This window comes from Pituophis catenifer, unplaced genomic scaffold, assembly GCF_029215685.1.
Source record: "Pituophis catenifer annectens isolate HBS135680 unplaced genomic scaffold, rPitCat1.0.hap2 SCAF_3, whole genome shotgun sequence".
NCBI lineage: Eukaryota > Metazoa > Chordata > Lepidosauria > Squamata > Colubridae > Pituophis > Pituophis catenifer.
In genome coordinates, this window is record NW_027256883.1 from 114758573 (window position 1) to 114830661 (window position 72089).

General features: G+C 39.7%; 2 protein-coding genes across 3 annotated transcripts; both read right to left on the reverse strand.

Moving 5' to 3' along the window:
* Nucleotides 1-5967: 5967 nt before the first annotated feature.
* RNASEL (ribonuclease L) lies at nucleotides 5968-22892 on the reverse strand. 2 transcript variants are annotated; one of them, XM_070940943.1, is made up of 7 exons: nucleotides 22647-22892; nucleotides 19979-21431; nucleotides 18229-18320; nucleotides 17433-17638; nucleotides 15060-15180; nucleotides 11000-11154; nucleotides 5968-7265 (listed from the first exon to the last, which is right to left on the reverse strand). In XM_070940943.1, exons 2-7 carry the CDS (start codon nucleotides 21363-21365, stop codon nucleotides 7133-7135), a joined length of 2094 nt encoding a protein of 697 aa, XP_070797044.1. In that variant the 5' UTR covers nucleotides 21366-21431; nucleotides 22647-22892; the 3' UTR covers nucleotides 5968-7132. The 2 variants fall into 2 exon arrangements, with proteins under 2 accessions (XP_070797044.1, XP_070797043.1); XM_070940942.1 differs by having other exon boundaries at nucleotides 22472-22892.
* Nucleotides 22893-28136: 5244 nt separating this feature from the next.
* RGS16 (regulator of G protein signaling 16) lies at nucleotides 28137-37860 on the reverse strand. The gene is made up of 5 exons (XM_070940944.1): nucleotides 37741-37860; nucleotides 34295-34387; nucleotides 33486-33547; nucleotides 32521-32687; nucleotides 28137-31171 (listed from the first exon to the last, which is right to left on the reverse strand). Exons 1-5 carry the CDS (start codon nucleotides 37782-37784, stop codon nucleotides 30971-30973), a joined length of 567 nt encoding a protein of 188 aa, XP_070797045.1. The 5' UTR covers nucleotides 37785-37860; the 3' UTR covers nucleotides 28137-30970.
* Between the last annotated feature and the right edge of the window lie 34229 nt (nucleotides 37861-72089).

The window sequence follows — 72089 nt, forward strand, 5'->3', positions numbered from 1 at the left end:
ATACAGGGATAAGAATCACTGCAAAATTTAGAGAGCCACTTTATAATTAAAGTAGGTTTGTCCACCCCCTTGGTATATTTTAAGATTGCGTGGGCAGATTTCTGTTTTATTATAATGACAAGTTATCATTTCAGGTTTTATTTGGAAAAAATCATAGTTTCAGTTCAGAAGATGAAACAGGGACTTGTAAGAGGTAATACCGGTAGCTTTCCGGAATAAGCAGTTATCTTAATCATGAAATACTGGTCTCTTATTAAACCTCCCCTGTCAGATCTTTCTGTATCAGGAAGCTTAATACACAAATCTGTCTTTCTTTCTTCAATCAACCCATCAGATGTCACAGAATCAACAGCTACTGTATCAGTCTGTTTTTTCCAGATTAAAAAAAAATCTACTCTGAATCTAACGATTTGGCAGCATCTTCAGCAGTGGGACAATACTCCCTTAAAGAATCCAAATTTCCATCTGTCAACAGATATTGGTGGGAACATTAGGGGACAGCATCCACAGCAAACCACTGTGACACCAAAATAATGGCATGCATGTATTGCTGCTATATTACGCAAGCTGCCCTTATCTGTTTGCATCCTGATGTCTGTCCCAATCACACAAGTCCCACACAAGGTTGATGCAGCCATACACATTTTGTCATTTGTTTTGTTGATGATGATTTATTAACCCATGACTCCAGGAAAGGGGAAGGAGGGAGGAATAATGTCCTGGTTTTATTGAAAAAAATCATCTAAATCATAAGAGACTTAGAAACCTCACCTTTACCTCTGTCCCAGAATTATGGGACTCCATGATTTCTTTCCATGGAGCATCTCCTTCACACAATAATATATGCATAAATATTGAGTTCTTAGTGCTATCTGAGCTTGGTGTTTTTCTGCAGACTCTTCCATGCATCAATGATGTTTGTTCGCCTAGTAAAGAAATCTCTGCAAGAAATCAACCAAGCTCAGAGAACACCAAGAACCCAACCATTCAATCCTGAGTAACATACATTTTCTACAATTGGATACATATCTATTTCTGGGTGAATTAATCCATTGGATCATTTTGAGAAGCCACAGATACATACATTGGTACCATTTGCATACCAAAAGAGGGCCAGCATACATTCATGATATTATTATAGCTACCCACTAAAAAGCAGAATTACAACACAGGATCACAGGATCCTCCAAAGTCATTGGTACTCTCTTTTGCAATCATTACTCCCAAGTACCCTCTCCCCCCCCAAAATGCAGAGCTTTACCCTTAAGAGCTTTTACAGTGACTTAAAAACCTGGGACTGTTTTGAATTGTATGCTGTGTCACAAGCCATACTTCCAGTAGCTGGTAATCCACTATTTTTCAACATTGGCAACTTGAAAATATGTGGACTTCAACTCCTAGAATTCCCCAGCCAGCATCTGCACCAGTAGTGGGATTCAAATCCCGGCACTACCAGTTCACTATCGGTAGTGCACGACACTTCTGCACATGCACAGAAGCCTCTGTGCATGCGCAGAGCATTTTTGATGATGTCTGGGTGGGTGGGCAGAGCCTCCCACCGCCGCCACTACCAGTTCGCCTGAACCGGGGTGAACTGGGAGCAACCCACCACTGATCTGCACATCTTCAGGTTACCAAAATGGAAAAACACTATCTCTCCACGTTTCCTGAGCCCAAACTCTGGAACCCCACCTGGCTGTTTTTCTGTATTCTAGAAGGAAAGTGAACTCAGCTATATTAGAAAGAAGCTACTGTATGTTTCTTTTGATATCATGGATATATGTCCTGGAGGTATGTATTGCATTGTTACACATTTATATCAAGAAATTTGAAACAGCAAGGAATATTTTTCATTTGTAAAGGGATTTTATGTGAAGCAACTACAGAGCATAATGAAATGTGCTTGTTTTCTTTTTCTGCAGCTGCATTTACAAAACATTGCTTGGCGTCCATTCGTAGGTCAAAGATCTTCACATCAAGCAAGGAGGGCTTGCAATCCACACTTTCTCTTAACATAGATATTAAATAATTCTTTTTTTGTATTTATCTTTTACATCTGGTGTGTTTTATATTTAAATAAAATCAAATAGCATTTTGGCACATTGCTACAATGAATCAAAAGTAGAAGTTTTACCTGCAGGAATTGACTGTCACTTATATTCATTGAACTGACTAAAAAGGATTCTGAACATGAAAATGTTGATCATGTTGATATATAAACTTCAATAAATTGTTAAATTTGGAAATAGAATGAGATTTATTTATTAGATCTTTATCGCATCTTTCTTATTTTATAAGTAACTCAAGGCAGCAAATATACATAATACTCCTTCCTTCTTTTATTTTCCCCACAACAACCACCACAATCCTGTGAGGTGGGTTGGGCAGCTTTCATGACAGAAAGCGGTCATATTATGTCCTTCACCGTGTACTGTAATGAAGAAAAAAAATATTTTCATTGTTAGTCACATGTGAACATTACTCAGCACTGATACAATTGAAGTTGCAGATGACATAGAAAAACATATGACTCTACAAACTTTGTCTACAATATGACTTTCAAATTGCTAAAGTCACTCTCTTAATGCTTTTGCTCACTTTAAACCACAGCAATCAGAAGCAAGGATTCTTCTGCTCATTTGATTTGTTTCCAAATGAAGAGCAAATTGAAATTTGCAGAAGATTGAAAGCTTAAAACATTATCTATTATCTGTTCGTTCATTTCTGGCCTTGTAAAAAAAAGAAAAAAGAAAAAGAAAACTAGGTTCATTCCAGCTCTTAAGCTGTGGCTATAGAGGCCTAATCACAAAGCCAATTCTCATCTACAAAGGCTCCTGTAGCTCCTGATGATCTGACTGAGAGAAAATTGCCTAATATAGATAACATTCACCTCAGCCTCACCTTTCCTGAACCAACTGAATAAAAGAACTGAGGGGAAACTCTATTTATTAAAGCAACTTTGAGATAATTTAAATAATAGATAAAGAAATGTATCAAAACAACCCTGGAGAGCTGGAGAGGGCAGTTAAGAAATATGAAATATAGATAAAAATAAATAAAAGTATTCATCAAGGTGACAGAGGCAGGAACTCAAACCTTGAAACTTTCCACTTGCAATTGAACTCTACATCTGAAATGGTGGTGTTGAAACCCCTGCATTTTTACTGATGACTTTTCTGATGTTTCAGTCCAGTTCTGAAAAGACCTCTCCACAATGTGGTTCGAGACTGACCAAGCCACCACTGGTACAGCCGATTCTACTAATTCTGCACCAGCCTACTTCATTAGTGAAATGCAGAGAATTTCATTAACTAATAGAGTACTGTGAGATTAGCAGGATATTTCATTGAGTTCCTGGAATATATCTAGATGGTGACCAAAAAAGGGGGGGAAAGGTCTCTCCTGTCCAATTGGAAATTTGACATCTTCCAAGAGAGCTTGATGGTTTTGTTTCCTATGAAATGACAGCTCAGGAAGATAAATCTATCTCAGCATCTACTTCTGTCCTACTATCGCAGCACCATTGAGAGTGTCCTGACATATGGCATTCTTGCATGGTATGGGAGCAGCTCTGTAGCGGACAAAAAAGCTCTACAGAGAATCATTAATACTGCCCAGAATATCATCGGACTCCAGCTACCAGCTCTGGACGACATCTTCTAATCTCACTGTTTGAGAAAGTTGCATAACATTCTCAGAGATTCTTCCCATCCTGCTTATAATCTTTTTGGACTGTTGCCTTCTGGCAGAAGATACAGAACAATCAAAACTCAGACCACACGTTTTCTGAATAGTTTTTGTCCCAGAGCTATAATTGCACTCAACGATGAACTAAAGGGCCACCATCAGTGAGCTGTTAGACAGTATTACTTGGTCTGTTGTGTGGATGTTTGGGTGGTTTAGGGGTGGAGAATTGTGGTGGGTGGGAGTGTGTTTGGGGATTGTTATGTGTGTTGGACCTGGTCTTTGGGTGATAAGTGAATTTCGTTGTATGGGTATACTGTGTATACACGTACAATGACAATAAAATATTATTATTATTAATGACAGCAACCCCAACCTTTAAGAGACAATGCCAGAAAGAAGTGTATAATAATAGTGGATAAATTGTGCATCAGACACCCCCACCCTGCTCTTTATATCTGACAAATGACTTACAAATTTAAACTGTGTATTCTAATCAGATTCATCAATGGGGATCACAAAGAGGAACTTGTACAGAAATGTGTGGGGCTCCACTGCTACAGATTTTGCCCTAGTCTCCTGCACAACACTTTTTCATTGCTACCACACTGATAAAGATCACTTTTCTCTATCAGATTAGTTTGGAAGATTGACATGAGCTTAATCAGCTTAAAGACCAGGGAAAAGGCTTGAGAGTCTGGTATGTTACCCTGTTTCCCCCAAGATAAGACATCCCCTGATAATAAGCCCATTTGGGCTTTTGAGCGCATGGCAATAAGGGCAAGCACTTATTTCAGGGTTCAAAAAATATAAGACAAGGTCTTATTTTCAGGGAAACATTGTATGGAAGTAAATGGAATGGCCACCTCAGCCATCATTTCCAGCTCTCTTTGTCGGATGTTCAGTAACTTTCCAAAGTTAATTAATAACATCCAAGAAAGGGCGGCATAAGGCCGCAGCCGCAGCGTGACCGTCCGCCTATCCTTATGCTAACACCCCCATCACCAGTGTGGACAGCATATTCCATCTCCCAAACCACCCCCCTTGCCGCTGATTCAGGTATCACATCATATAGAACGTCAGGATCCATGGTCGCCACTAATCTTGTAGTGTCGATGGGATCTCGACATGATGTGTTCGTTGCCATGGCAGCCTCCTCCAGACGTTTAAGGCACTCGGACTGGCAGCAAGCATTTCTGAATGGACTTGGCAGTTAGTGCAGCTGGGAGCTGCTGACTGAGCAGCTGTTGAGGGCAGCTGAGAGGCTGAGAGTTATGGAGAAGTTTGGAAACGGCTGTAATGATGACTAATCTGGAGAGGCTTGGAAATGGCTGGTATGCTGGCCAATCTGGAGGAGTGGCCAGCGGGCTGGGAGCATGTGGGAGTAATGCCTAATTGCAGTATCTAATGGAACAATGATTAATGAGTAAGGAGGAGTCGGGTTAAGGGCCACCTGGGTGATAAAGCTTTATAAGGTGGTGGGGAGCACAAAGCATTAGCTCCAACAAAATCTTCCTGTATTGCTTTATGGATGTTAGTTCGTGCCAGTAAACGATTCAAACCATCATTTGTGTATGTGGCGTTTTCTTTATACACATCCTAGCCGAAATGCTAAATGCAAACTATGCACTGGTAGTCCTTCTTTCCTTCTATTGCCACTCTTGAAAAATTAATGGCATTGATCAAATTAAGATTTTAATATATTAAAATATTTTTTAAATATGGCTTCAGCAACTTGGAATCAACAGCAAGGGGATGTTATTGCTAGGACTTAAAAGTGGTCAAATGCTATTTGGGTTTTGCCTAACCCTGTCCCAGCTGTGATGAAAATGTTCGAAGTCATTAATTCACATTATACAGTGGAGAGATTTGTAACTTAAAATGGATTCATAAGAGGAAATCAACTTTCAAGAAAACAATGAGATTATCTTCTAGGGAGAAAATTCAGATACACACACACATTTCAGTTTTTGACCTTATACGTTATTGAGGTGTAAATCTTTCAATTTGTGTGAAAAAGACAAGATGTTAAGCTGCCCTATTTTGATTTTGTTGAGTTTTTAGGCTGTATTAGAAAACTTTAGAGAATCATCCTAGACTGTTGACTTTCTGCAGTGCAGCGCTTCCTGCAGATGATATTTACAGCAATTTTGGATGAGTTGCAGAAATATATTAAAAGGAATTTTCTTCTTTTCAACATGCAATCATTTCTCTTGATAAACATTGGATGGATGTTTTCAACTGTTCAAGTAAGTGATGAAACAAAAATATAGTTTTGAGACATTTTACATACCAACAAGTTTATTGCAGCATAGACTTTCATGGATTTCAGTTTAGCATACCACTTATATGGCATGACATCACCAATTAGGAATAAATGCATATCCATAGAGATGTAGACATTATATGTAAAGCAATACAATCAAAGTGAAATTTAATGTGCTAGGTGCAGAGAGTAATAATTATCCACGTGGCCATTTATAATGTAGTTTCACACATCCCAAACTCAGCACTTGCAGAACCATTGCAGGGTGCTGCAATGAACTCACAGGAACATCACACAATACCAGTGAACTGTCAGACACCACACAAACTACAAACCTAGGATCACTATGAAAAAATTATTGAGATGAAGGCATTGAAGACCAAGAACATTTGGGAACCTCTGCTGTAGGTGTTGAATATGGACCTTCTTGCATAGACAGTTAGTTGTTCATGGTAGTCTGGCCAAGGAGCACAACTAGGAGTATTAGCTCTATCTTTATTGCAAAGTTATCTAAACTTTGCAATAGTTACAGTAGTTATTCTGCAATTTCTCCCTCCTTTCTTTGTACACACCAGAATACTAGGGAGGGTTCCTTCTGAAACATTTCACATGCCCTCCATCCAGTGGTGAAATTCAAATTTCTAGGATATCATTAACTGACCAAATGTCTGGCATTATTATGTAAGTTGCTTCTTCAACCTTGCCAAGTGGGCAGAACCTTGTATTCTGCCTTGTGGGGTTATAATAAACGTGCTTGAAAGCAGAGATTCTCAACTCACTAAAAAGGGTAAGGGGCTTCTTTTGGACAGAAACTGACTTTGAGATATAAACTCCTATATCTGCAGTTCCATTAACAAATACAACGTATTAGGTTGGAGAGGAAGCAAATATGCAACTCCATCATGCTTTGTCCAATGCTGTGGGAACTTAGTGTTGTCAGACTAGATTGTAAATTTGACAGCTGTATATTCTGCATTATTTGGTTTCTCTGTGGGTATCTTAACTAGCAGTTGTAGTTTGAGTATATTGTCCGTGAGCAAAAGACAGTCTAAAGAAGATTTTCCAGGATCACATACAGTATTAACTGCTAATAAAAACTATTGATTGGTTTTAGTTAGAAAATATGTAGATCACATTCAATTATGTCATTAAACAATCAGTGGTGGTTGACCCATGTTATGATTATGAAGAATTATTTGCATTCGGAAAATGTTTGCTGTAGTCCGTGTTATACAATTGCTGATAGATATAAATGGTTAAATCTGGAAAGCGGTCCAGAAAATAGTCTGCAGGTTCCCCAATCTTTTTTCTCACCCTGAAATGAAGGAAAATACAGTTTTTAATATAAACAATATGCAAGCAATAGTTTGTCCTGGCTTAAAGATGGTGAAGCATAGCTAAAACATGAATGCCAACTTGTTAAGTTGTAACGCAACTGTCAGCCAGGAAAACACATGTTTTTTGCATCTGTGAACCATGTGAACAATGCATGCTGTGAAAGACAGCATAGTTATTAAAATCAATTCCTAGGAGTTGGCTTGATAAACTTATTTTCAATCATAAGAGGCCGTATTGACAATTCACCCAGAAATCAATTCAAACAGCTACTTTACTATTCTAATTTGATTTAAATACTCTGCTCTCAAGTTTACTGTAGCCAATAACATACAACTCCTTTGATTCTTGAATCCTGGGACATGTTTTTCTAATGTGCACCTTTTTCTCAAGTTGCTGCTTTTCCAATCTGTTTGTCTTCCAGTCTTCAATCTACATTTGCTTGGGCTTTCTCCCCACAACCTCACAGACATGTTTTCTTCGCCTTCCTCGAGAAGGGAGAAGACACACTCCTTCAAAAAGCCCCCTCCCCACTATTCTTCTTCCCAGCCTGACAAACAGGCCAGAAAACTTTGCTATGTTGCTATGGGGGAAAACTGGAGATAGGATCAGCTGCAGAGAAGGGAAAAGATCCCTGTCTGCTTTGCTTTTTCTCCTCTCCAGCATGCGTGGAGATTTCCTATGGAGAAAAAAAATAGTTCTTTTCTCTTATATTAAGTTACGGGTTCTTCCCTCTTATATTCTACAGCAAAAATCCATGGTTGTTGGAGAAGAGAAAAACTTAGGCACGCAGACATCACTCAGTAGGTACAGGCCAGGGATGGGTTCTAAAAATTTTTACTACCAGTTCTGTGGGCGTGGCTTCTTTTGTGGGCATGGCTTGGTGCGGAGGTAATGTGACTGGGTGGGCATGGCCAACTTTTTTTTTTAACTTTTAAAAGCATTTTTTCTACAACCTTAAGAGGTTGCAGAAAAAAATGCTTTTAAAATCCTCTGACGATCCCAGCTGAGCCGCACGACCATCAGAGGCTTTTTTTTTTACCTTTAAAAGCATTTTTTCAGCTGAAGAGGTGGTAGAAAAAATGCTTTTACAAAGTAAAAAAAAAAAAAAGGCCTCTGATGAGATGGCCGGGGTAAGCGAGCGGCAACCGAGCCGGGGACCGGTTCAGGGGCGTGGCCAGCCAATGTTATTACTGGTTCTCCGAACTACTAAAAAAAATTACTACCGGTTCTTGTGAACCGGTGCGAACTGGGAGCAACCCACCACTGGTACAGGCAGCAATGGTTACCAATAGGAGCAGGAACACAAGATGTTCATATGTGGGAGGAGGAAGAGGAGCCATGGAAAAATACAGTCTGAGGATGGATGGGAAGGGCAGCCATCTAATGATCCAATTGGAGCCTGGCAGATCACTGGTCTCTCTCACGCTCCCCCCCCCCAAATAAATGAGAAGGTCCATCTAGCTGCTAGAATTCAGGGGTGTGAAACTCACAGCTCGTGGGCTGGATGGGTCACATGCTGGCCACGCCCACCCCCATTTAGCAAAGGGGGGGAAAGTCATGATATGTCACGTGACGACAACGTGATGCTGCAAGTTTGACACCGTTGAATTCCAGCAGATTGCATTGAATTTTCCAATAGAAAAGAACTTTCTTGCTGGACCAGTTTCAAACTTCAGCCTGTCCCTGCAGCATGCTGGCCAAGAGATGGAGTCTCTGCCGGGAAGACATATCCCACACAAAAGTGTCCTGTGCTTGACTGCCTGACCCTTTTTTTTTTTTTGTATTTTTTTTTCTTCCCAACTTTTAGAATTTCCCCCCTTGCAGAGGGGAGAGATTGCTTAAATATCTCTATCTATCTCTTCCAAAACTCTTTTCTTCCCAGCTCAGCACTTTCTTAAAAGGTGCCAACCTGACAGATTAATAAACTCAGTTCTGTGACCTTCACTAGCATCCTCTGCAGGCTTCCTATTTGAAATTGGCAAGACTTTGACCTGTTTCATCCTAAAGGCTTCCTTTTGCCTCCCAAGTGCAGGGAAAACCCTAAGCAAACAACCCTAAGCAAACAACCTACACCCATTCTTTTCAATGTCTATTCCCCATTGTGTGCTTTCTTAATTCATTTGTAATTTCTTCCTCTCGATTGGGTATAAATACAAACATTAATTTTCCCTTGATAATCATCTCAGAACAAAGATAATGATTCCAAAGTGTTGGGAACTGGCAGAAAGGGGTTCTAAGAATTACCCCTTTCCCCCAGTTTCCTTGTACTGGAAACCTTCCCCGCCATTTGAGCTCATCCAGCTGTTTGGGGTCAAATTCTTCTGATGCTGTATGCAAAGGAGCAATTTCTTAATAAAGCTTTTCAAGATCTATTGGCACTCTGGCATCACCCTTACTTTCTTGTTCTTTGACATCTGTCTTGCAAATTCTAAATTAAGCCTCGACAGACAGATTGATGGCACCAAAAGGGTAAGCAGGCACCAGGGCAAGGAGGATAAAGCCTTAAAGTCTCAATTTCCTCTCACCCAGAGTTAACAGACTAGTTCTTAAGCTTGTACAAACATACACATGGGATTTTCAAAATCAGAATGATCTTTTGTTCACACAGCACATTTAATTGTTCTGCACATAATGGGCAACCTTGTTTTTAGAAATACAGGTAGTTCTAGACTTACAACCATTTGTTTAGTGACTGTTCAAAGTTACAATGGCATTGAAAAACTGACTTATGACCATTTCTCATACTTATAACCACTGCAGCAGTCCCATGGTCACGTGATCAAAATTCATATGCTAAGCAACTGTTCTATATGTATGACATTTGCAGTGTACCCGGATCATTTGATCACCTTTTGCAACCTTCTGACAAGCAAAGTCACTGAGGAAGCCTGGTTCGCTTAACAACCGTGTTCCTAACTTAACAACTGCAGTGATTCATTTAACAACTGTAGCAAAAAAAGGCCATAAAATGGGGCAAAACTCATCTAACAACTGTCTCGCTTAGCAACATAAATTTTGGGCTCAATTGTGGTCATAAATCAAGAACTACCTGTACCATATTTTGGAACAGTCTATTATATCATGCCAGTTATATAGTTAGCATCAGATATTTCTTTGGAGTTGCCCCCATAAATCTTTCTTTTTATTAAGAAGTGAAAGAGGTTACAGGAGATGCAATGTCAATAATTAGAATTTTTCCTTTCCTTTCTCTCCTCCCCTCACCCCTAAAAACACCCCTTTCTATTCCAAACCAATTAACAAATATCCCACTTGGGATTTTATCTTAGGCTCAGTTGCCTGTCTTCTAAACTACATTAGAGTTTATATTATGAATATTTGTTAGCATCAGAGAGACATGAACAGCATAGGCAGGATTGGAATCTAAAACTCTGGGGAAAATGACTTCTAATAGCACTCTGAAATCTGTCACTACTGTCTCCTCTCTGATTTTCGTTATAGTTGCTATTGGCTCCAAGAGCAATTCCGAGTCCAGAATATAGGAAGAATTTTCTGAATTTTTTCCCTCTTTTGCATGCAGATTTCTCTGCAGTTGGACATGATCAATGAAGATAAGTTTGTGACTTGTCTTTCTTCTAGGTTTGTATTCTAGTTACTACAATAGAAAAAGGAGAAGCAAAGGTTGCCAGCCAGCAAATCCAAAGTACAGTAGATCGCTTCAGAGATACATAATTTAGAGAAATATTTACTTACTCATCGTCCTTTTCAAGGTAGTGCTCGCCCATATTCCGAATAAACTTTAATAAACCTGTTACATCTGTCTCATACGTTCTTGTGCCTTTCTTGTTTTTCTTGTTGCCTTTCTCTTTGCCCAGATTAACCATAGAGTCCCATACTTCTTCATCAATCTGAAAAAGATGCAATATTCTGGTCAGTTATTGGTCCATAAAACTCATTCTTTGCAATTCAGTGGATATAACAATGTTGGTTTCTGGGTGAGGATTTATGGCAGACTAGACATCTCTGAAGGACATTGCATCAGAAATCGAAAGCCAGACAGTGAATCCTAGCAGGCACAGTCTTTCTGGATAAAGAAGAGATTGTGAGAACTTGTGAGGTGACTGCAGAAATGTAGGGTTTTTTTGCAGTCGACTCATGAGTAATGCAGCTGGCAGTCAAGTGATTTCAACCCAGCTCACCTATCACATAATGAAGTTTATAAGCACACAAACTTGCACAAGCCTCATTTTCATAAACAATTTCTGGTAAAATTAATTTACAGCTAAAGAAAGATTTTCTCAGCAGCATGATAAAATAATTCCACTTGATGAGTCCACTTGCTTTTTATGGATTAAAAAGGAAAAAAGTAGGGTTTAAAGATTTCAAACTGTTTGGCAAAAAACTCAGTAAGGACGGAATATAAAAAATTTAAAACAGATGAAGGGGATGGTTGTGTAGAAGTGTGTGTGTGTGTGTGTGTGTGTGTGTGTGTGTGTATGAAAGTGTTTTTCAAAAACTTGGAATTAAAATAGACAAATGAGATGGATGGGAATATGGTTTTTTTTTAACTATTAAAGTATACAGATAAATGATGAATTTTACAAAAAAATAAAGGTAATATGAGACTGACTGTAAAGCTGATTGTAACTATGAAGTGTTATTTGAGATAGAGATTTGTAAATTTTAAGGGTACCAATAGTGAAAAAAGGTATTTTACTCTTTTACTTGCAATTAAGGCACTTTCATATTTAGATTACAGTGTTACAATGGCTTCCACTAGAAAGCAGTAAAAAAAACCAGCAAAAAGGGGTGGGGAGATCACTAGAACAACTTGCAGAGAGGAATTATATCAGATTTACTTCAGAAAATCTTTGAGGAATTGAACAATAAGTTAGCTGAATCATTTGATATTAGATTGACAGCTTTTAAAAGAATAATGGATCAAAGACTTGTAAAGGTGAAAGGAATGAAAGAAGTTCAGAAGATGGAAATCTGTGTAACACAAGTGTCTGTAGATATAAAACATAGAAGACAAAGTAGAAATTCTGGATAGTAAAACAGATATTATAGGAAGAAAGCTAGAAAGAATAGATAATTTGGCACTATTGTAACTGAGAGAGAAGGAATTTTGTTTGACTTTAACAAGAAATTATTGGCCAATATCTTTATTGAATAATGATTGCAAGTTGTTTACAATTTTAGTTGATAGATTAAAAATAATTGTGCAAGAATTTATTCATGAGGATCAATAAGAATTTTTAGCCTAAAGGACAGTTAAAGGATAATATTAGAAATATGTTGAACATTTTGAAATATTTGGAGCAACATAATGAAAAACAAGCTATATTGATTTTCTTTAAAGTAGAGAAAGTTTTTGACAATTTGAACAGGGCTTCTTTGTTCAATGTTTTGGAAGAAATGAACTTTGGGGAGACTTCATAAAATAGATGAGATTGATTTATACTTCACAGAAGCCACAAATAATTGTTAATGAAGTTCTAGCAAGTCTTGTGAAATACAAAAAGGAACAAGACAAGGAAGTCCACTGTCTCCTTTCTTGTTTGTTTTGGTTCTTGAAATACTGAATACAAATATAAGACAGGATGAGGGGATTGTGAGAGTAAAGATTTAAAAAGAAATTCATAAATGTAGGTCTTTTGCAGATGATTTGCTGTCAGTTTTAGAAGATCTCTGAGGCATTAATGGGAAAACTAAAAAATTTAGTTTAGGGGTCCCCAAACCCCAAGCAGCAGGGCACTACCGGGTTGTAGCCTATTCAGAACTGGACCACGCGAGCAGTGGGCCAGCACGCATGCACACTGCTCCACTCAGGTGAGCAGTAAGCTGGCGCACCCACACATGCACACTGGCCTGCCACTTGGGTGGCCCAGTTCCCCTCTCCCACAGCTGGGCCGTCAAACCACAAAAGTTGGGGACTGTTGATTTAATGCACTAGCAGGTTTTGAGTTCAACAAATAGAATACAAAGATTTTAACAATTAACATGAAAATAAAAGATCAAATAAAACTGATAAATAAAATAGGCTTTAAGATTGAGACGAAAGTAAAATATCTGGGTATCACTATGATAAATACAAAGTGTATGTTATTTCAAAATAACCATGTTAAGGCATGGAATGAAGTTAAAAAAGACATGTTAAGATGGGAGAAACTGCCATTTTTATTGCTGGGGAGAATTTCTATGATAAAAATAAATGTTTTGCGTAGAATTATGTTTTTGCCTTAGACAGTATCTGTTTTGATGACTGATGCACAATTTAAACAGTGATAAAATATTTATTTAAAATTATGAATTAAATTATGAATTAAATATAAAATACTATAAGATGCAAAAGAAAGAGGAGGAGTGGGTCTACCTGATTCAAAATTGTATTTTGCAGCTTGCTATTTAGTGTGGATGAGAGTCAGTGCCGCTGAGAAATAGAAGGCTCTTGGTGTCTAAAGTACTTGACATGCCACAGATTTAGGTGCCATGAACATTTGTGGAATGACAAAGTCAAGATTAAGGTGGATTTTAAAAATTGTTTTGTTAGACTGCCCTATTAAGGATATGGAATAGATAAAACCCAGCTTGTGCCCTCTGTGAGTCTCAGCACAAATAGCATTTTATAGGTGAAAAATAATAGGAAAACAAAATGGCTAATTTATTGTGAGATACTAGAATTTTGTCAAGGGGAGTACAACTTCTCGCAGAGATATATTTGCCAATGAATTTCTTATCTACAGTTATTAGAAAGATTTAAAGTATACAAAAAACCTGCACCTGAAATAGAATTGTGTATAAATAAAAAATTGTGTAATTGCTAAACTGTATACAGTTTTACTGAAATTTGAAACAGAAGAACAAGTAAAAGAATGTTTGACATTGGGCTAAAATTTTGAATATAATATACAGATGGAACACTGGGAAACATGTGGTTGAAAAGTTTAAAATTTATGCTGTGTTATACCAACAGAGAAATTGATCTAGATTCTAGAATGTAAAAAGGCACTTCAAATTTATGTTGGAAATGTGAACAACAAGAAGGGTTATCCTATCATGCTTGGTGGATATGTAAAAAAGCTAGAAAATTTTGGATTCAAATTAACATACCGATTCAGAGGATTTTAAAGATAAATATACAAGTGGAGTCAATTTTTAACCATTGCATACATTGTCTCTCAATAATGGATGTTGACCAGTGATGAAATGTAAAATTTGTTACTACTGGTTCTGTGGGCGTGGCTTGGTGGTGGTGGGGGTAATGTGAGTGGGTGGGAGTGGCCAACTTTTTTTTTTTTTACTTTTAAAACCATTTTTTCTACAACCTTTTCAGCCGAAGAGGTTGTAGAAAAAATGCTTTTAAAAGCCTCTGACGATCCCAGCTGAGCTGCACGATCAGCAGAGGCTTTTTTTTTTACTTTTAAAAGCATTTTTTTGGCCGAAGAGGTTGTAGAAAAAATGCTTTTAAAATTTTTTTAAAAGCCTCTGATGATTGTGCAGCTCAGCTGGGCATTGGGGGGGGGGGGCAGGGATTTTTGCTACCGGTTCTCCGAACCACCTGCTGCCATCGCTACCGGATCGGGCGATCCGGTCCGATCCGGGAGCATTTCACCCCTGATGTTGACTAAACATGCCTATGATAAACTGCTCATGTGAGACTTTAGCTGTTTGTCACTAGCAGAAGCTGACATCAAACCAATTAGCTAGCACAGCCAGCTCCAAAAAAAGGCAAAAACTGGATATAATAGAAGCATTAAAGTGGAAGATGCAAAATGGTTCCTAACTTTTTTGTTGTTGTTCAAGAGATTACCTTTTCTTTCCAGTTCATGAAAGGATCATCCGTAAATCTCAAAGCATTCGGAATGTCATCTTTATTTGTGTTATAAGCCGTACGTATCTCATTCCCGATTTCTCTTAACACCCTGTACTTTCTGTAGAACAAAAGACAATTTTAAGAAATGGCATATATTACTACTGGATGAAAAGTGGTGTGGATGATATACTTTGCATATTAACTTCAAAGTTAGGAAGTGACTGCAGGTAGTTTGGACGGCATATTGTGGGTCCTCTCAAAAAAAGAGCTGCCAAGAACACCTGCATTGTTACAAAAATAACTATCTTGGTTGGACATGGCTACCACCGAAGACTCATTTGTTAGAAACCCTTCTATCCCTCTAAATTGGCATGGTGCTCTTTACCTCCCTCAATAGATTTATGTTGGCTTTCTGGGAAAGCACACATTTCCAAACTGATCACTATGCCCATACTCTATTTTAATTTTTATGTGACTACCCTTTGCCCAAAAATGTATTTGAAAGTAAAGATAATGCTAGAAGACAATCTTCCCTTTGGCAGCATGCTAGCTGCCCATTTACTTTGTTCTTAATGAAACCCAAAGGAGTTACACGTTGGCATTTGAGCATGTTTTTTCCAGTAGATTGATAGATTCTTCAGTGTTGCTTTTGGTTGTCACTGGTCATGACATCCCAATTTTCCTTTGGGATGTGTGCCAGCTCCCTGTAATATTATCTTCACCTTGTCCCCAGTGACGGAGACAGCCGTAAGTCATCCTTAGTTCTACTACTATTCCCATCCACCCCCAAAAAACCTAATGTAACCAGTGTCAGCCACAAGTTGCATAAGGCCATTTCTTAGGAACAAAGGCCACAACACAGCTAATTTTATACCAGTGTGGTTTTCTGCTTGACCTGAAGATGAGTAGAGAGCACTATGACACAGCAGTGGGAAAAGCCCTTAGACTCTGAAAGATAGATGGAAGCAAACACTGACTTCATAAATCCCATGGTCTGTTTTGTGATGGGATTTTGTGGGAAGGGAGGCTAACATTTCAGAATATCAGAATAATTGAGTTGGAAGGTACCTTGGAGGTCTTCTAGCCCAACCCACTGTTCAAGCAGGAGACCCTATACTATTTCAGACAAGTAAAAGTCCAATGTCTTCTTAAAACCTCCAGTGATGGAGCACCCAAAACTTCTGAAGATAAGTCATTCCACAGATGAATTGTTCTGTCAGGAAATTTCTCCTTAGTTCTGGATTTATTCTCTCCTTGATTAGTTTCCATCCATTGCTTCTTGTCCTGCCTTCAGGTGCTTTGGAAAATATGTTGACACCCCCCCCCCTTCTTTATGGCAGCTCCTGAAATATTGGAACACTGCTATCATGTCACCCCATCACTCCTTCTTGTCATTAAACTAGTTACTAGATATATCCAATTCCTGCAACCGTTCTTCATATGTGTTAGCCTCCGGTTCGCCAATCATCTTTGCTGCTCTTCTCTGCACTTTTTCTAGAGTCTCAACATATTGTTATATTGTGGTAACCAAAATTGGATGTCTGGTATGGATGAAAGAGTGGGAGACTTTGAGAAATAGGAGGTTATTGGAGTTGCAAGGACATGATTTGGGATTTGCACCCAAAGCACCTATTAGTATTGGTACACCTTTGCTTTCTTTTAGCACAGTCATTCTACTGTACTTATGCTTACTATTAAATTTATATGCTGCCCAACTTCCGGTGACTCTTTATTATGAGGTGGGGTGGAATTCTAGCATTAGTTTCAGTTTAGAGTTTGCAACTCTATATTGACAAGATAGGGAAACTGGCATTTTATTGGTTTTATAATGTTTATCATTCATTTCTGTTTGTTTCTTCTTTGGTGATAGAAATGGGGTTACTGCCTTAAATTCAGAATTATCTTTCAGAGACATATCACAATCAGTATCCTGTGTTAGTATTTTGAGAACTGGCTGCATTTAATGACTTTTAATGCCAATTTTGCTTTGATGTCTGTGGCATGCTCATCATCATAGCTTAAATGAAATATTTTACTGAATGACTATTAATATCCTTGTGTGCCGTCTCATCCTTGCAAGGAAAATACAATGGGGCAATTCTGATAGCAACTTTTTCTCCCTATTAATTGCACCGTTCTCAACAATATCCGCCCATTGAGATGATAAAATAAATTATAAGCCATATAATCAATTCCTGGAATTCAATGCTGAGGACAATTTTTTTTTTTAATTTAAAAGATCAGCAATGAACAGATTGCATAATTTCATTCTAGCTCTTCTTGTAAAACTCCTTCTACCATGGCTATTATGCTAATAATCAGACAATCAAGTCAAATTAGCCAGTTACAAAATTTCTTGTATTAACTTACCTCTCTTTGGACAAGAAATATGGATGGTAGATCAGCATTTCCAGTAGACTATCGGCTAGGGTAGTTTGGTCAGAGAGTTCCAGTTTTTGTCGCAGGTCTTCAATTTCCTTTATATTCTCCTTTACATCCTTTGGACATTCTGTAGGCAAATGTTCAAAGTCCTTCTGACCTCTCATCACAACATACAGGATAAGTTTTTGGAGACCCTGTGTGCACAAACAAATGTCTATATCATCCCAGAACAATTAGAGCGGATTTCCTCCTTTAACCTATATGCTACAGCTGGATTCTCATAGGACAGTAAATTCTGGGACCAGATTGTAGCTAGTTCCCTTTAACTAATGCAGGAAGTACTAAGCATACCCATCACCAAATGGTAAAATTATAACTTGTAAATTATGATTTGCTTTGCTCCATAGACTAAGTGGACAACTTAAATGGAGTGAAATAGCGTGGTAGCTTTCCCAAAATGGTCACTCTGGTAAGATTCACATCAGCACAACAATGACTAGCAAAACTGTAGATCTGTAAAAAAAAAAAAGTCAATTTATTTTTTTAAAATAGAACACCATATCTAATTTGTATTTTAGAAATAGATGTAAATTATTAAGTATAACTGGGTATGTGAGTTTTTCAGAAATAAAAATACCATAACATATATTAGGTTTTTATGGAAAAAAATTCTGTAGACTAGAACCAATATTGCATTTATTTTTCTTGTTCTTTGGAGATTATAATTACATTTAACATTCTGCAGAATGTAGAAGATTAGAGACAGATAAAGATAATTATTTACCTGTAGATCTTCTGAGATTACAGAATATTTTGTATCATCAGTTATTTCTCTGCTCTTATCAAAGTCTGCTAGGAAAATCTTGCCAGTGAAATCTAACAAAGTAAAAAATAAATTGATAGATATATTTATAGAAAGTATAAATTCTTTGAAAACTGAGTTGAAGTAATGGCAACAATTTTACCACTATCTTTTGAGAACAGACCCATCAGCAAAACACATTTATTTTGCATAAGGCAAGTGATCTGTTTTTGGAAATATTGTCTTACTTAATTTACCCTAATGCACAAGTGAGTTGATTTACTTAAACTATTAAATCATTATTGCAGTGTTATAGGAATGTATTATCCTTGGGCTTTGTCCATTGCCTATGACACAAGAGAAGCTTGTTCATTTTTATATTTGCTTTTGATTAAATGTAAATTTATTTTTACTTATTTATTTTTAAAATTTATTAGCTGCCCATCTTGGCCACACAATAACTCTGGGCACCTTACGATATTAGCCTAGACAACTTAATATAAACAGTTTTTAGTAAACAAGCAATTTTCAAACCATACATTTATCCAGGAATCAGTTCTCCTCACACAATACAATTTTAACTTGTCTTTCTCTCCAGGCCCTTCAATCTTATTCTGAGGATCCAGATTTTGATGGATGGGATGGGATGGGATGGGATGGGATGGGATGGGATGGTCCAGATTTTGCAGAAGGGATGGGAGAAATATTCTTGCATGAAAAGAACATTCCCACCAGCAATTTGATTTCACACAGAGTTAATGAAGCTGTTTTGTTTTCACTAACTACAATGAAAAAATACCCCCGTTTAGGCTTTTGGAAGACTTACCCTCTTTCATTTTTAACTTTTATTACAGGGGTGTCAAGTTCGCAGTGTCACGTTGTTGTCATGTGATGTATCATGACTTTTTCCCCCTTGACTAAACCAGGGGTGGGCATGGCCAGCGCGTGACGCATCCGGCCCACGAGCCGCAAGTTTGACACCTCTGTTTTATTGGATTTATTGCAATTTCCTTGATTGTTGTGTGCTGCCCAGATTATTGGGCAGCATCAGCTAATATGAGGGAAAGGAGTTTACTCTTCTTTTCCATTCTAATGAGCTCAGAATGGGTGAACCTCCTCAGCTAACATAGTTATGAAAGGCTTTACATAGGATGTCTGAATGGAATTGAATCTGAATTGAAGGATTGCACAGAAAAATAAATCACTGTTGACTTCCCCTCAACATGTAGTCACTGCAGGCAGTTTCTTCCTAAAACCAAATCATTGCCAATATTGGTTTTAGAATGGAGGGAAAGTCCCTGATGGGAAGACAGCATGATGGGGAGCAGTCATCACCTCTTCTCAAACTTTCAACCTTCAACTACAAAAATGAGATCTCGTCCTTTCCTTTCTAAACCTTCATTTCACAGAACTCTTGGAGGAGAAGGAAATCATCAGCTTTCATGGGGCACTGAAATTTTCTTTTATGGTACAGATGACCAAACAAAACTACCTTGGGGTGACTCTGGGACCTTTTTAAATGATAAGCAGTTTTGACACTTATGATGATGAAATTGTTAATGGTTTGCTAAAGTGCCGAACTGGGGCTTTTTAACATTATATAGGGAAGGCTGAAAACAACAAAACACTCTTGGCAACAAAATATTGTGAATCTGCTGTTCCATATATAGCCTCTAAAGTTTAAATGGATTACACTGGAATAAATGGGCAGACTGCCAAAGAAAACACCAACCTATCAAAATGTTACTTGGGTGCAGTTCCTGATGGCCAAATCCAAATGCATGAAGTTCATTTATAGCCTGAAATATAATTTTAAGAATCTTTTTGCTTTCCATAGTTGTGTTGTTTTCTTCCTTGAAGTACTCTTGAAGATTCTTTTCACACAAGGAGAGGCACAGATAGAGACAGGCCTTCCTCGTTTCCGAGCCACAAAATTTCACCAGGTATTTGCTGGTTCGGCAATTTTTGAAGCACACTTCTTCTCGCTTGGCATTTTCTGAATCCTTACAGAATACCTTCACAGCCACCTCTTGTCCAGCATAGAATCCCAGGTAGACCCCTCCTTGGGTGGTCTTCTGGATCCATAAATCTTGATATTGAAAGATCTTGAGCTTGCCAATCATAGGACGATGCATTTGATTGAGTTTCTGGAGTTTAATTCTCCAGCGATTGGTAGAGAATTCCTTACATATTTCTGGCTGCCTTGGACTGCCCGGCGATTCGTATGTCTGAAGAAGTTCTATCAAATTGCTTTGGTAATTTCTATGGGCAATATCCAGGACTTCATCATCTACTCTTGCTCCTTTTTCACATAGTAGCCTTGCTATTGCATTGTTTTTCTTCTTCACTGCTACATGCAATGCTGTTTCGTTATTTTCATCAGCATCGTTAAGATCAACTTCATCTAATTCTAATATGGCCTTCACAAGATCCAGGCTTTCTCTTTCAACAGCCAATATGAGCACCGTTTTCCCATTTGCATCCCTCTTATTGGCATCAATGTTGTTTTTCAGAAGGAAAAGGGCCGAGTCTTCTCTGCCTTTATTCCAGTCTTTGTCCTCAGAGAGAGCATGAATCAATGCATTTCCATCTTGATTGTCACAGATATTTACATCAGCATCCATTTCCTCAACCAAGAATTTGACCAGAGCAAAACGGCCATGACTTGCAGCATCCATCAGAGCTGTCGCACCTCCTTTTTTCACAGCCTTTTTAGTCTCATCAACTTCACGACGCTGATTTACATCTGCCCCATTCTTATATAAAAATTTCAGGGCCTCCTCTTGCCCATAACAAGCAGCCTCCATGAATGCGGTGAAGCCATTGATGTCATACTCATTAATAAATGAGCCTTTATCAAGAAAAAGTTTCAAAAGCTTCACATTACCTGTCACGCCTGCTAAAATAAAAGGTGTAGCACCATTATCCTTCTTTGCGAATGGATCAGCCCCATTTTCCAGCAGAAAGTTAACAATCTCTTCAGAATTTCTTTGTACAGCACTATGGAGAGGTGTCCAGCCATTTTCCACCTTTGCATTAACATCTGCTCCATCTTCCACCAGCTGTTGAACGAGCTCAAGTTTACCTTTTTTCACAGCAACATTTAATTCTGCTGCCATGGTTTTTCTGCAGGCTTCTTTCAATTCTCAAGAAAGAGGATTATATTAGACTTCCAGGTTCTATTACTGTATAACATAAACATGAACACAGTTATGGGGACATCAGCCGTTTGAATGAATGAAAGAACTATTCCTACCCACAGGAGAAATTCTTAGAAACATCTGACTGATTGTGGATTGTGAAGCAACAGTTTTAGATTTCCTGCCAGCCTGAGACCTCTGTTGCTACAGGAAGTCTTCATTTAGCGACCTTTCACTGTTACTATGATGATGAAAGGGTAATTTTATGACTAATCCTTGCATTTACAACCTCTGCAAGTCTGTAGAACAAAAGAAAACTGAAGTAGGATCATAAGCAATCATAATTTCACTTAGTGACTGCTTCACATAATGACTGAGTTGCCAATCTAAATTGTGATTGCCAAACTGTATTTGCATTGTACCCATCTTTGCAACTTTATAGAATCTACTCCTTAAACTTAACCTGATTATTGATATATTTCATTTCATATCCCAGCTCTGCTATGCATGGAACAATTTCCACATCTGAAGCCAAATACTACATTTTTAGTAAACCAATCCTGCACGGTCATATTCCAGCACACTTCCTAATTCCTCCTGGCCCTGCATTATTCAATGTTCAGAGGAACTATAACTCAGTGGCAGAGTTTATTATTTTCCTGCAGGTTTCAGTTTCCTAAATCCTGCCCAATGATGTCTACCTTGGCATTTCTGTGCAGCTATTTGAGTCCTTCTCAATACCCATTTACCTCAAGGGGAGAACTCAGGTTATTTCTGAATTAAATAGGTATAAGGTTATTCTCCTGACAGATCTGCACCGCACACAATTATCGGATTGATTTAATCCAAGTCGAGCAGTTTGCCTGATATGTAAAACTAACCAATTCGACTTTTGCTCACTTAAATTCAGCCACAGGAAATAACACCGGAATATACTTTTTTTTTTTCTACCAGTTCTGACACACACACCGAACTGCTCCTAATCCCCTGGGGTGCAGAAGAAGTTTTCCTGCCTAACAAACAAAAGGATACCGTGATGAGCGATGCTAAGAGGGGCATTAACTTCCCCTGTCGAATTTGCCTACCGAGCGCTTCTTAAAAACATCCACTCTCTCGGAGCGGGGTGGGGGCCGGGGGAGAGGGACGGAAGGCGATCCAAAACCCCGCCATTCGCCCCTCTTCCATCCAGGCCCCGTTTATGCGAGACTCTTCGTTCCTCTAAGTCTGACACCGTTCGGTAAAGAGACCAACAGCGTTCACCGTCAACTGCTTCTTCTTTCTTCCTCCTCCAGCGCCCAATTTCGCCTTCTCCTTTCGCAGGGCAGCCGCTTGAGGCTTATTGGCTCAACGCGAAGGAGAGGAGGAATTCTCCTAGGCTCGAGCTTCCTTTCCCGACGAGCGGATAGCGGATTCCTCGTTTTCCCACTGCCTTAGTTCTGACTTCTGCAGGCGGCGGTGGCGGTCCAAGGTCTGGGGAAAGGCGGTGGCTGGTAGAGGAGAGGCGGATGTCGGAAGAGAAAAGAGGAAAGAAATCTTCGAAAGTGAAAGGACGCGAATGAACGGGCGGAGCGTCGGGAGTCTTCGGGAGTCGCCCAGCTCTCTGTCGGTCTGCAACTTTGAAAATAGAAACAAGACTAGAAACAGTGGGACTTGCAGGTTAAAGGGACAGGAGAAAAAAATATTTCAGATTCGGATCCCTTTAAATATACACTGCTCAAAAAAAAATAAAGGGAACACAAGCAGGAGACACCCGAGATCTGAATGAATGAAATAGCCTTATTAAATACTTTGTTCTTTACATACAGTAGTTTATACACTGCTCAGACAACTAAAGGGAACACAAAACTACTGTATGTAAAAAACAAAGTATTTAATAAGGCTATTTCATTCATTCAGATCTCGGATGTTTTCTGCTTGTGTTCCCTTTATTTATTTTTTTTGAGCAGTGTATATTAGTGGCCGCAAGATGTGCGGAACCAAACGAAATACCCTGTAAAACAACAACTTAATGTAAATACATCAAACCAACTAAAACCATCAGCCAAGCATAAGTAAGATGGGTCTCTCCGATGAGATTTCCCTCCCACCCCAGAGATCCCATCATTTTGCCCAAAATTCAGTATTGGGGGGAATTTCTAAATAAGTTATATCACCCCAATTCATAGTCACACAAGATTGGGAAGTTTTGCATCAAGTTGAGACAGGAAGGTATATAATTTCCATGGCCATTATGTTCTGACCTCACTGGACAAAAAGCCATACAGTACTTCACAAGTGTGAGGCAACAACTGCTCAGGGAAGTCAAAGAAAAGTGACCGTTACTCTACTGTTCAGAAGTGGGCTCCATGTTTTTCTACCTTGTACCCTATAAGTAGATGTCTTTGATTTGAACTCCTATAACTTCTAGTTATAGGAGTTGGTTTCCTCACCATTGGGGAAATTTGACAGGATTGTGGATGGCTGTAATAAAAGTCAAAATCTGAATAAAGTGGTCTTCCTCAAGATGGTGCCTCCAGATATGTTGGATTCAGTCAGTATAGAGCAATGCTAAAAACATATTGGAGGGCAGCAGATTGAAGAAACCCCCAGGTAACGTATGAAATACAGGAGATATATAGACAACTGAAATATCCCAGAATGACCTGATTTGGCCTCCACTGAATACTTAGTATTGCCTCATTGCAGGTACTGTTGTGACTCCGACCCCTGAGGCCAACTTATCGGAGAGAGAAGGCTCCGAACATGAAGGAGAGGAGTTGGCCAGGCCTCCCTCTCCAGGACCCTCCTCTCTGGCAATGCCCCAGGTGTCTCCCGAGGGAGAAGAGATTGGCCAGGCACCAGATATCTCCTCACAGTCAGACAGTGACGGAGATAAGTCTTGGCTAGATCCACGCCAGCGTCGGAGAGACAAGCGCATGCAGCAGAAAAGGAGGCGTGCCAGAGGTTAAGCTGAGTCACTGGACCACACCCCACAGGGGATATAAGGGGTTGAGGTGGCCATTCAGACTCTGTGACGGACAAAACTAACTACTAGCGAGTCACATTGTATCTTTGCAACAACGATACCTGCCTTGGATTTAATACGGACTGGACTTGACAATTCTTGAACTGTGTGTATCTTGTTTGGCTTTATCTGTCGGAGGAACAACCCCTCCCTTTATGGGTAAAGTTCTTGGCAAGCAGCTACTGGGTTGCTGCCAATACTCTTATCAAAAGAATTTGTTGTCTGCCAGTTTTATTTAATCCCTGGATATCTGTTTGTGTGCGTGTGTGAGATGGGGACAAAACAGGTACTGTTATTTCATCTTCGTGGTTCAATCACAGTTGAATGAATCTTCTTTCGTCGCATCATCTCTCCCATGTGGGTGAGAGATCCTAAGATGGTCCATCCTTAGAAATGGATTCCTCAATGCTCTGGGGAATTTTCCAAAAACCAAAGCTGATGATCTGTTGATGTCTATAGAACAGTGGCCCTCAACCTTTTAGGCACCAGTCTGGTTCCATGGAGAGAGGTTTTTCCATAGGCTGGAGGAGGCATGGGTTCATGTGCTGCTTGCATCCTTGTTTGAGTGGCCCAGTTTCTGGCATGCCGTGGACTGGTACCGGTCCATGAATCGGAGGTTGGGATCCCTGCTGTAGAGAGAAGAGAAGATGACCTTGGCAGTTATGCAAGAACCATTGTATAAGCAAAGAGGGTTAGAACATTCTTTAAGTCCAGGGAAGCAAGGTAATATTTGGAAATGACTCATACCAAACTCCTCCCTGGTAGAGAGAAGGTAAAGCACAATCAGGCTGGCAAGGTTTTGTTATTATAGCCCATTTCAATAAAGTATTGTTCCAGTCTTCCTGTGGAGTTTGGTTTTCTGGTCTGGTCTACTGTGTGACACTGAAGATAGAAATGAATTACTTAACAACTATCTAGCAATTCTCTTTAGGGGACTTGGTGATTGCTTTTCACTTGCTCCAAAAAAACTAGTGTTGGAACATATGATAGAGTGATACCACTGACTTTCCAGCATTAAAGTAGCTGTTTGTAGTATGTGAAATACTACTTGATTTGGGATGGGACTATATCTAGGCCTGTCTTACAAATTTGGTTACAGATGTAGCTAATGGCTGGGATTATTTTACGGGCTATGCAGAATTGCTGAATGTCATGTTTTTCTCTCTTGTGGCATTTAATTGTAGAAAGGTTTTTCTCCTGATGTTTACAAAGGTTCTCCTGATACTTGTTCTTTCATATGGATATGTGAGAGCATCTCTGTGCATAAATTTCTATTTTGTCTACCAAGTTGAGATACTTTTGTATTGAGAAAGGATTTAAACTACTGTGTTTCCCCAAAAATAAGACCCTGTTTTATATTTTTTTGAACCCTGAAATAAGCACTTGGCCTTATTGCCATGCGCTCAAAAGACCGATTGAGCTTATTATCAGGGGATGTCTTATTTTGGGGGAAATAAGGGTATATATTCGTACAAAGATGAACAAACCAATGGGATGTTCTGTCTGAAGACCCAAAATAATTGTCTTGAACATCAGTGTGAAGCACCAAAGAAAATGGAGGTGCTTCATGTAGCAAATATTTGGAGCCTGTCTTCTTCTTACACACTGTTCATTCCTCTGAGAACCAAGGTAACGTAGAAAGGTCTGATGTACAAAGGAGGAAACTTTGCAGGAGGAAGTTTTTGTCACCCATTATTTGGAAGTCAGGTGGCTTGAAGTGATTTAAAAGGCAGTAGATATAGGAGAGAAATAAGAAATAGGAATAGCACATTTCATGCTGGTAGAGTTTACTGTGAAGTCAGTAAAGTTTTAAGAAGAACATTTTTAAACAAGGAATACTTTTAAGTCCGCAATGCATAGGTATGAAGATGCAAAGGATATGTGAACTTTTTTCAGAAGAAAAGGAGTGACAGAATAGTCTAAAAGGATTAGCAATAAAATATTTTTTGACTTTTACCGCTACCGGTTAGCCTGAACCAGCGCGAACCAGTAGAAACCCACCACTGATCGCCGCCTCCACGTGTCGCATTTTCGGCCTCTGCATGCTCTGTTTTAGACCCATTCCAGGCTGCTAGAATTGTCATAGCACATCGCCACCGATCGCCACCTCCGCATGTCGCATTTTTGTCTAGTTCCGCCGCCACCGATCCCCGCAGCCTGGAGTGGTCTGAACTCTTTTTAGTCAGGTTTCCAGGCCAAATATGGGACCAAAACTGTATTGGTGGCACTCATGGATGTTCTCTAAGAGGAATAGGATGGAGGCGGTCCATCCATCTTTGTTCTTCTTGACCTCTTGGTGGCTTTCAATAGCTTTGACCATGGTATTCTTTTTGGGCTGACAAGTTTTGTGCTACACTAATTCCATGCGGTTGTAGTAATCTGCTGGTGGTTTCTGAGATGTTCTTGACCTATGGCAGTATTATTCTTTTTAGGGCCTGTGTTGGTTGTGCTGTATTGGGTTGAGTGGTCGGACACTTTCTGATAAAATTGTGTTGATATCCATTTTGTTGGAATATGTTCTACAGCTGCTCTTTTCCCTTTTTCTGCTGTTCAGAGTTGCTGCAAAGAGTTTGTACTCATCAAAATAAAGTTCTTACACAGCTTCTCTTGTGGGAGATTGCGTTGTTGCTGTGGTTGTGGAACACTTGGTTGGTGTTGGTTTTTCTGTATGCTTGTGTTTCTAGTTTGCCATTGTGGTCTCTGCTGATCAGTATGTCCAGGAAGGGTAGTAAGTTATTGCTTTCTTCTTCTCTGGTAAGCTGCATTCCTTTGAACATGTTGTTGATGGTTCTTTGAGTGTTCTCTAATAGATTCTTTTTTATTATGGTGAAGGTGTCATCTACATATCTGATCCATATTTTGGGTTATATTAGTGGAAGTGCTATGGCTTTTAGACGTTGCATAATGACCTCCACAATAAGTCCTGAAAACGGTGATCCCATAGGTGTGCCTTTAATTTGCTGGTAAGTTTGTCCATCAAATTGGAAATATGTGGTTAGGCAGGTTTATGGGCTGTTTCAATCTTCATGCATTTGGTTAATCAAGTGTGCTGTGGAACAATGCGGTCAGAGATTTTTGGAACAATGCGGTCATAATTGATTGTTCCTGAAGTCAAAATGGTTTAATATCCAGGAATATGAATATTGTGAGCCAATTTTTATGGTTAAATTGCATTATCCCCCCTTCCCTAAAGCCATGATTCCTCTGAGAAATTACTGAAGTAAGTTGTAAGGCAGGTTCACGAATCTTTAACTTTTTATACTTGGTAGGATCTTGAAGTTGAATTTGTGCTTTTTAGCATTAAATGCTGACTCCAAGTTGTGCATAAAGTGTGCATGTATGTCAAGTATTTTCCTTCGCAGAAAGGGGAATTTGCTAACACTATGCTGAATTTTTATTCTAATTTTCATCCTGGGTAACATATCTATGGAGATTCTCAATCATCCAGGTCATGGTTGTCCCAAATGTGCTTTTCAAAAGGCAACTGGACTTTCTTGGGGTGGGTTTTTTTTTTTTTTGTTTGTTTGTTTTTTTGCTTGAAAATGTTTTGCTTTTCATCCAAGAAACTTCCTCAGTTCTTTGGGACATCCTGGGTGACATTTCTTGACAAAAGTCCTTATTTCATCCAGGAGGGTGTATGAGAGAGAAAAACAGATAGTGGCTGATGCTTCATGTAGCAAGTCCTTTCCCCCCCAATCTTTCCCTCACTTTTCAGAATAAAAGAGATTTCTGTGGTATCTGCAATTGTTTTATTTTTTCAAATAAAGACAATACAACATTCATGAAACCACAGTGCAGTATCTCAATCATTCAGTGAAAGAACAGGAATATAGAACCACCTCCACCGGTGAGTAAATAACACATATCCAAGCCCTTAGCAAAGTTTGAATCCCAGTTTGGATTTTTAGATGAGAATGATGTCAGTTTGGATTAGAGAAGGGACTCCCTACTGTTTTGACCAGAGGAACTACAAGGCTGCTCTAACCACTTTATAGTTGGACACTGGAAGGGTCTCTAATATTTCTTAGTTATATTTTAGCTTTAGATCCGATTCATATCTGTAAAAATGCCTATTCTGAAGAACATCTCAATAAAATCAGTATTAAAAATAATCAAGGCAGTTGTAAGAAACCCCTACAATGGATTTGTATATGCAGATGCTCTTAAGAATCCCTTCGCCTGCCCCCGTTTAGAAGTTGTCTTTTTTTTTTTTAAGAATTGCTATACATAACAAGGGTAATGATCTTTTACCAATAAAGTCATAGGAGGAGGTTTTCACCACAGATGACCGAATGCCAATGGAATGGAAAGCTTTTTCAGGCACCTCATTATTACAGTTAATCAAAATAAAGGTCAAACAGAATAATCATTTCAGGATGTAGGCCCTTTTAATATACCAGAGAATGCAAAAAGGAATTTGCACTTGGCCTGAGATGCATCTCATCTAGAAATGTTGACAATGGATAAAGAACTTATTTTCAAGACTCCTACTGCAGAAAAAAACAGATACATTCATCTTCATAGGCATTGTCCATTTACCAGCATCTATGATAGCTGTTTAACCACAGCTAAGAAGTACAACTCAAATATAGTTGCGGTATTGTTCCAGAATGGTTAGATCACAAATTTTATTCAACCAAGTCATCTGGCTGGCAATTCTGAAAATGTCCAACACATCATGAGGCCATGAAGTTGGAGACGGCTGATATATAGTGTTGCTCAATTTAAATGTATCTCTTCTGTCCTTTTTCTCTCTATATCTGTGCTAAAGACTCCACAAATGAAATGGAAAACTAGTTTATATATCCATTTCTACCACATGATCCTATTTTGCTTGAACACTCAAGACTCTCAGCCAAACATAGAAAACTGTCCGATGAAAGTATTGTGTTGGTATTAAAATGAGGATGAGTAATACAATATGTATTTATAATAGCTCACTCCCATGTCACACGATCCTACAATCAGTTCTGAACATGCACTTAAAAACTAGTGGTCAAAAGCAATAGAACTTGCTAAGTCATTGTGTGAAACTTTGGTTTCCTTCCAGCTGTTTTCAGTATCTCAATCATATAAACAATTCTAAACAGGCTTACAATTATTTATTTTGCAGCTGGTTAAACAAGAGAGACAGGATATATGGTATTTTAAATGTTACTTGGGGTTCAGTCACTCTGAACTCTCTGATCTATATATGTCTCAATTGAGCTACTGATAGTTTCACACGGATATGAACAATTGTCATTAATTTAAATATAGTATAGTGCTCTAGAAAAGTACACCCTAACGAAGGAAAGTCACAAATGAACTATCCTACTGGTTATGTGTTATTTTCAACTTTCACTGAATCTAATGTTCAACAAGTGATTTGTGAAATGAACCCCTGGAATTTAAGTTTTACACCATCCATTCAACAGTGATGATACAAATTATCTCCATAAAGCAAGCAGGAAATTGTTCAGTGGAAAATCTGTCCCTTCTTTTTCCACATTCACACTATCGAATGAGCTTTAAATGGCTAAATATATGTATCAGCATGTTGATAAAACTAGTTTATGAGGTAAACTAACAATTCCGAGGGACTTATATTTGCAAAGGTGGTCTTGCCTGTCTCCCTCTTTTTTTAAAAAAATCTGTAAATGTCCCCTATAAGTATATTCTGTAAATGATATGAACGTGGCTAAAAAGGCCAACTTTCAATTGTAGGCTCTTTGTAGCAATGGTTTATCCAAAGTACCTACTTCTAAAGTGCTGTGCTTATCTAATGCCCCATCACAATAAATAACAATAAAATGACAATAATAAATATAAATAATTAAAAAATAGGGCACATTTCCCAAGATTGCATATAATGTTCAGAGATAAATAAAACAAGGTCGTCTTTCAAATGTCTTTAAAATGAAATCTGTCCAAGATGGTAGAAGATTGAGATGTATGAAGTAGCAAAGCAGATGCAGCCTTCCTCTTGAGTATAAATGCAAAACCATTTGGATGTAAAGCTCTGGAACACCAAGATGGTCACTGTACAAACATGCAGAGAATTGAAGGCCTCTGAGGCTGACATGCAATGGGCAGAAATCTCAAACTGGTGTATGTTGTGTATACAAGTTATGAGAATTGTGCTATGTACAGTTTTTGGTCTGTGTTTATAGGTGCAGAGACTAGCTTTTGAGAGTGGATGGAGGCTATCACCAGTTCAAACAGATGAATGCAGAGATCTCTCCAAAAATTGTAAACATTTTAGGAGAGAATCAAAATCCACCTTTTCCACAAATTTCTCATTCCCTTTCCTGTTGCATTTCTCTTCCTATCTGGAGACCTGAGTCTTCCTTGCATCAATTTCTTTTTCATAGGCTCTCTTGGTATTTTCAACTCGCAGCCTCTTATCTAGAGAAGGTCTACATTTAGTAGAGCTGCTGGGTGCATGGAAGCATTGGCGGTCCCGGGCATCCAGGCCAGGAAAAACCAAAGCTCTGCAATGGAAATGTTCTTAGCACCCTCCATTTGGATTCCAGCATCTCCAGTTTCATTCTGTGTCTCTGTTCCCCAACACAGTTCCAGATGATGATAAGGGATTGGCTCAGGTGTGTGCAGGTTTGCCTGTTCTGTGACTATTTGCTTGTTCAATCAGGTCTCTGTAATAAGCAGATTTCAAAAATCTGGGATAGGAGTCTTTCTCCATCAAGATGTATGTTTTTGCTTGTGCTTCTTCAAAACATGTAGAAGTGGCCCCAGCAAGGTTCCTTCTGGTTGCCTCTCGAGTTTCATGGTCGAGATTTACCTAAAGGAGAAAAAATATGGTGAATATACATCCTTGGTTATAACTTGATGAATGAGAAACAACACATACAATATAGGGTATATTGCAACACCATAACAGAAGTAGGAAATCTCTTGCATCACAAAAAAGCTTCTGAGTTATAGGTCTGGATGGAAGAATTTTCCATTTCTTTAAAAAGCGAATTCAGCAGTGAAAGACCTGCAAAGTAGATGCAGGTCAAAAGCTTCTGGAAATCGACTCTGAATAAGCAAGCAATTATGAATGAACACTGAAAATTGCTTTGCAAGGTGGGATATTCTCAAATACATGGAAGAATTTTGGCAGCAGTTCATTCTCTGAGCTTGCTGTTTAGCTCCCAAACGTTTCATTACCAGACTAAGTAACATCTTCCATGGGACTTTGGGTGACTAATTTGCATGGTACGAAATTCCATTGGTGAGGAGATAGTCAGTTCTGTCAATGATTGGCTGCTTGGATGGTCCAGTTTCTTATAGGTTCATATACTGGTTCTAAGTCAATGTGTTTGTTAGTGGAACCATCCACACTGACTTAGAAACATGTTGACTTATATGAACCCATAAGAAACTGGACCATCCAAACAACATCAGCGATGAAACTGACCACCAGTTGAATTTTGTGCCATGCAAACAGTCACGTGACCAACTGACTACAACACCACATAGGATCTATATAAGCAGAAGAAAAACTGAACAAAACACTTCACCTGAAGTCCCACTGAAGATGTTGCCTAGTCTGGTAATGAAATGTCAGGAGGGAAACAGCAAGCTCAGAGAACGAACCACTGCCAAAATCCACAACCTGAGTTACAAATATTCTCTACATGGAAGAATCTAAACTGCTCCATTCACCTGTCCTCCTTTGGGCCTGTGAGCCTTTCTCTTGCTATGCACTATCAGCAAAAGCACTTATATTCATCTTCCCCTTCCTGGGTACGGGAGCTATAGCTAGATCAGATGACAAGCACCAAACTGGAAAAGCCAATTTAGATAATCTTAGATAATTTCATGCCCTTCCCATTGTAAAGGCATTGTTGACAACACAAAGATATATCTTGAAGCTGAATCTGCATGCAGTAGATGGACCTGATTATGTGCAACATGTTACCTGAAGACAGATCAAAAGTTAAAGTAATCCTATTGTAACACAGACCCTGTAGAAAACTGCATGACTCAGCAGAAAAATTAATACCTGCTCCCAATAACTGAGCTTCCTCTTCCTATTAAGTACCTTTCTGAAGAACCCTGTTAGGGTCAGGCGAATTTTCAAAAAAAAAGTCTGCTTTGAGATTGTGTGATTGACTTTTGAATTTATAAAGTCATTTGACTCACCTCCCTGGGAGACTCATTCTGAACAAAGTCTTCAAAGATCCTGTTGGCTTTGGCCGCTAATTTTGCTTTGGAGGGGATTTTCTTATATTCTTCACAAGCTAGCCAAAACTCCAGATTTTCTTCACTAAATTCCGTTTTAAGAAACCCATGAAATGCTGCCATGCCACCTGTAAAGAAGGAGGTAGAATAACCAGTTTAGAAGTGATAGAGAGAGAAGGAAAAGAAAGACTGTCGCTAATAGATTTTTAAAATGCTAAATGTTTTGCAAATTCTAATGTCAAGGACAATACATCTTAAAGATACATGGTTGATTTCTGGATGAAGAATAATCTATTAAACCCCATTGGTGTCTTATTTGTTTTGCCTTCTATTGTAGAAAATAAACAATCTGGGTGGCAAAAATACAACATTAACAGGATCAGAATCCTCTCCCTGAGAATCTGGAGTTGTCTTACTGTTGCTAATTTTTTTAAAAAAACTGGAGAGAAGGTCACGTTTAGCATAATAACTAATTTGATTCAAATGAGAAACTGTTTGATCTAGTGCAGGGGTGTCCGGCCCGTGGGTCAGATGCATCAGGCGCTGGCCACGCCCAGTTTAGCGAAGAGGAAAAAGTCACGATACATCATGTGACAACGCTGTGAAGACGCAGGTTTGACACCCCTGGTCTAGTGGTTAAGGCACCAGGCTCGAAAGTTAAGAGACTGAGAGTTCTAGTCCCATTTTAGGCATGATACCCAGCTGGGTGTCTTTAGGCCAGTCACTCACTCTCAGCCCAACTTATCTCACAGGGTTTGTTGTTGTGGGGAAAATAGGAGGAGGAAGCCCTCTTCAGTTATTTGTAAACAGATTAAACAGACATGACTGGTTGGCAACCTTATTGAATCATGTGAAATCACACAATTGCCAGCTACTCGCAACTATACTTTTTTTTTTTTAACAAATTGTACAAGATGTGTACTCACTTCTGCTTCTCAGCAATTGATCAAAGGACTCCTTCCATCCAAGTACTTCCTCCAAAGAATATCTGGAGAAGGAATAATATTTTTAGAGTTTGTCCAAGAGATTTCAAAGAGTAATGTTGTGAGCAAAGAGTACAGGGAGCAGAGCCGCTGGGAAGTGCAGAGGTTAGGGTTTATCTTTATCTAGGCTTCATTTCTCATAATCCCCATTCAAGATTGCTCACTGCTACATATCATCTCACATATGTTATGTCATTAACAACATTTAAATGGCTTCAGCAAGTTCTTCAAAATTTCTTATCCTTCTTAGCCAATGAAGGTGTAGAGATATTATTCTGGAGGCAATATTCTAAAATAAGCAAAAAAATACTATCTGGAAATTGAGTAGCTGGGATATCTTGGATGAAAATTTATTGAAAAATCACTCTATTTTTAAATAGAATGTTATAAGTGATTGAGATAATGGGTTTTTTCATTTTTAGGTCCCCCGTTTTTACCCATTCTTCCATCATTTTCTTTTCAGGAAAAAAAAAATAGTGTTATAAGACTTGCACAAGGCAAGTCTTGTTTAGAAGCAGCCTCTCTTCAAAAACACCTCAGCCATTTAGTTGACTCAGAACAGCTCTTTGTCCTTTCATAAATGGAGAATGCAGCATAACAAACTGCGGTATCATATAAAATCTTTTCTAACACAGTTAAAAAGCATTATCTAGGGTGCCTTCCTCTCTTTGCAGTCAATTAGAAACTGAAATAACCCTAAAATTTTATTGCCCTTAAAAACCCTTGTGTTTTTGTCAACCAGATAGACTTACTTTTGTTTGGTGCTCCAGCTGAAGTTTCCAATTTTATGTCCAAACTCTGGTTTAAGAAGCAGAATTCCCAAACGTGTTTTAAACTCTTTGGCTCTGAAAAAAGAAAAGAAAAGAATTTAATTAAAAATGGATACTGAAAAACAAAGTACTGTAGTTACTAGAGGGTATCAAGACAGACAAGGATGTTCTTTCAAACTTAAGATCTAGAAGAAGCTTCTTGATTCAGGCAATTTAAGATAAGAATTTGCATGGTGAGACAGAGAGCTGTTGCATTTCTTTAGTATAATGTCACGACTTGGCTTTTCTGCTAACCTTTCTTTTTCTCCATTAGTAAATGCATTTTTAAAATCCTTTATCAATCAATCTTTAACTTGGCTATCCATATTATACTGTTGGCAGCAAGGATAAATTGAATTAATGGATTTTAATCAGCAGAATGCCATAATTAGTTTTCCTAAACTCACAGCATTTACTGCCTCAACCAGACTTAAAAATTGAAAAGGAAAACACTTTTTTTTCAAGCAGAAGTTCTTGTATATATTTTGCAATTGCAAAGTTAATTTGTAAATTAAATCCTTAAAGTTAAAAACTCTGTACTGTGTTTCTTTAATCCTGCCCCTTATTACTGAATTTATCAGACTTCTCTGCGGGGTTGAATTCGTTTTTTATTCTCCTCCCCCCCCACTTTCACCAGATATCCATTGCTTAATTCTCTGGACCATCTCCCTCAACCTCTCATCAAAGGCCACTAGTTCTATCTAAGCTACAAACTCCAAGCCTCCACTAGGCGGCAGCAAAGCAATACAAAGAACACCAACTCTGTGCTCTTAATGGTCATCTGGAGGTTTGTACCCCCAGATCTAATAGTTAGTACTACTCTTAAGTGCCTCGACCTCTAAAATGAAGTAATATGACATCTCATGACTCCAGCCTACCAGGGCATTAATTCTGTCAAGGTTTAAATTACCTTACAAGAATTCTATGTTCTAAATACCCAACTTCTTAAAAGCTGCTCACAGTGGTATGGCATGTTTATTCCAATCATAATAAATATATATATATAGTTTTTGCTTTATAAAACTACACAAGCATGTCAGTTCTGCAAAATTCTTAAGCTATTAATTATCTTCATTAATATATACCAAAAACCAAGCAATATGTGCCAAAATGTAATAATCATCAATAAACTGGTGAGCAATGAAAATGTTCGATCCTTCAAGAATGTATATAAAAATTCTAGTTATTATATCTATATTATAGCTATATCTTTAATCAACATTTTTTAATTTACCATCATTATTACACGAGGTCAAAATTTAATCTGCTGTAGAAAAGCTGAACGTATTTCTGTACACATAGACATAATTCTATGATACCCTTTTAACCTTCCTTTTTTTAGTTTATTCTTTAAATCTTTTTACATTTTTCTTGCACCTTTTTCTCTTTTCTGTTTATTAAAGCAATATTTAAACAAATTAAATGCTATTGTTTCTAATATTTATCCAGCATGTTTTAAAAACGCAGTCATTATTCCACAGATTTTAGAAAAGATGCTCTTAGCCAACAATGAATCTAGCTTATTATTACTATTCAAACTGATATGTGTATTTCTGAATTAACTTTTATAGCATTTAGGATTAATCAGCACCATACTGTTCACCAACTTGTAATTATATTTTTGTGCTGAACTCCTGAAAAATTAAACTGCCACATAATACTGAGACAAATCACAAATATTGCTAGGAACAAAACAAACGTGAGTCAGACCAAAATAATGATTTCTATAGTTTCAAAACATTACAATTGCAGGCTCACTGCTCTCTAGCTAATGTCACTTATTTTTATCACTTTTTATGAAATGCCAGCTTTTGATGGGTATGATTTCTTTAGTCAACTGTTACAGCCATAGGAGTTCTCAATCTATTTGGACCAGTGGGCTCATTTGGAATTTTAAAGTCATGTTGTAGCTTGTTCTCGGAAATACAGATTGCACTTGCTTTGATAGTTTGCCCCTTTAAAAACAAATTAAAACAAATGTAAAGAATTAAAATTTTTCGTTATGAATAATTTGTTGCCGGTAGCTTAGTGGGGCCCCACTCTTGCTCCTGGGTACCGTGCTAGGGTCCAAGATGTGTGCCATGTGGCCTTCAAGTGCAGAAGGTCAAGGGGATCTTCACGATGGTTAATAGTGTGTTGATTTCTCACTCTGGAGCATCTGCATCCCTTTTGAACTTTCTCTCTGCTTGGACTTGACTGTGAACCCACTAATAGACCTGGGCGTCCTTCATGTCTCTGTAGCTGTTGAATCTGAGACAATCAGGAATATGAAAAATCAATTAGATGTTCCCAGAGATTTAAAAGATGCGATGACGCTGACTTGCCTCGGACTGAGTCTACTTGTTAACTGCACTATTTCCTCTCAAAAGGTCACTATCAACTCATTATGGTGTGATGTGGCTGGGGCCAGGGGCAAAGGAGAGGAGAGAGGTTCTGTAAATGCTAGGAATACATAAAATCTTAAGGCTATCACTAAAATGTTATCCTGCCTTTTCCACACATAGTAGATGGCCAGCACACCAAAGCAAAAGTCAGATGTGACTGTCAATCTCTCATCACTGTCCTTTTCTGATACCTCTCCACCTGTCAAAAAACCACACTGCAGGCTCCTCAAGGCAGACCCTCAAGCTTTTTTGCTGTGGCTATATTGTTTTACCAGGACACAACTAAAGTGCCAATATCTTAATTATTATAATTATTTCCCATCCGTGCTTCTACGCTACCTCTCCCCAATTGCTATTCCTCTTCGGTGACTAAGGCAAGAATGCTTTCCTTCCCACTATTCAAAGCATCCCATATAGTAGCTGGTAAGAGTTTTCAGACTTTGAATGTTGTTTCACACTTCTCTAGCCAGGGTGGTGCTGCAGCCATTCGAAGGTCTCTCCCTGCTTGGTGCAATCACTGCGACAGTTTGGAGATGGCTGCCTGGCGCATCGCTTTCTATTCTTAGCTCACCAACCTCTGGCTGGTGTGTGGCAGGCATGCTAATGATGTGCAGTGCTATTTGCAGAGGTGTCTTTGAGAACTGCATTGCAAAGAGACGGGAGAGTTTTGTACTCGTTTCCTCCTCACAACATTTAAAAGCCCACAAACAAGCCAAATGTATGAAACAGACAGTCCAGCAGTTCTCGAGAAAAGCAAGAGAAATATAGGGCAGACCTACCTATTTCTTTTTAAGAAATCTCCTATTATCATTACCTCCCTTATCTTTCCTCAGTGCTGAACTAAATAATGCCAGTCCAGTTATTACATGAAATGGTACAATCAGGGTTTGGGATATGGACAAAGGTCATTCCTGGTCACTACATGTGGCCAAGTCAACTCCAGCCCTGACTGTTCAGCAAAGTAATAATTTGCTAAGAGCTTCAATAATTTCCCAAGCCTCTTACCTTTCCAAGCAGCTAGCAGGCAGTGCAGCTAAACCCCGGCACATGTTGAGAAAGCAGTTGGATGGCTTGCTTAAATCTGCAGAAACTGGACTGCGGAGCAGTGGAGGGCTCTGATCACAGCCTTCCTCATTAAGCTTTCAGCGCTGGAGCTTGGAAGCAGAGCTTTTATATCTTTCAGGAAGTGGGAGGGAGCATGAATCAAGCACACAGCTCCCACCCGCCTCTATACAAGAAGAATTGGAACTGTCCTTGAACAGCAGAGTCATAAGTGGAAATCATAAAGAACAAGCCGGACAAAATATGGGTGTTTCTGTTGTAGCTACTCTTGTATTCCATGATTGAAGGGTACTTACACAGAAACTGCAGTCAAGAGCTCAAGGGATGTGTTTTTCTTCTCTGAAAAGCACTTGGCTGCTGCACTAATCATCAAATAAAATACACACTTTAATAGCAAGTGCCAAACAGCCTTTGCAGTTCTTGTTCTTTTAAAAAATGTGATGACAAGAGTCTATGCATAATTTAAATAAATCAGCCTAATTTGCCAGGACAGTTGGCGCTAGCACCAATATAAGCGTTTTTCCTGGTGCAAGGAACTGATCTAAGTGGGGCAGCGGAGTGGGAGATTAAATTGGGACTAAAATAGGGCAAGGGCAAGGATACTGTGACAAGCATATCTACTTTGCCCCCAAATTAAAACCTGTTGGAAATAACTATGGGTGAACTAAGATATATATTTCTGTGTGGCCTTGGCAAAACACTTATTAGCTTCCAGTTTGGAGCAAATTGTGAACCCAGTGAAAGATAGAGACAGCCAGAGCAGTGTGAGTACAGTTGAGGGTCTTCTGTGAAGCTCCATCTCTAATATATCGTTGGGGAATGTAGTGAAACGAAAGGGAGAGTGCTGCAGCAAGCATCTCCAAAGGTTTCTTTTGATATCATCTCTTAGTAGAAGGAGAAATGCTGGATTCAAGGGTGGACACGAGAAACATCCTTGAATCAGAGTGATCTTGGTGATCAGTCACTCCAAGAAAGAATGAGATCCTGAAGCCAGGATCTCATAACCCAGCATAATTATTTGGACATTTTTAAAAATATATATATATTTACTTAACCTCCTTCATACCTTTTTACTGCCTACCTGCTCAAAGTCTGAAGGACTTTTGGGAGACACACCAGTGCTCTGAAGTCTTCATAGCTGCAGAATGGAATCGCAGCCACAGAGCAGGGAAATAAGGATTGGCCGGAGGAGATAGCAGCCTACCTGTAGCCTCCATCAAGTTCTGACATTTCCTTTAAAAATTTTTATTTATTATTATAGTATAATATGACAATACAAAACATACATTTATATATAAACTTTCTTCACAGCTATTTTGTGATGGTCGTTTTTTGTTATTCACAATTTGCCCTTATTTCTCTTTATATTATTCCATTTACTACTTGTCCCTTTCATTTTTAATTACAATATATTTCTCATCATTCACATCAGTTTTCTAATTTTTATACTTTAATAAATTCTTTCTTTGCTTTTTGGTCTTTCTGTCTTTTCCCCCTATTTTTCTTCTTCATTTTTTCTATCCTCCAGCCACTTATACCATTTATGCCAAATTATATAGTATTCCATATCCTCCTTTTCTTTAAGTTCTTTTGTTAGTTTATCCATTTTGGTACAATCCAAAATTCTGGCATTTCCAACAGCAATCAAGTCAGAAAAAAAGCCAAGGAAGGCAGCTCTGAGCAATGGGTCTGGCAGCCATCCGGGGTACCCCTTTGGAAGAGAATTTATGGGATGGGACATTTGGCTTGTTGCTAATTAATGTATTCATGTTAAATTAATATCACTTTCTGGAAGATGGGGTGGTTTTAGGTTTTACAGCTTATATTTGTAAGACAGTTTGATTTATTTATTTATTTTTTTAAAGAAGCATGCCAATGAAACTTAGAGGTACTCAACTTATAAATGCATTCAAGTGAGGTTTTGTTATTATTTTTTACCATTTTTACTGCAGGCAACATTCATAATGTACTGTAATGTACAAATTAAGAATTTGAGAGGGTTTTTTTAAAAAAAAATATGTATGAATTATTTGATTTCTGCTTTTAATCCTTCATTTTGGGAAATGCTTCTACTACTACTTAGCTAAAAGCTGAATCCTGGTAATCAAAGTGATAATCCTGTAGGTAAAATAATCACAATGTCAGCCTTCCACAAGTATTTCTAGAAAATAAGTCTTATGTGATTGAATGATCCTCTCTCCTTCCCTGCCCTATAATCACCACTCCACAAAAACACACTGCCCCAATACACAGAAAGCAACCATCAGACAGAATGAGTAAATTTTAACCAGCTTTTCTCATTGACAAACTATTTTTCTATGTAGAGAACCAGCCTGAAGTATGGGAGAGAACAAGGACATATCTCACCTTAAAGTCCAAGGCAACAAAACATTTTTGCTTCCAAAGCAGCATTCATTGGGCTGAAACTGCCCTTTCCATTAGAGATAAAACTGCTCTAGTAGCAGGACAGCTCACAACAGCAAAACCCAGTGGTAATGATGCATAGTCTCTTGGGAGCATGATGGCCAAGTGTCATGGATATATTACTGTCTGGAAGAACGGCCACAACCTTTTGGGCACCACGGAAAAAGGGTTTTCTGGGGACCAGGTGGGTGTGGTTTTGTGTGCAGCCTGCACCCTGTGAATGGAGCTTCACTTGTTTACGCAGCCAGGTTACTGGCATGCCATGGCCTGGTGCTGATCCATGGACCAGGGATTGGAGACCCCTGGTCTGGAAGATCTCTCAATCAAGGGGTGAAATCCAGCAGGTTCTGACAGGTTCTGGAGAACCGGTAGCTGAAATTTTGAGTAGTTCAGATAGCCAGCAAATATCACCTCTGGCTGGTCCCAGAGTGGGGAGGGAATGGGGATTTTGCAGTATCCTTCCCCTGGAGTGGGGTGGGAATGGAGATTTTGCAGTATCCTTCCCCTGCCATGCCCACCAAGCCACATCACGCCCACCAAGCCACGCCCACAGAACCGGTAGTAAAAAAATTTGGATTTCATCACTGCCTCAATCCCCAACTTTCTGGCTCTTAGCCAAAAATGGTAGGTGAAATTATATTTAGCTTTTAAAACCATGAGAGGTTCATTCATGATCTTCCCCCATCTTCTCTGCATGCGGGGAAAGGAAAAAATACAGAAAGCAGAGACCAAAGACACTGCTTTGATTAGCCTACTATAAACATTTAACTAAATGACATCAGAAGAGGAATTTAAACAAGAGAAAAACAAAGGCAGGAGAGAGAAATGAATAAAAAAAATATATCACGTAGGCAGAAAAAAGGATGATATTTCACAACATATTCCAAACCTCATTTAGCAATCCAGGTGCAGAATATATTGCACAGCTCTACCAATGTGCACAAGGACAATCAAAAGCTTAGCCCACCTAGAGAGGGCTGCTTATTAAGAGGATAGAAGAGTAAGAAGGGCTGCACAGCACAGATACTTCCAAAGGTTCTGCACGTGATGCCCAAATTTAATTCATTTGTGCCACAGAGCAGGCCTCCTGAGGCCCCGATTGTGAGGGCACAGAGGTGTTTCAGGAATGTGCCAATTTATTTATGCTGGAAAGAGGAGGAGACGAGAGAACCGTGTGGAATTTTCAAGCTTCTTGTCTTGCCCCAAAGCTGTGTTCTTTTTCCATCACTCAGGTCCCGACCTTCCCGAGCTGCTCTTCATCTCCACTGCTAAATCTTGTGCTTACTTCAGGGAAGGCAGGAACCCCCCACCCCCCCACTCATTTCCAAGGCAGTTCATCTGCAGGGATGATTCAGTACTTTTCTGCTTGTTGCTAAGCTTATTTACATCAGTGTTAGATAAGTCTATTCAGATGTATTCTTCACCACAATGTATTTGCATTGGAACTCTTATTAGTATGACAACAGTTGCAGACTCAATTATACTGTTGTAGTTCACGGGCAATCTGAGGCTAGAGGGCTATTTTAATTTCTTCTCCTTAACATGCAGCAGTATCATCAACATCATAAGGTCGATGATACCGCACCTAGAGTGGTTCAATTCATTTTACTTTCTCACTTTCATTATCAAAATCTACTATCTTGTGCTTACCAGGCCTGAATGGTTCTACAATTCCATTACATACTGTGGCTGGGTACTCACATCCCCCTAAGCCACTGTGTGGTTTGTGGTTGACTTAGAAAAATATACCGCTTCAATTATTCCCTATATAATATATATATAACTTCCTGCATTGATTCAGCTGGGAAACAATGGAAATCTTAGAACAAGGCAGGTTGAAAAAGCAAGAAAAAATTTTAAAGCAAGCAAGCCACACGTGACTTAATTCCTATGCACGAATGTATGTAAACCAAGACCCAATAACAATATATCAACTCAACATGGAGTACCATTCCCACCACACACAGTAATAAATCAAAAACCTAGATGAGACATTTCTCATATAAATCTAACAATCAAAAGCCAGTAACCCAACTATTACAGAAAAATAACATCCTTCACAAGCTATTCTATTACAGAGCAAAATGTTAGAATCACCACCTTATCAACAAGTAAATAACCTACTAATATCAACTTGCAAAACAATATTCGGCCTACAGGACTGTCCCACCTAAGGCAGGATATGAGGATATTGTATATAATTGTATATAATTCGTTCCAACCAATGAATTTCACTTCACTTCACTTCACTTCTCCTAAGCTCACATATTGATAATTAGTGGGGCAATGAAATGTCTTCTACTCAAAATCAAAGCTGCAGAGTGTTTGGTAGAATGAATGAAGCACTAATATAGATGTTCATAAAACGTACATGGCCAGATAGGAAATAAGTACCACACACTATGATATTAAAATTGAAGGAAAATATTAAACTTGCAAAGGAATGTCTAAGAGGAGATGAACATGTGTATTAACTAATTTGCGGGACATTATTTGAGAGGATTACATTTTAATATGCTTTGTTTCTGATAGCTTGTAATACATTTTTTAAAATTAACTTTGAATGACATGGCTTTAATGATTTTTTTTGTAGATATAAGCTATGACGAAAAGAGATTTTTTTGTATTTTTAGAGAAAATGATAAGTTACAGTGTAAAGTAAATAGAAGGACTATGAAATTGATTTTTTAAATTTAAGGTTAACACCCAGTGTATATATCGTTATTTCTGATAACTCTTAAAGTACTTTCGCTGATTAAGATTGAATGATGGGCTTTCTGGTTTGCTAATACTGTGCATAAAAGATGAGATATGGAATGAAGATATTTTTCGTTTGACATGTTTAAAAAGGTGATAAGTTACTGAAACTGCACTTGTCAGTCCTGGGAGGATTCATTTCTTTATACTGTAGGTTTTTTCCTTTTACATTTTTTTTTCTTCCCACTCCCTTTTATTCTTTACACTTTTTTCTTTTTTGTATTTTTCTTAGTTTGAACTAGTTTGATTCTATTTTTAAACGTCAATAAAAATATTTTTAAAAAAGGAAATTAAACTTCCAAGATCAAACAAGATGGCAGGGTCATCTCATTTGTTTAACTATACAATACAATCAGCAAGAAGTAAAGGCAGCTGTTGTACTTCGTCTCTCTTGGTTTAGCAGTCTCCTGCTATATCAAAATCTTGTGTTCAATTTCTGCAACATAGAGGGGAAATATATACACATTGCCTCAAAGTTCTGCCACAAGCTATACATAAACTAGCAAATACACATGAAAAGTGTTTCTGATACTGATGAGGCTCAAAAAGCAACAAAACTTGTTTGCATGCCATTCCACAAGTTGAATTATCTTGGTGGGGGAGGTTGTTCTCTTGCGTGGGAAAGAGAACAGAAGAAAATAGGAAACAATTATAGACGATCAATGTCAGAGAAAATTATCACAAGAACAAGATGCACCAGAGAAAAAGGCAGGAGAGATGAACGTGCACCCTGAAAAATAAATGTTATCACAGTTATTATGGTAGCAATTGAAGTAAATTGCTGGTTTTATACAGGCTATGACTATGCTTTAATGCAGTGCAGGAGCAGGAAATCTTCCATTGTGTTTTTTCTTTCCTTTTGCTGGTCACACTAGGTCTTATTAAATTCTCTACAGATAGCCCAATAGTTTTTTTAAAAAAAAATAGGTCATATGTGTCTAACCTGCTTATGAGAATCACATTGCTGAATTATTTCCCTAATACACTAAATTTACTGTACTGTAAGAAGCAAGCTCTTCTTCATCAGACAAAGTTATTATTTGATGCTGAGTATGGCATATAAAGTTTGTGTCAGTTGACGTCAAGTTTAATACACGCCTCAGTGGTAAACTCAGATTTATTTTTCAACATATGCATAAATCCTGGTGCTCACTGGTGGTCAGATCCAATGATCATCATTAGATGATTTTCATATTGGCCTGCTAGGATAAAATGACAAAACATTGAAGAAAAAAACGAACAATATGAGAAACTGACGTGTCAGTGTCCATGGAAGCATGATACCATTTCAGTGTTAAGAATTGTAGCACTGGATGCAGCAAACTCTTGCCTGCTGTCTTTTGATGTGTTATACCGGAGGAAAACGCTAGCCAAGAACTCAAGCCATACCAAAAATGATTTGCAACGTCTAGACATTATCCGGGAAATCATCTCTAAAATATGTCATGCAATTTATGATAATCAGCACCAAATCCTCTGGTGAATTTTCCAATTTTCAATTGTGGGAAGCCTGAAGAATGAAATATTTTTAGAGATATTAAAAGAGGCAGAATATTATATTTCCCCAAAGGAGAAATGAAAAAGCATGAGGCAGAAAGCAGCCTCCTGTCTTTCTTAATAGCCCACAGCAGATGCCAGCACTTAAGGAGATAAGGAGCTTATTGAAAGAGGAAGTCAACTATCTAGATGGCTCAATTCATAAGCAAAGCAAATACTGCCCACAGAAGTCCATTCAAGACAAGGTATTTCAAAACCCCTTACAGCAAAGTTTGACAGCTAAAAAAAGCCGAGTAATAGGATTATAACAAGCAGCCCCTCGCCAAAATCCAGCACAGGACATAAAGCCATCAGCCACAATGGGAATTGTCCAACACCTGCTTTAGAAACACAAAGCCCATATTGCACAAATCCCAAACTTCAAAAACACAGAACCATGTAAGAAGCCTTCCTCTCACTCAGCTAGTTGTTCAGCTGACCCAGAACTGCACCCTGTCTTTGTGTGTGGTTCTGTTCATCAATAAACTTTCTTTCCCACCAGCCTCCATGTTGTTTCCAGCGTCTTTCTCCCAGCTGGGAACTGAACCAGATGGATATTTCTTCCAACACTAGTTACAAACATTATAGCTTTGTTATTAGATGATGACAATCAATTATTTTGTTCCCTACTACTATCTTATATTTAAGGGAACCCACTCATATGGGGGGAGTGGGGGCCTGTTCACTAAAAATAAAATTAATGGCACCCTGATCTTGAGGGGAAGCCATCTCTTATTACTCCCTGTACATTTCAATCAGATTCCCAATGCATATGGGAATGGGTGGCGGTTGCATTTTCTAAATAAAAACAAAGCAGAGGTCTAAACCAGCCTGACTAGGTGGCTCAGTGGCTAACACAGGAAGGTCGGCAGTTAGGCAGTTCGAATCCCTAGTACAAGTCTCCTGCATGAGCAGGGGGTTGGACGAGATGACCTCCAAGGTCCCTTCCAACTCTGTTACTGCTACTAAACGGCTGGGATTCATCCCGTGAAAAGAAAAGGAAGAATGCTCTGCAAGGTCCAATTTTCAGGGTTTTCTCCTAAAAGGGTTTGTCACCCTCTTTCCCACCACTGGGACGCTCCGAGGTTCAAGAGCCCTTCCGAACAAGGCGGCGCCTTCTGCTTCTGCCCACTCGCCGCCCCTCGCGGAAGCTTCGCCTCCACGCCTTCCCGACATCCAGGCTGAACGCAGATTTCAGGCAAGAGACTGGCGGGAAGGGGCGGGGCTGCCTGCGCGTCTCGATCGCCCGGGTGTTCGAACGCGGTGCTTCGCATACGGCACTGCAGAAAGCGGTTGGGGGGGGGGGGAGGAGGGGAGACACGTGTGTCTGCGGCGTGCGCGTTTTCAAGTCTCCCCCTCAACCCGTGTCCATCCTTTTTCGGAGGTGGGAATCACGCTTGACATTGCCGATCGTTGCTTGACGACAAAATAGGAGCCCCCCCCCCCCCCAAGGGGACAAGCGCGGCCCTCGTGGCAGATTTGTACGCGTGTGCGCCCATGTGGGAAAAGTAAGCCGGTTTTTGTTCGTGCTGTAGTCGGCGGTGGAGGAGAGAGCCGCTTCCCTCTTTGGGGACGGTGTGGAGGGCCGGGATCCGTTTGCCACGAGAAGCCACATGGCATCTTCTTTTAAAAAATAAATAAGCGACCGGGCGGCAAGAAAAGGGAAAGCAAAAGAAAGCATGCACGTAAGCCACACATGTAAACCTGGGTTTAACAGTGTCAAATTAACAATAACAAACAGTACATTTGCCCGTGGACGGGTGAGTTGCAAAGGCTAGGATTTTCCAGGTTTCTAAATCTTTCCCGACGCTTCCTCGAAAAACACAGAGCTACACTTTCCTCCGATCAGAAGCCAAAACCAAGGATGGGGAGGGGGAAAGGCAGGGGGTGCCCCAAATTTAAGAAATTCATTACTTTTTTAATATAATAATTAAAGTATCACACTTGTGTTGTACAGTAGAATGTATCTTTTTAATTCTTATTTTGCATAGGTGTTGTTGGAAATGTGGCATGGACCTCTCTAAATTTTAAGGAAATCTGAACTGAGCTCCTCTAGGTAGGTGGATATATAATGTCCAGAAAAAATATTCCCAAATATTTGCAAAAATTATCCAGACAGACAGTATAATTGTGGCTTTAAGCTTAAATAAATGCTTTAGAGCTAACATTTCTCGATGAATTACAGTATTTCAGAACAAAACAATTCTCGAAACCAACTTCAGCGGTAGAATGATTACCTGCCCTTTTCTTAGTGTGGGATTATAATGTCACTGACATTACTGATTTTGGGCAGGATAAAAAAACACAATAGTCCACCTTTCTCCCATGTAATTCAGACACAGAACAAAAGTTTCCTTTATATAGGCTTGCAGAGAAACAGCCAAGTTCACTGGACAGGAAATTATTTCTACCTCCTACCTGCCCCCAGATTACAATGAAACTAAATTAATTTTTTCCCTGCTGCTACAGATCTTTCTTTTCTTTCCAGAAGGGAGAATCTCTATTTATGTGTGAGCATGCACGTAAACAGTATTACATGGCCAGGTTTCCATAACATTCTATATGTGGGTAAAATGGGATAAGATACCAGGTGGTTCATCTGGTTGAGGGAAGAAACCCAGGGTTGTCTTAACCCAGGGCTGTCAAAACTCCTGGTCTGTGGCCTAGATGTGTCACGTGCTGGTCACGCCCACACCCGGTTTAGTGAAGGAGAAAAAAGTCCTGATATGTCACATGACACCACTGTGACATGAGTTTGATACCCCTGTCTTAACCTATATAAAAGGTCATTACACATCTCTTACACGTACAGGTAGTCCTAAATTTACGACCATAACTGAGCCCAAAATTTATGTTGCTAATTGAGACAGTTGTTAAGTGAGTTTTGCCATGTGACCATGGAGATGCTGCAAAGGTCATAAGTGTGAAAAATGGTCATAAATCAGTGTTTTTTCCATTGTAACTTCAAACAGTCACTAGAGTCAAAGTCTACCTGTATTAGATTATATCTCTGTCAACTCCACTAGGTTGATCTAACCAAGAAATCAGCTTCACAGGAAAGCTAAAACTACTTGTATTTTGGTCGGCGGTAATATAATCTTGCAGGTCTGATTGTGCTGTACTTCCTCTTCCTTCTTATACAGGTAGTCCTTGTTCAGCGACCACCCATTCTGTGACCAAAGTTACAAAGGCAGTGAATGAGGTTTATCTCACAATTGCCACCATCACAATGTCCCTGCAGTCATGTGATTGTGATTCTGGTGCTTGGTAAACGGCTCACAATTATGACATCCTATAATCACATGATTGCCATTTGTGACTTTTCACTGCTGACTTCTGTCAAGTCAATTGGAAAGACAGCAGGAAGTTGCCAGTGGCAATCATGTGACATTGTGCCTAATGGCCATGCAGGGTTCACCAACTGGAATTGCCGTCATAAGTTGACATGGGCACATAACATTGTGCTTTACATCCATGTCGCTTAGCAATGGAATTCATGATCCCAATTACGGTTAACAGAGACTACCTCTTTTACAGTAAATTAGGGAGGTGTCTGATTCGTTTCCAGATATTATCTGTCTCTTGTGGACTTAAAATATTTTCACTCCACCACCACCACTCTGGCACCAGATCAGTGGTGGGTTACTACTGGTTTGCCCCGGATCTGCCCACCCGCCTGGGCGGCACTTCTGCATGCACAGAAGCATTGTATGCAAGCCCATGCCCACGAACGAACCGGTAGTGACGGGATTTGAAACCCACTACTGCACCAGATCTTACATACCTTTATCAAGATATTTTTTATTACTCCATCTCCTTCCTATCATGATGCCACTTCCTTTTAATTCTCAATGTTGGGCTTTTCTGGGTGGCAGACCTGGAGTATTTAGAAACGGGTACTTTATTTTTCAATGGCTGATATACAGTTACAGAGAAAGGAGACTGTTAACCAAATTCTTAATATTTCTCAAAGCTGAGAAAAGCTCTGAATTTCACGCCACCAAACAGAAGATAAAATTAGGCAAAAAAACCCAACAACTTTCCCCTGACACGCTCCCAGTGTGCTTCAATTTTAAAAAACCCATTTCTTGATTGCTAATCATGTCACATGGAGTTGGTCCCTGGCTGACCCTCAGCCACTAGTGAGCTGGAATTATAACAATAACTTTTCCAAGAAGATCCTCCAATGTGTTTTGCTGTTTGTATTTTTCTGCCTGAGGAAAAAGCAAGGTTAAATAAATGCCTCCAGCAAAAGCAAAACATGCCATATCCATAGCAGGTGATCTTGTTGATTTAGAATACAGAGTTGGAAGACCTTGGAGGTCTGCTAATCCAACTCCCTGCTTAGACAAGAAACCCCATACCATTTCAGATGAATGGTTGTCCAATCTCTTCTTAAAAACGTCCAGTGTTGGAGCATTCACAACTTCTGGAGGCAAGTCGTTCCACTGATTAATTGTTCTAACTTTCAGGAAATTTCTCCTTAGTTCTAAGTTGGTTCTCTCCTAGATTAGTTTCCATCCATTGCTTTTTGTCCTGCCATCAAGTGCTTCAGACAATAGGTTGACTCACTCTTCTTTGTGGCAACCTCTTAGACTGCTATCATGTCACACCTAGTCCTTCTTTTCATATGGGGAGTGACTGATCCCTCATACTTGATGTGGAACACAGGACATCACATCACATTAAAGATGCAGCACACAGTTTAAGACTAGATATTGGGGAGGTGGAGGTATCATAAGAGCCTTTTAACTATTTGGTAAATTAATTCCTTGGGACAGAAATGTACGTGATCCAGCACTCACCTGGACTTTTCCAAGTTCTCCCCATCAGAAGAAACAGTACATTAATTTAACACAAAACTACTTCTAGATAAGTGTAAGCTGAGCCAAACACAACAGATGGAACAGCTAAAGCAGAAATGGCCCATGGAAACTTGGCACCCAGGTTTCTAGAGCTACCAGTTCTTGGCTGCAAAAGTCTAGATAACAAGATGGCAACCAAGATGACAGATAGAAATAAAGAGCCCAGATCTGTTAGCCCTACTATGATAGATCCATCCACCTTGTATCACTCAGGCATTAAAACCTAATACTGTTTTCAAACATCTTCTGATTCTTGCACATGGAACAAATGTTGGGATCATTTAGCAATATGCCTGCAGCAAGAAATGGCTACTGAGGGGAATGCGGAATGGAAAATAAGGCCCTTGAGATGTACAATATCTTATGTTCTGACTTAGTAGGACTAGATGTCAAGAACACGTTACAGTTTCAATACATAAAGGGAGAATTCTTACAAATGCTCTTAAGATATTTCTAAACTGGCTTTTTTGGACAGATGTGCAGTGCTGAAAGTCTTGCTATTGCCAGCCCTCATGGCATCCTATTCGCTGAAGCTTGTTCCACTGCAGTAGCTGGCTGTGCACGGAAGGAAATTATGGATGGTGATCAGGTCTTTCCTGGATGAGATGCTTCCTGTTTTGCTTTGTTTTTTTTATTTCAGAACAACTGACATGGAAATGTAGATGGCAAAACAAGACTCCCTATGCAGTAGATATTAATTGTTCTCTGCATTCTCGGAACCAGTAATCTGTAAATCATGGAATTCTAAGTAGTTTGAATTAAGAATATTCTTGTTTCTGAGAATCCCATATTTCTAATGTTGGGAAACTGAGCATATGTGTTATTTGCTATAAAGAGTTCAGATTTCCCTCCTATCTTAAGCTTAAACAATGTATCACAGTGGAAAGCCACCAGGTTTGCCTACTGATTAGTGAACCTGCAACTAATTTATGATTGCTGCTGTGTTTCATGCACAAAGTAAGTGCATGATAAGAGTCTTCCCTAATCTGCTGTTACAAACAGTTAATATTTAGCAAGGAATAGCCAGTATCCCTACACAGTTATAATGCCCAAGGTCCTTAGAGAAGAATCTAGAAAGATAGAGAAAAATCATGTTTATACACCATTCAAAGGAGGTAATTAAAAACCTAATAATATATCCCATCCAGCAGCCAACATTTGGATAAACCAGGATCATCACCAGACAAACAGGCAGAAAACAATACCCAAATCAAACAACCACCAAGAAGGAAAACCCCTACCAAAGTTGGCAAGGCAAGCTACTGTATATAAACGGGCAACGAACCCCACATTCACCTGCACTGATGATATTATTTAGTTAGGTAATACAATGTCTGCAAGTAAGCAACCAAACTCAGACAGCACCAAACAAACTCCCAACAGCACAAAAGGGACTAAACTAATTGTTAATTCAAAACAATCTTTTAGAACAGTTTAGCAGTCGAGACTGCCTCAAAAAACAAAGTCTTGAGAAATGTAACTTTTGAGGGGTGCTACAAATCCTTTGCTAGAGACCCTCAATTTCTTTCAAGTTTCATATTTAAAACTGTCCTATGGGACTTTTCTTCACTTTCACCTAACCAGGGTCAAACAGGCCCAGGCAACTTCTTTTTTCTCCCCAAGTTTACATGATGCTGCCTTAATTTTCCCTCTAGCCTATGAGAGAGATGATCTTAGGTTATCTGTAACTTTCTGGCTTTAAAGTTCATAAATTACCCTGGCTACACCCCTGGAGGCATAGGTAGCCTCCAGGGGTATAAAAGGTTATTTGTCACTATTATCTTGGAGGGAAATCCAATGACTGAAAGTTACTGGAAACATGACAAACAAAAACACAGAGCAGAGATTAGCAATGGGGTTGGCATACAGGGAGTAGTTTTTCTATCAATTCAAGGATAGGAGAGTAACAGTTCAACTCAGTGGTGGGGAAAGTCCATGAACTGTCCTTTTGCTGGTCAGTTGTTATTCCAAAGCTGCAAAATAAGAGGTTTCTTATTATAGAATGAAACTCACTCATTCATCACTTGATTTATATCATTTTTGTTCTCCTATATGCGTGCTTGAGAGAAAGGCCTTGGTTTGGAAGATCCAGTTGTTTTATGTTTTTCTAATGGAAAAATCCATGTGAAAATATTTTAGAATGGAATGCAGAAGCACAAGCCCCAGATCATGTAGAATATGATGGCTCAGTCTTGGCTATCATCCATCGAGTACTGTGACTACAACATCTATTTTATTTTTTTGTGGGACTTTTTAATTATTTTTAACTTCCTGAACTCTTACGTTGACTTATCTTTCCCTGGAATAAATGTTTCTTGCCACACAGAAAAGCAAGTTTCCCAAATGAAATCAGACCACCTTCTTAACAGTTTACTGGGCAAGCAACAGTGAGGGGAATTTCACCACTGGATTTGGATTTTAGTTGACTGTGACATAAAGAAAGATTGGATCAATCTAGATTAATAAAAGTCTGGGTTTTCTCCTTTTAATAGGAATTCTGAATTGTTCCAATTGTATTCAGCTCCAAAATATTAGGGTTGGGGAAATGGCTTTTTCAAAACTTAAGTAAGGTTCTGTTGGCACAAGAAGAGGACCCAGTTAGCACATGGAACGAATGGAGGAAGACAGAAAGCATTGATATTATGGGAAAAAGCAAAGAAGATAGAATGTCATAATAGGTTAGAATCCTGTTTAAGAAGTACAGGATCCTAATTAAAAAGAACTCCAAGCTACTTGGAGAGTAATAAAATTGAGTTGATTCTAAGATCTTGGCTTATCAAGGAGTAGGGTAAAAGGTAAAGGTTCCCCCGCACATGCGTGCTAGTCGTTTCTGGCTCTAGGGGCAGTGCTCATCTCTGTTTCTAAGCTGAAGAGCCAGCACTGTCCAAAGATGTCTCCATGGCCAGCATGACTAAATGCCGAAGGCGCACGGAACACTGTTACCTTCCCACCAAAGTGGTCCCTATTTTTCTACTTGCATTTTTTACGTGCTTTTGAACTGCTAGGTTGTCAGAAACTGGAACAAGTAACGGGAGCTCACTCCGTTACGTGGCACTAGGGACTTGAACCGCTGAACTGTCGACCTTCTGATTGACAAGCTCAGTGTCTTAGCCACTGAGCTCCTGCACAGTACATTCCCATCAAAGCTGCTGCTATCATCTTAGTTCTCACTTGGCAAAGAGCTAGCTGAATTTAGGATGGCCTTAGCTGATTCTTAAGTGTCAGGCCCTGAAGAGTAAGGGAAGTCAAGACTCCCCACAAAAATGCAAGGAACTTTAAGGTATTTCCTTACATTAATTAATTCCTTACTTGCTGTGCTGTACTACACTGCCTTCTATCAATGAATCTCTGAAAAAGATTTGAAGATTAAAAATTGAGACAGGATCAGTTACAAAACTGAGAATTAAAGAACAAGCTAAAATAATGCTTTATTGATCCAGTATAGAAAAAAATCAGATCTGGCAAAATGAAACTGATTTGTGGCATAGCTAAAGACCATATAAATTGCTTTAGGAACAGTAAGATGGCGACATTAATTAAGCCAAGTGCTTGATTTCATGCAGCTCTTCCTGAAAGGTTGTAATATATAGTTCAATAGCTCTAGTATAAATGATGAAAAAAATATGCTACGGTTTTAAATGTGGCAACATAGCAGCCCTCACATAATTAGCTTCTGGGTATCCAAACCCTGTAGCCTTATATGTAAGGATTGTGACCAGCAATTATTTTTTGTTTCTCATATAGGTAGGGCTGTTAGACTCTACCTGTGTGTAGGGTCTAACACACACACACACACACACACACATTTGCTGACACCTATAGATTGCAGCCGAGATTAACTGGATTTGTAAGGCTGCCTAACTATCAGATGTCTCAAGGAAATATAGAAGGAAAATTTAAAATTCATGATAACAATAAAAGAAGAACCCAAGTATCAAAGAACAGCCTAGAGAGCTAGATCTTTGTAGTGCTCCTAAAGGACTACATTATTGGAATCTTGTTCCAAAGGATAGGAATGACATTATAGATACATTTCTTGACTCCCATAAGAGGACAGCCCTTCATTCAGGGCACTTGCAGCATATTGACTCTGTCAGATCTTATAGGATGATAAGAGACAATTGGCGAGATGAAGTCCTGCAAATAATCAGGCTTAAGGCACAAAAGGCATTAAAGGTGACCATCAATACCTTGAACTGTACTTGGGAACCAGCTGTCCTCCAGTGCCGCTCATATGTAGAAGTGTCACATTACCGACCTTCAAAATAGACAAGGTTAAGAGGCAGGAGTAGCAAAAGTTTCAGCAATCTCTTCAATTTTTTTAGGTATAATAATGAAATCTTGAATGCCTGTCAGACTTTCTTTCTCATGCCAACTTCTTTCCCAAGATTAAATTATATTTTTTGAAACAGACACACACACACCTGCCTTAACAATTTGTTCATCCCTCCCCCATTTTTAGGACCAATTATATATTCCATCACATTTGTTAACATACCAAGGTGCACCCATAACTACTCCTATTTGCCACATTCTGAGCTAGTTGTCACTTCAAAGTGGTCTTCCGAGATAGATCCACATAGAGCGCATTGTTATAGTCCAAACAACAGATTACTAAGGCAGAGGTGTTCCCCAATCCAGGAAAATGTGCAATTGATGTAAAAGATGGGTCTGTGCAAGGGCCCTTTTAGTCATGGCTGCCACCTGCTCTTCAAGCAGGAGTTGTAAATCTAGGAGAAACTCCAAATTGTGCACTAACTCTGTCTGAGAAACTGATCCATCCAAATGTAAACAAATCCTAAACAAATTGCTTGTTATCTGAACCTGCTTTTTGTTCATATTAGAATTTTGTAAGATTTAGTCATATTTGTAGTGATGTCATAGGTGTTTACTTAACCTTGCCGTCCTTGAGGATTATCTGATTCCACTGGGATTATTCACCCTTGGCATGATCTAGTCTAGTGGCGAATTCTTAGGAAAAGGGGAGTAGCACTCATTCATAACCGGCAAACCCAGCTTCCTATCCCAGAAGTGTGTAGGGGTGAGTTGCCATTGTTCAGTGATGAGAAAACTACTTTGGCAGCCAAGAGTATTGTGTGTGGGTTTATCAAGCATTAATTTAATAATGGAAAATCTGGAAACCTGATGTACTCTTAAAGGAGCCATAGACTTTTAGTAAGCTAGGATCCCGTTTTTGGTATTTCTGAAAATAATGCTATTAGAAGACAATTCTAAATACGTTCAAAAAAAAAATCAGAAGTCTCATAGCATCATTTGCCATTTTTACAATATGTTTTATGAGCTACAGCTCCATATTTTAAAGCAAAATGTATTAGTTGGAAAAGATACTACCAGATTCTTTTTTATTTTTAGCTGTGCTAGACTAACACAACTCTCCTGCTTCAATGTCTAAATGTGTTCAGGGTCCTTTGGTAAAAAAAAAAACCTGGGTTACACCATCCAACTCCCTTTCCATGTTATCATTTATATGGTGAGAGGAACAATTCATTTTCATGTATCTTTCATATAAAGGTGCAGCCATCATTTTCTTGTGTTGGAAATAAGATGCAGATGTAATATGACTATGATTTGGAAGAAGGAAACCATTGTAGTGGTTAAGGTACTGGCCTAGAAACCAGGAGATTGTGAGTTCTAGGCCTGTTTTAGGCATGAAAATCAGTGATGGATGACTTTGGTCCTGTTACTGTCTCTCAGCCTAACCCATGTAACAGGATTGTTGTGAGGAAAATCGGCAGGAGTGTTAGGTATGCTGCCTTGAGTTGATCACTTTTTTTATTTAAAAAAGGGATAATATTAAATTAGGCACTACATTGACCTACCACATCTCCTTTACACAGTCTGAAGCTGTGTGGAAAAAATAATCAGAAATAGAATTGTTGCTCAACACTGTCCATATATATGGCACATGTGTTCACTCTGCAATATCTTAGCTCTCTTTGTGTGTATGTATACACACAGAGAGAGAGCTAAAATATTGCTTGCAATGGAGTGGACAAATGTGCCAACCTCTTCACCAACAGACAAATAGTGAAAACTGAGGGAATCAAGATGCTCTATGGAAAAAAACACCAAGAGTTTGGACAACTTCAAGCAGACTGAAGTCAAGAAGTAAGTTAGAAGCCTTGGTAGTACAAGGGTTTAAGGCACCCTGTTATTAAGCTGGTTATTAAGACCAGCTGCCTGCAATTATTGCAGGGTTCGAATCTCGCCAAGGCTCAAGGTTGACTCAGCCTTCCATCCTTTCTAAGGTAGGTAAATTGAGGACCCAGTTGTGGGGGCAATAAGCTGACTTTGTATAAATATACAAAAGGATGAAGGCTATTGCTGAGCACATTGTAAGCCGCCCTGAGTCTTCGGAGAAGGGCGGCATATAAATCAAATTAAAAAAAAAAAAAAAAAGAAGTGAATACAATAAAACTAAACAGGAACTGAGTGGTCAAGGGATTGATATAACACGGTGGTCACAAGTGCAGATATGATTCCAATATGAGAAAGATGCTAAAATGTATGGTTTCTATAAAGAACGAACATAATTAGACCAAATATTAACAGGCGACAGATGAAAAACTAATAAAATATATAGCTATTTGTTAAGTATCAAGATGGAAGATGAACAAATAAAGGAGACAATGGTAGGGTTAAAAATTTTGGTTATCCAATTGAGTTAGACAAATGGCAGAAACTATGGGGGAGTGAAAAAGATCTTAAAGTCCAAACTCAGTGGTGGAAATACCATCAATGTGATTAACACCTGGATAACTCCAGACATTAGATACACAGCTGGAATAGAGAATTGGACTCGGCAGAATCAAAAGCCCTGGATAGGAAAACTGGAAAAATAATGACAATGAATCATGCCCATCATCTACACAATGAAGTTGACATACTCTACTTACCAAGGAGCATGGGGGTGATATGGAATGTTTATTTATTTATTTATTTATTTATTTTATTTATATACTGCCCTTCTCCCGAAGGACTCACGGTGGTGAGGCGGTGAGGCGGTGATGTTGTAAGTACATTGCAGATTTGAAGAAGAAAAAAGAGCATTGGAAGAATATCTGAAGGTGAGTGAAAGTTAGTATACCATGAAAGTTAATTGAGTACTGGAGAGACCAAATTGGCCTACAAGAAGAAAGAAATGAAGATTGGAAAATAGACATGCCAACAGTATTACATAGCTAGTACATTTTAAAAATAGCAAATAGAGCAGATAATAACAAGATCTGACAATGGCTAACAACAAGACATTTGAAGAAAAACAGAGGGGCTAATTCTGATTGCAGAAAAGCAAGCCTTAAGAACAAATGCATTCAAAACCAGAATTGAGAAAACATCAACAGAAAGCAAAAGCTCCCTCTACAAAGAAGCTGAAAAAAACAGTGGACCATCTAGTTAGCTATTGTAAGAAGATCATACAGACTGACTACAAACAACAGCATGACAAATAGTATCAAATGTGGTGCATTGGAATATGATCATTTGTCCCCAAGCCAGAGCTGATGAGACTACAATTAGACCAAGTAATAGAAATTGAAGAAGATAAAGTATTGTGGGACTTTAGAATTGAAGCAGACAAGCATCTACCACAGATAAAATTGTTGATAAGAAAGACAAAAAAAAAAAAAAGATAGTGGATGTTGTAGTACCCGGAGACAGCAGAATAGAAAAGAAAGAACTGGAGAAAATCACAAAATATAAATAAAATGCAAATAGAACAATTGTGGCAAAAGAAAGCAAAGATAGGACCAATAGTGATAGGCATCTTGGATGCAATTCCAAAATATCTTGAACACATTTGCAAAATCGCTATCAATTGAAAAAGGCAGCTTTACTTGGAACAGCTTACTTCCTCTGATGATATATTTTAACACCAGTAGGTGGATAAAAATGTCAAATTCAGCCTTAAATATTTGGCTGACTATGCAACCACACATAATAAAGAAGATAGGTTTTGCCCTAGTATTTCAGACTTGCCAGTGGAAGATTCTTCTCCAAGGCATTCCCAGTTCAGATCTTACCAGAACAAAGGGAGGTAAATCAGAAAAATATTGAAACTCTTTCAGTGTTTCATAGACATTTTTATATTGTCTTTGAAAATTTGTTTTTGAGTATATTTTGTAGTAACATTTTTCTACAAAATGCAATTGCAACAGCCTTTCCACGACATAAATCCAGGACTTGTAGACCAAACAGTCTTGGCTAGAGATGTTAAAAACTGTGGTCTAATGCAAGTGGAGGATACCAGATTTGGGAAGACTGATTTAACTCTTAAGAGGAACTAGTTGTGCTGAAAATTTTAACCCATTTTAGTTATTTCCCTGCCAAGCATTGCTGGAGGGTGTGAATCGAACTGATTGATTTTATTTTGGGGAGATGAGTCTAAAATTACATGTCTTCTTTCCTTCCTTCCTTCCTTCCTTCCTTCCTTCCTTCCTTCCTTCCTTCCTTCCTTCCTTCCTTCCTTCCTTTCTTGTTTCTTTTATAAATAATCGAAATAGATCAGTACTGTATTGTATGTACACATTTAAATCTGGTTAAGTGCCTGATAACAGTACCTAAAACCCCACTTATACTACCATATGTGAATACTCCAACACTTTTATACCCAAAGCTCTTTCTGTCTTACCATTTATTTAATATAACTGAGCCCTATCCTAATTTTTGCACAACTTTCTCCCTAATTTCAATACAACTTTGCTGAAAACAGGCTTTTTCCTTTCTAGCCTGGAGTAATGGATGCTAGCTGATTCCATTTACTGATGCTGTTCTCTACTGGCAGATAAAATTCTTGGCATTGTTTCTTTAGAAATTAAGTAGTACTTAAAAGCAAACCCAATGCTCACATTGTGTGACAGGTGCTAGGAAAGCTGCAACCTGCCTGTGGATATAACACAATTGTACCAAGAGCTGCTTTAATCCTGTGTTCTGACATTAAAAGCAGATCCAGCGTTTTTAAAGCCATGGTTCCCTGCAGTGTGACCTATATTTGAGGACCTATTTTTTCAGTTTTAACTCTGTTTAAAACCATGTTATCAGGTTTGCCTGTTCTGTATCCTGCCCTTTTTGCGCAACTTTATATCTCATTTCTTAGATACCTGTTTAATACACTGTTGTGCTAGTAGGCAAATCGCCCACCCACTTAGCAGCTTCATCTATTATTGATAACCAGTTGGGAACATCGTGGTTGTTTTGCATTTGAGACTGTTGCTTCTCTTCCCCCCCCCCCCGCCTCCCCGTGTTTCCTTAAACATCCTTGATTGCACTAAGCTAACTTATCGCCTATATATAAATACAGGCCATGAAAATATCCATGTTCTGAAATGTGTATACGTTGGTAGATCAAACAGCTGTATGCTGTGCTATCACCACCAGGCCAAAAATAAAACATTTTTTAAAAATTGTTTGTGCTACTTTTTCCAGTGGATACTTTTTAAAACATTGTAGAACATGAGTTATTTGTTAAATCAATCAATCAACAATCCAGTTAAAGAGAAGTAACCATTCCCCATTAAGGATTTTTTTTGTGGCACTATTGAAACTTGTGAAAGAGAGATTCAGATCTTCTGTCTTTTTTTCCCCAGTTAGTAATGGTTTTTAAATTATTCTGTTTAAAAGAACTCTTGAATTAGGGTGGAAATAAGTGTCTTTAACTGGCTGTTCTGGTGTCCCAAGTTGTTTTGTAATATATTTTTAAAAAGAAAATCCTTTCACTGTATTTTTGCCCACTTTGTGATTATGGAGTCTATGGTTCTTTTATGTTTTCAGATGCTGGATGGCACCATAGTAGCAAAAAATTACAAGTCATAGGACAATTTCTTCAAGAGCTGTTATTTCTTCAATACTTCTCTCCCTTCTTCTCTCCAAAAAAGAACTGGTATAAAGGCTTTATTTTCTTTCATTTTGGTGAAAGCACTAAAAAAAGTGCTAAGAGTGCTAAGTGCTAATAAGAGTTCCTGGGAGATATTTTTCCCTGAAATAAATTGTTGGTATTTACATTAATTACATGTCTTCACCCCACCCCTGTTTTTCCTTTCCTTTCCCATCCGGCTTGCTGATGGGAAATACATTTTCACTGGGTTTTTTTTTTCACTCTCAATGTGTTTTTACTCAGGTGTTCCTTGTACATTTTATTATGCTGATTTAATATTGCTGTATGTTTTTGAAGTCTTTTTTAAAATTACATTTTTGCTTTTTGTGCTTTTAGTTATTCTGCATAGACAGGCTTGAAATTCTGTAGCTGAATAAATAAATACCAATTGCACTTTAGAGACCAAAGTAAGATAGTTTGCTTCTTGGGCATGTTCCAAGCATGCCAAGCTTCAAACTCTGTCTTTGCCTCTGTTATTTTTTCTCCCATATTTTAGCATGAGAAGTACTTACTCAGAAGTATCATTGGATTCCATGGGATTTTTAACAAAGGCACCTGAGTCATCTTCCTCCATTCTTAAGGGTTCTGGAACCTTAACTGCTACAAATAGGATGGTATCAAACTTATTTGTCTAAACTCATGATGGCAAACCTATGGCATGCGTGCCACAAGTGGCACACGGAGCCAACGCCCAGGTCAGCTCCACCGCACATGCCTGTGTGCCTCACCCCAGCCAGCTGATTTTCAGTTCTCTGCTGGGAGACGTGTGCTCATACACGGATGGGGGGATCACGCACGTATGTGTGGGGGGTGGAGGGTGCGGTGCCCCCCCCGCTTTTGGTTCCAGGATGCTTCAGGGAAACCTGTTAGCACAAAAACAGGATGTGTGGGGGTGCGGTGACCCCCCCAACCCCCAATTTGGTGCTAGCAGGCCTCCCTGAAGCCTTCTGGGAATAAAAGCAGGGCATAGGGGGGTTGCAGCACCCCTTCCCACTGTGGCCCGTTTTTGGTCCCAGGAGGCTTCACGGAGGCCTGCTTACACCAAAACGGGGGGCACGCGTGCATGCGCAGGAAGAGTGTGTGGGGGGTCATACACACATGCAGGGGGGCCGGCAGGGGACATTGCATTATGGATGCTGGCACGCGCACGTGCGCTATCACACGCATGCGCTTTCAGCACCAGAGGGGAAAAAAGTTCGCCATCACTGGTCTAAACTATTCCACAGGCCTTGCAAATCTTGAATGCAAAAGAACTACAAATAAGTTTGAGCTTTGGAAGTTGTAGCCTCTTGATACAAAACCTAATTCATTTACCAAAAAAAAAAAAAAAGTTTAAAAACCGCATCAGCCACATTTTATTTATAAAATTGGAGAGGGAGGAGAAAAGAGACAGCCTGTGGGCTTGAAAAGGAGGGAAAAAAGTGAGCACAGATGGTGGAGAGAAGAAATGATGAAAGTTAGATGGCTAATCAGGTAGATGAGGTAGAATTAATGTGATGGAAAGTGTCAAAAACCACAAGAAGAAACACATTGTGCAAGAAGACATGTACAGGGCTGTGATTTATGTAACACATTTCTGGGAATAAAGCATTTAGGACTTTTTTTCCCCTTTTACTGAAATGAAAATAGGGATAGTTACCTGCTTACACAGCTCTCTTCACTTTTAGAAGGAATGGCACACATCTTCCTTCCCTGTGATATATTCACGGTCCTACAAATTCTCTCCCATCCATATGTTACCCTGACTGTCACAGGCCAAGAAGGCAAAGGAGTTGGCTAGAGGGCACTGAGTTACTACACAAGTCATGATGTCATCCCTGAAATGACGCAAGTCCTGGCAATTTCTCTTTAAACAGAGAGTGTAAAGAAGGCAGCACAAACACAATTCACTGGTTCGTAAGGTAAACTGTCTCAGCAAGACTCAAGGTTTGAATGTCAACTGGCAGAATAAGTGGGTGTGTTTTATCTGGGCTGTAAAAGAAAATAAGAGTATGATCAAAAAGGTGAAGAGGATCAGAGTGAAAATAAGAGACAGCATTTGCCCCCCCCTCCCCCATTTTGCTGATCATAATTCGCTGGAAGTGGGAGGACTTTTTTGCTTTTAAACCATCATTCTCCAAGGGGGAAAAAATATCCTAATGTCGCAACAGTAATTTGCATTGCCCTTTTTATCCTATTACTTGGATGACTGTCAAAAAAAAAAAAAAAAAAAAAAAAAAACACCACTCCAGATACAGCAATTCATGCACTAGCCAAATTCTTCTTGGTGAGATGATGGAATTAGAAAATCCAGACTTTCCACCCTAACCCATGCTATAAAAATTCATATTAAAATTACAACACAGAGAAAATTCCACTGCTTATTTTTGTCGACATGGTCAATTTAAGGCAAGCGCTCCTTAGAAACCCCCGGGAAAAAATGGAAAGTAATGTTAAAAAAAGAATACAAGGCTTGGTAAGTAAGGAATTGACACAGTATGACCTCTTTCGCTTACACCTAACCATGGCACAATATCTTCTTGGATCCTTACGATGTTGCTTTCATTGATTTTCAGATACCCAAGGTAGCCTTACGTTTTTCTTAGCTATACATCTGTGACAGTAGTGTTTTCCCTTTTACAGGTTAGTCCTCAACTAATGACCCCAGGATTTCCAGTGCTAAGCAAGATAGTTAAGTGAGTTCCACCCAATTTTATGATCTTTTTTTTTGCCATGGTTGTTAATGGAATCACTGGAGTTAAGTGAATCACTTGGTTGTTAAGTGAATCTGACTTTCCCCATTGACTTTGTTTGTCAAAAGCCAGCTGGGAAGGTCATAAATGGTGACCACGTGACCCTAGAATGCTGCAGTCATTGTAAATCCATGACCACTGCATATTATGGTGAGCCCTTGAATCTTGCTAATGTGATCGTGGGATGCTATGATGGTCATAAGCATGAGGACCAAAAGTGATAAGTCACTTTTATCAGTGCCACTGTAAACAGTTACTAAATAAATGGTTGTTAAGTCAAAGACTATATTCCTGCACAGTTTTTGTCATTGATTTACTCTGATGGACTCCACTTACTGCTCTGTTGGTGGCATCATCCCAGCTAAGAGGTAGAAGCAGCCAGGAACTTATTGGTCACTTGAGATTAATATAGATAGATCTTTCCAGTCCCTGGTCACTGACTTCCTGGACCATACTGCTTTAGGCAGCTGGAGAGTCCAATTCCCAAACAAGATCCTCCCCCTGTTCCTGCCTACTTCTGAGCCACATTCTGACATAGAAGCTTGTCTCTGAATTAGAACAGCCCAAATAGCAATTGAACAGATGTGTGGATGGAGTCACTGCACTCAAAACAACAGAAAGCGACTTGTCCGGCTGTTAATTGCCTGCTATTCAGGCTTTTTTGCAGCATGGGTTTAATGCTCTTTTGGAAGGACTGATCAACAATAGAAATGGGAAGGTTGTTGCAAGGTTTTAATGCTGGTATAGGTAAGGAGATGTCCAGGTCCCTGCTGTAAAGTGTATAGTCTTCACTTATTGCCAATTTCATGTTAGTTGGGCTCCTTTTCAATGCATACATGGCCAAAGCCGGCAATGAATTGTGAGAGCTGACTAAAACCATTGTTTAGCCATTTGCCAAAACCTACTGCTTTCTCATCCCCAACCCTTGTGATGTTCAGTTGAACCCAAACCTAGAATAATCCCATCTCTTTCCTCAATACATCCTTCACTCCATAAATAAAGACAGACCCCTTAATGGCAATCATGTGGAGAAGAGGTGTCAAACTCAAGGCCCGGAGGCCAGATCTGGCCCACAGGGTGCATGTGGCGAAGAGGGGGTTGAGGGGCTTTTTAACTTCTTTTTTAACCAAAGTTTTAAGGGGTTCTGGGAGGGGGGGTAGGGTTGTGGGTTTGGGGGATAACCCACTGAGGGGGAGGCCGGGTCCAACAGTGGGCTACGTAACGGGGGGTGTGGGGTCCGGAGTCAATGAGGGGGTTAGAGTCCGTACTAAAGAGGGTGATACCATCAGTACTGTAAGTGGGAGGGGCAGATATAGTGGGAGCAGGGGACCATATCTGGTTATGGGGGCACGTGCCCGCTGTCTCCGAGCGGTGGTGCGCTCTAGCCCCCAATGCTCCTCTCGTTCCCCAGGCTGCGCAGATGCTCAGGGCCTGGGCCTTTGGCTGATGTTGTGCAATGCCAGGTCCGTTGTAAATAAAGCCCCCCTCATTTGTGATCTTGTTCAAGAGGGGGGAGCGGACCTGGCGGATATTACGGAGACCTGGTTGGGCCGGGGGGGGCGGTTCCCCTGGTTGAAATGTGCCCACCAGGCTTCCGAGCATTCCATCAGCTGAGAGTTCAGGGGAGGGGAGGGGGGTAGCGGTTGTTATAAAGGAAGGCCACTGTGCCTCAGATAGCCGGATGTGAGTCCCTCTTTGTGAAGTGGGGTCATGGGATGCAGGTGGGCCTGCTGATCACGTACCTGGCTCCCTGCCACGTGGAGACGGCCTTGCCTGAGCTGCTCAATGTGATAGCCGGGATGGCGGTTGATACCTCCAGACTTATGGTTATGGGGGATTTCAACCTGCGGTCTGTCAGTGAAACGTCTGAGGCGGCTCGGGAATTCATGGCTTCCATGATGGCCATGGACCTGACCCAGTTAGTTCATGGCCCTACACACATGGGGGGACACACTCTGGACTTGATTTTTGTCTCTGGCCAGTGGTGAATGGTTTAGATATAGGGGATGTAGTGATTAAACCCTTGTCATGGTCTGACCATTCTCTCCTTCAACTTGACCTTCAAACTGCTACACCCCGCCGCAGGGAGGTGGAACCGATGAGGTGGTTCTGCCCCAGGCGCCTGATGGATCCTGATAAGTTCCAGACGGAGCTTGGGCCATTCCCTGAGGCTCTGGCTCACGACCCAGCTGAAGACCTGGTGGCCGCCTGGGATAGGCCTCTGACCCGCCACTGATCTCACTTAGCTCCCTGATTCTCTGAAGGGCTGAGGGAGATGAAGCACCGGAAAAGACGCCTAGAGAGCAGTTGGAGGGCTAGCCTTTCCGAATCCGACCAAACACTGGTAAGGTCTCATATTAAGACCTACCTAGTGGTGATAAAAACGGCAAAGTTTAATTATTTTTCTGTTCTTATCGCGTCTGCAGATAACCGCCCAGCCGCCCTGTTCAGGGTGACCCACTTCCTGCTTCATCCGGGAGTGCGGGAGGACCCCTTGGAGGGCAGGGCTGAGGATTTTGTGCAGTATCTGCATGACAAAGTCACTCAAATTCGGGAAGGCCTGGACACTGACTGGATAGATACAGGTGGGGTGATAGAGACAGGTCTGGAGAGCGTTATCTGGGAAGAGTTTGATCCAGTGACCCCTGAAGACATGGACAGGATTCTGGGTAGACTTAGTGCGGCCACATGTTTATTGGACCTGTGTCCCTCCTGGTTGGTGGTGGCTTCCCGGGAGGTTACACGAGGCTGGCTCCACGCTTCTTTGAGAGAGGGCTACTTTCCTGCCGCCTTGAAAGAGGCGGTGGTGAGGCCTCTCCTCAAAAAGCCCTCCTTGGACCCGACTGTTTTAGCAAATTATCGTCCAGTCTCCAACCTTCGCTTTGTTGAGAGAGTGGTGGCGCGACAGTTCCCCCAGTACCTGAATGAAGCAGTCTATCTCGATCTGTTCCAGTCAAGGTGTTGGTGACCACCTTTAGAGCGCTCCATGGCTTAGGGCCGGGATATTTACGGGACCGCCTTCTGCCACCGAGAGCCTCCCATCGGCCAGTATGCTCCCACAGAGAGGGGCTCCTCCAGGTGCTGTCGGCCAAACAATGCCGACTGGCAGCCCCCAGGGGGAGAGCTTTCTCTATGGGAGCACCTGCCCTCTGGAACGAGCTTCCCCCGGAGATACGGACGATTCTGGACTTATGTACTTTTCGTTGGGCCCTCAAAACCTTTTTATTTCATCAAGTCGGGCTGGCCTAATCTCCAATTGTGTATTTTAATTTGGATTTTAATGGGGGATTTTAACTGTCTGGCCAAATTGTTTAATTGATTTTTAAATTGTTTTTATATTTTGTATTTGATGTTTTTTTACTTCTGGCTGTTTACCGCCCTTCGGGAGAAGGGCAGTATATAAATTTAAATATTAAATTAAATATTAAATATTAAAATTAAATCTGGCTCGCGGGGCCACCCTGGAAACAGTAAAGGAAACATGGTGCCTCAGCCTGGGCTCCTCTGGTGGACAAGGGTTTGGCGCTCTCCCTGGTCTTGCTTTCTTCCGCTGAAGACAATGGACACCCCCCCAGCCCTACCCGGGCCACCACAGGCGCCCCCAGCATGAATAACATCAAGCTGGCCATGCCCCCCCCACCCCCCCGAGGTCAAACACAACCCTGATGTGGCTCTCAATGAAATCTAGTATGACACTCTGATGTAGAGGCATGATGGCACTCAGCAGTGATGCTTGCATCCAAGGGAAGCAGACACTGTGAGTTCTTCTGAGTATTCTTATTTGGGAAAGATAAATGGTGCTGGGAATTGGATTCAGGGGAGCATTTTCTTCTTAAAGCTGCAGCTGATCTGTCTGAAAATGCAAGTATGATATAACTTTTGTTGTTTGTGACGTGATTACTTAAGATGAGTGTGATAGTTATTAGATTAGAATTCTTTATTAGTCAAGTGTGATTAGACACAAAAGGAATTTGTCTTTGGTGCATACGCTCTCAGTGTACATAAAAAGAAAAGATACATTCGTCAAGAATCATAAGGTACAACACTTAAGGATAGTCATAGGATACAAATAAGCAATCAAATCATTCTAGGAAACGATATAAATCGCAAGAATACAAGCAACAAAGTTACAGTCATGCAGTCATAAGTGGGAGGAGATGGGTGATAGGAACGATGAGAAGATTAATAGTAATAGTAATGCAGCCTTAGTGAATAATCTGACAGTGTTGAGGGAACTATTTGTTTAGCAGGGTGATGGCATTCGGGGAAAAACTGTTCTTGTGTCTAGTTGTTCTGGTGTGCAGTACTCTAAAGTGTTGTTTTGAGGGTAGAACCAGTGGTGGGATTCTGCTGGTTCTAGGCGGTTTGGCCGAACCGTTTGTTAAATTGCTGGCTTGCCCCGCCCCTTGCCCCACCCCTCCGCACCACTGGGTGAGGCAAGCCAGCAATTTAACAAACGGTTCGGTGTTTTTTTATAATTTTATTGGCCTCGCACCTGCTGCGGGGCTTCAAAGGGCTGCCCTACAGCTGATCAGTGTTAAAAGAAAACAAATGAGTAGACCGACGCCTGCAAAAATAAATCGGTAGACCCAGTGGTGGGATTCTACTTCGGTAGAACCTGTTGTTAAGTAGTTAAGCCAGTGGTTGCCAAAGTGGGCGGTACCGCCCCCTGGGGGGCGGTGGAATGCCTTAGGGGCGGTAAGAGGCAAGGGGGGGCGGCAGGAGGGGCTAAGTGGCAAGGGGGGTGGCCCCCACTCTTTGGCCTGTACTTCGCAGCACTTACCTCCTTGCAAGCAAACAGCAAGAAAAAACAGCCTCTTCAGCTTCAGCATCCCTTAATTAGCACAAGTTGATTAGATCGGCCTCCCGACTCTCAGCTGATTTGCTCTCAGCTGTTTTGCCAGGGCTCTGTTGCTATCTGCAAAGAGTGCTGGAGCAGATTTTTTTCCCCCTAGCTATGCTGAAAAAGTGAAACTGGAAGTAAAGCAGGGTCTTGGCTACAACGTGACAAAATGAGGCAGAGAGAGATTTCTTTTTCTTTTTCCTCACCAAAAAAGGTAGGTGCCAAACTGCAAACAATGGGAAATTTAGGGCAAAAGAGGAGAGTTCAAGATTTTAAAACACAAAAGAAAAAAAGCTCTATTTAACTAGGGAATTGTAATAATTGAGATACTATTAATTGTATATTGTGTTGAAAGCAGAAATGGTTAAGTTGGAGGAATATATGGGGGTAATTATTTGGTTTATTATTATTGGTAAATATAATTAATTGATTTATAAGAAATTGGATTGCATGGAAATAATTGGAATATTCATGTTCATATTGATTAATATACAAAAAAGATAGTTATATAACTAATTGATTTATATTAAAATGTTGAATTTGTATTAAACAACTGTATTATTACATAATTAACCAATGTGAGGATGGATATAAAAATAGATGACAATGGGAAGGGGTATAATATAGAATAGAAGGGAAAATTGAATTTGATTAAGATTAGAGATGAGGATGAAGGGTAATATTGGTTTTTTTTAAAAAATAGATGAGGAATAAATATGGCAAAAAGGAAATACAGAAATTGTAACTTTAATTGAAATGACTAAACACTGTTTAAATTTGTGAACCAGCCAAATACTCTGTTCAAAGAAAATACATTGTATGTTTGTATGTGTGTTTCTAATTATTGCTATTTATTCATATTTGTTCTCTTTTATTCTTTAAAGTTTAACAATTCATTCTTTATCTTAATATCTTTATATTTGTTTGGGGTTGGCTTTCTTCCCTTTCATCTTTTTTATTGTACAGCAATCTTTCTCCTCAAACCTACCACCTCTTTTCTTTCCTTCTTACTTTCTCTTCCTCCCCCTCTTCTTCTCCTCCCTACTTCCTCTTCCTTTCTCCTTCGCCTCCTCTCTTCCTCCCTCTCTTACCCTTATTCCTACTCTAATTTCCATTCCTTCATCCCTCTCTATTGCTGTATTCTTTTATGCATATGGACTACTCAGAGGGCTAAAAAAGTTATTTCTGACTGGTCCTCGCAGTTTTGACCAGTCCTCAAACTTACGACTGTCCTCACATTTTATGTTTTTGCCCTATCTTGTCACCATGGTGAAGAGAAGCAGTTCTGAAATGAGTGACACGGTTGTTAAGAATGCTGCAACGGGCATAAATGTGAGGATGGTCATGAGTGCGAGGACCTGTCAGAAATGACTTTTTTCAACCCTCTGAGTAGTCCCTATGCAGATAGCCACGCCCACCGGTCACATGGCCAGCTAGCCATGCCCACCCAGTCATATGGCCAGCTAGCCATGCCTACCCAGTCACATGACCACCAAACCACACCCCCAACTAAGCCACGCCCACAGAACCAGTTGTTAAAAAAATTGAATCCCACCACTGGGTAGAACAGTGGTGAAATGTAAAATTTGTTACTACTGGTTCTGTGGGCGTGGCTTGGTGGGGGTTAATGTGATGGTGGGCGTGGCCAACTTTTTTTTTTACTTTTAAAACCATTTTTTCTACAACCTCTTCAGCCAAAGAGGTTGTTAAAAAATGCTTTTAAAAGCCTCTGACGATCAGGCAACTCAGCTGGGATCGTCAGAGCCTTTTTAAAAGCATTTTTTCTATAAACTCTTAAGCTGAAAAGGTTGTTAAAAAAATGCTTTTAAAAGCCCCTGATGATCCCAGCTGAGCCGCGCGATCATCAGAGGCTTTTTTTTTTTAACTTTTAAAAGCATTTTTTCAGCTGAAGAGGTTGTAGAAAAAATGCTTTTAAAAATAAAAAAAAAAGCCTCTGATGATTGTGCGGCTCAGCTGGACATGGGGGGAGGGGCACGGATTTTTGCTACTGGTTCTCCGAACCACCCACCACCATCGTTACTGGATTGGGCGATCTGGTCCGAACCAGGAGCATTTCACCCCTGGGGTAGAAGTTGAAACAATTTATGTCCAGGATGGAAGGGGCCTGTAAATATTTTCACAGCCCTCTTTTTGACTCGTGCAGTATACAGGTCATCAATGGAAGGCAGGTTGGTAGCAGTGGTGGGTTCCTCCCGGTTCGGTCCTGTTCGGCCGAGCCGGTAGCGGTGACGATATGATGTCACCGAACCGGTTCTCCCCCCCCGCCCTCCCACCCCTCCCACGTTATTCTTACCTTTTATTTGGTCCCACCCCCAATCTATTGCTGCCTCCTGAGTCCCAGCTGATGACTATAGAGGGAAAAAAACTGTTTAAACTCTTGCCACGGGGCTTCAAAGGGCCGTCCTACAGCTGATCAGTGTTAAAAGCAAACAAATGAGTCGGGTCGTAAGTGCAAGGACTGGTCGTAAGTGTGAGGACCTTCCAGAAGTGACTGACCAGCTAGCCACGCCCACCTAGTCACATGACCTCCAAGCCATACCCACAAAATGAGCCACGCCCACAGAACTGGTAGTAAAAAAATTTAGAACCCACCCTTTGTTGGTAGTAATTGTTTTTTCTGCAGTTCTAATTATCCTCTGAAGTCTGTGTCTATCTTGTTGGATTGCAGAACCAAACCAGACAGTTATAGAGGTGCAGATGACAGACTCAATAATTCCTCTGTAGAATATATTTTCTAAGGCTTGCTGGCCTGTTTGTCATTACTAGCTACCAGGGCAAAGCAGAATAACAGAATTGGAAGGAACCTTGGATTTCTTCCAGTCCAATCTCCTGCTCAAGCAGAAGACCTTACATGTGTTAGAGAATGTCGAACTTTATCAGTTACTTAGTAACTGAAAAGGTAGTTCTGCTACCAGGCAGGATGTGTTAGGTCCAGCATCAACGTATACAGTATTTATTACATATATGGATCCTCAAAACCTGAAAACTCATAGAATCCCATGATAAAACAGTGAAAATGGAACAATGAATGTTCAGTCATTAAGTGGTTGTGCCTCTCTCTTCTGTTTTCAGAATATATTACATGGGTCACCCTAGGGAACTCAGAAATTAAATTTTCTGGGATCAAATCTGGAAGTAGAGCAGATTTGCTTCTGAAGCTGACAGCTACCGTTTCAGTGTTCCCCATCAGCCTCAGTTACGGTCCATTTGACTGATTGAAAACAAAAAAGCACGCTCCAGCCTCATGTTTCTGAGTGAAATAATCCTTCTGCTCTATCAATTCACTGTGGTATGTGGAAAGAGATTGCTAAAGTAGAAATTAGAATTACAAATGAAGCTATAAAAATGTCTGTAAGCTGTTTTTTTTTTTTCCTAAAAAGAAATCCTTCTGATGTTGAATCCTGATTATAATTGCACAAGAGTATTCCATTCAATGTTTTTCAGATCCTGTAAGCAAGGATCATTTGTCTACTAACACGAAGTTGGAACCTCCAAACGAAATCTAAATCATGGGGAGAAACTGTTTTTTAAGGACCGGGATCCTAATTTGCTCTTCTTGGAATTACTGTACCAGTTTCAAAGTAGCCTGTAGTAAAAGCATTTTATTATTTATTAAGAGTTTCCATATGTTCTGAGACATGACTGGTTTGTTTCTTTTTTCATTTTTCCCTCTTGCCAGCTTAATAAATAGGGTTCTTCCCTATCCCCATTTACTAAGTTTTTCACTGATTTCATCTCCTTTTAGAAAACAAAATGATCAGTAGATTGAAAAAGCACACAGCATTATTCTCCCAACTGCTTGAAGTCCACCAAAGATCACGAGGAGGGAATATGGAGTTACACTGTTAAAAGGAGTAGACAGGTATGGAAGTTAAAATTTCTCTAGATTTTAAGGAGCCTATGATGGCATCATCTGTTCTGCATGATCTCAGGAAAAAATTAGAAGTAACAGATAGCTGCATTGTCTGCATAGATACCCACCCTGAAATACCTTTTGTGCCTTTGAATCTAAGGTGTTGCGCAACTGTGGAACAAATTCAAAATCCGAATCAAAAGCTGCTTCCTTTTCCACTCTCAAAGAAGCTGAAGTCATAGACATCACCGCTAATGTTTGCCCATAAATCTCAGTGGTACAGGTCCATTTCTTCAACTGCCCTTTTGTAATACTGCTTGTTAATATCTGCTGCGATTGGCATGCTGTTGGTTCCTCAATTAAACAGTTGAGGGACCCAGGAGGTGTGGCTTCTGTCTCTACATCTGCCCTCTGGTACATCATTCCCTCCAGGATCTGAACACTCCCAATCTTGCTGTCCTTCAAGACAGACTTAAAGACCTGCCCTCCCCATGCAATGGGTCAGGACATTATATGAGCTGATCATTAAGAATGTAGTATTGGAAACTGATGTAGTCTCTTCCCACTAGCCTGGTCATTTTTATTTTTATTTTACATGCTGACAGTACCGGTATATTGTTTAACCCTTTTTAGTTATCAAAAGTTTTGTGACCAGTGCAGTGGTGGGTTTCAGGAGGTTCTGACCAGTTCTGGAGAACCAGTAGCAGAAATTTTGAGTAGTTCGGAGAACCAGTAAATACCACCTCTGACTGGTCCCGCCCCCATCTATTCTCTGCCTCCCAAGTCCCAGCTGATAGGGACAAAATGGGGATTTTGCAGTATTCTTCCCCTGGAGTGGGGTGGGAATGGAGATTTTACAGTATCCTTCCCCTGCCACACCCACCAAGCCATAACCACCAAGCCACACTCACAGTGGGTGGTCACAAAAATTGAAATACTGTAGTAAATAAGGAACAGTGAAAACAATGGCTAACATTGGAAAGCCATGACACCAGAATGTCAAGAAGAATCCTATAATCATATATAAAGTGTTTAAAGACAGGAAGGAAGATAAAATCAAGAAGTACAGGGATAGATTAAGAGGGAAAGCAGGGAGGAGAAATCTCAGGAGTGACAGACCAGCTTTGCTTTAATGATTCCAATCCAAGGAAAGAAACTGTGAAAAGAATTTTAAGTGAAACTGCTAACTTCTTTGAAAAGAGCAGCTGAATAATTGAGAGTATACAGATTCACAAAGAAAGGAAGAATTCTGCGTATCCTAGTGGGATATTGATAAAGACTTCACGTCAACTGGTTTGTTAACGGATGGTGGGCCAATCAAGAAAGAAAGAAAATTGTTCTTCTTGAAGATGTTTTCCAGGCGCAACTT

Coding starts and splice junctions, on each gene's coding strand:
- RGS16 (XM_070940944.1), bottom strand. CDS start 37,784: ATGTGCCGGGGTTTAGCTGCACTGCCTGCTAGCTGCTTGGAAAG. Junction 33,548..34,294: donor AGCTGGAGCACCAAACAAAA/GTAAGTCTATCT, acceptor TTCCTTCTCCAG/ATATTCTTTGGAGGAAGTAC. Junction 31,172..32,520: donor AGAATGAGTCTCCCAGGGAG/GTGAGTCAAATG, acceptor TTTCTCCTTTAG/GTAAATCTCGACCATGAAAC.
- RNASEL (XM_070940943.1), bottom strand. CDS start 21,365: ATGGCAGCAGAATTAAATGTTGCTGTGAAAAAAGGTAAACTTGAGCTC. Junction 18,321..19,978: donor CCCAAGTAACATTTTGATAG/GTTGGTGTTTTC, acceptor TTACTTTGTTAG/ATTTCACTGGCAAGATTTTC. Junction 11,155..15,059: donor TCATGAACTGGAAAGAAAAG/GTAATCTCTTGA, acceptor CATCTTTTTCAG/ATTGATGAAGAAGTATGGGA.